Source organism: Dipodomys merriami, unplaced genomic scaffold (genome assembly GCF_024711535.1).
Source record: "Dipodomys merriami isolate MVZ:Mamm:240054 unplaced genomic scaffold, mDipMer1.0.p SCAF_16, whole genome shotgun sequence".
NCBI lineage: Eukaryota > Metazoa > Chordata > Mammalia > Rodentia > Heteromyidae > Dipodomys > Dipodomys merriami.
Genome location: NW_027202937.1, coordinates 13,018,591 through 13,079,538, shown reverse-complemented (window position 1 = coordinate 13,079,538; position 60,948 = coordinate 13,018,591). Strand labels below are relative to the sequence as shown.

Here is a 60,948-nt window from a genome sequence, read left to right as displayed (position 1 = left end):
TGCATTTTACCTAGGGAAAGCCAGCTAGGTTAAGACACTTTTTTGAAACTAGATGATTCAGGGACAAATGAAGAGAAAGCAAATAAAATGAGAAAGACAAATGCAAATACAAAGACACAGGAAAATATCAAAACCAACGAAAAAGAGTAAAGAATAGACCATATGTACTGGAATATGATTTATGTATGTATTAGGTATGCAATAAGTATGGTAAGCATTTAATTTTAACAGTAAATACACAAGTATCAATTATTTGGCAGGTGGATTTTCTCTAGCAATGAGGTATTTTGTTTAGGATTACTAAGGAAGTTATACAAAACTGAAGATATTGAAAGAAGAGAGAATCAATGATGGATATCAAAGATTAAAATGTTTCAACAACTCTTTTATTTCTTTCCCCAAATACAGCAAATGAAAATCTTGTACTTGAGCAAAAAAGAACCAACATAGTTATATTGCTCATCTTCCTGTCTTTGATCCTCAACTTTGGAGCCATCTTCCAAAGAGACAAATGTCTTAGAAGCTATGATCACACTTTGCAATGACAGCCACAGTGATTTTATCCTCCTGGGCTTCTCTAACAAGCCATATTTGGAGAAGGTCCTTTTCTGGGTCATTTTGATCTTTTATTGCTTGACCATTTCAGGAAATATGGTCATCATCCTTGTTTCCTGGAAGGATCCCAAACTCCAAATCCCCATGTATTTCTTCCTCTCCAACCTTTCCTTCCTGGATCTGTGCTTCACCAGCAGCTGTGTTCCTCAGATGTTGGTGAATTTCTGGGGCCCAGAGAAGACCATCAGCTACCTTGGCTGTGCTATTCAACTATGTGTCTTCATGTGGCTTGGAGCCACTGAATGTGTCCTTCTTGTTGTCATGGCCCTTGATCGCTATGTAGCAGTGTGTCATCCACTGCAATATACAACTATCATGCACACCAAAGTCTGTGTGCAACTGGCCATCCTGGCTTGGGGCACTGGCTTGGTTCAGTCTCTGATTCAGGCTCCTGCCACCCTCCGGCTACCATTTTGCTCTTCTCGGATGATTGATAACCTGCTGTGTGAGGTCCCAACCTTGATTCAACTCTCTAGTATAGACACTACATACAATGAAATACAGTTGTCTGTTGCTAGTTTTATCCTCTTAGTGGTGCCCTTGATTATTATCCTTGCTTCTTATGGTGCTATTGCAAAGGCAGTGCTGAGGATAAAGTCAGCTGCTGGACAGAAGAAAGCCTTTGGCACCTGCACTTCTCACCTCCTGGTGGTCTCCCTCTTCTATGGCACAGTCACGGGGGTCTACCTTCAACCCAAAAATCCATATGCACATGAACGGGGCAAGTTTCTCACCCTTTTCTACACTGTGGTGACTCCAACTCTTAACCCCCTCATCTACACCCTGAGGAACAAGGAGGTAAAAGGGGCACTAATGAGATTAGGGAGGAAGACCCGGGATTCCCCACATTCCAGTGAAGATTCGTGTATGTCTATCTGTTGTTGAGCTTAAAAATAAAGAACTGTAATATCACAAAACCTGGGAAATATGCATCTCGCCATTAGCAAAGATTTAGGCGTGATTTCAGGTTTGTCTTTCAATCATGGATTGGAATCTAATATCTTCATGATGCTCTTTAAGCACCATGTGTTATAGAAATTAATACATTGTGGTGTCATTATCCTTGAGTTATTAGAAAAAACATAATTGCAAAATAAAATATCAAGTCTTAAGTATCAAGTCTGCCTTTTATTTAGTTTTTTCCCATTTGTTTATTTTTACAAGTTGTAGTAGTTCAAAAGTCTAGCCCCTACAAATTTTCTAGTTTGGAGTCAGAGGTATTGAATAAACTCACATGGCCTTCACTACTTAAGCCTTATGATTCACAGATGAGTATGGATTGTTAACAATACCCAGTGTAAAAGTCTCATCCAAGCTGGCCACATTCACTCTTCCTTTGTGCCACAACACTAATACAACCTGTGCCCATGTGTCTTAGTATTATGCTTGATATACTTGCTTTTCAGTTATAGGATTAGAGTTCTGTTTTTCTCCCTTCTAAGTTATTAATTTAATGAAATGTTTGTCTTTTAACAGGTTTTACTCATTCTCTCAACTTACAGATGTTCCCTCATTTCTTATTGTCAATCTGTTATATATTAGATACTAGTGGTAGAATGGCAGATCAAGGTTACAAAATCACCAACCTCAGGGAGAGAATTATCTAATGGTAGAGACAGATATTAATCATAATGCTTTGTATTTATTATCATAGGGGAAAGAATGGTTCTTCAATTCTTGCACAAGGTTCATTACTGTATCAGTTGATTTTGGGGAGAGGCGCATTACTAGGGTTTGTACTTAGAACCTCACCTTTGCTAAGCAAACATGGGACCTATGTTTCTTTGGGAAACAATGTGATTGGCAAGGGAAAAGGGAGGGAAGAGGGGAAGGGAGAACAATGGAAGGGGTGAATCTGATCAAGATGAACTGTATTTGTAAATGAACATGTAAAATAGTAGCCCCCTTGTACAACCGTTCCTGGATTAAAATTTTAAATTATAATGAAATTGCTGTTGTTCTTAATGTATTACATGATTTCCTTTTTCTTTTGTGTTTTCCCCCCAATGGTTTATCCCCTGTTGTCACTGTATTTGATTTTGGTACCCTTGAGTATTGTATATATGTTTATCTGAATTAGGGGAGGGAAGGGAAACAACAAAATTGTGAGGCAAAGGACAAAGGGGGAGCTTATATCACAGCAATACTCACAAGACAATATGTTGGAAATGATCTGTATAACTGGTGGGGGGGTAATTGGGGGAGGGCAAGAGGGAGAAAGATGAGGGTGAGGTTAACAAGTTAGACAAGAAATGTACTCACTCCTTACTTATCTAACTGTAACCCCTCTGTACATCACCTTGGCAATAAATTTTTTAATTTTTAAAAAAGATTCCAATTCATAATCCTAGTAAATTCAATTTTTTTCTTGCTTGTAGAATATGCTGCCAGGTTGTGGTAAATATGGATAATTAAATAGTTTATAATTCCTAGGGGAAGATGGCCCTATCAACTTAAAAATTCCATAGTGTTTCTTTTATGTTGTTTTTTCCTTTCTAGGTAAAATACTTTTGTATTTCAGGTTATTTAAAGTTATAGTGAAACAAAGTTTATCCCGAACACTGTTACTCTTTAGTGACTATAAATATTGAGATACATTTTGCTCCATAACCTTTATATGTCATTATAAATAGGTACAACTGTACAGAGACTAGCCATGCTAGATATCACTGTGTGACTCTTTCCTTTTCAGAGTCTTCCCCTAACATAAAAAAAAAAGCCTGGGTGGTCATGCATCTTTTTTAACTCAGTAACTCTCACATTTAAGTCTTGGACTTCATACCAAGTGTATACAGTCATAAACTGAGGTAGAGTGACCCAAAAATATGCTGAAAATAAATAGTTTGAGCATCTCTCTCCTAAATTGATAGTTGTCTCACTTATTTATGCTATTCTTTTTCTTTAAACATCCAAAACATCTAACAAAAACCAACCAAGATGGCTGCCTGTGGCTCATGCATCGAATCCTTGCTATTAGAAGGCCGAGATCTGATAATCGCTGTTCAAAGCCAGCCCAAGCAGAAGTCTGTGAGACTCTTATCTCTGAGTAGCTACTCAGAAAAAGCCAGACGTGACACTGTGGTTCAAGTGGTGGAGTGCCAGCCTTAAGCACGAAAAGGCTCAGCGACAGCACTCAAGCCCTGAGTTCAAGCCCCAGGACCGGTAAAAAAGAAAAAGAAAGAGAAAAAGACAATCATTTCCTGACCCTTAGCTCATACCATTAATGGATTAGATGTGCCAGACAACCAAGTGCTTCTCCTTACATTTATACTTTCTTATATCAAAAGCCACAAGACACAAGTGAGAATAACAATCATACTGAAATATGCGGAGGATAGCCAGTATTCCTCAACAGCTGAGGAGGTGTTACAATGTAACTAATACATAATTCATTTCCTGAATAATCTTTTTGTGTGTAGGGGGGGGGGTTGTGGTACCTGAACTCTGGGCCTGAGCGCTGTTCCTCAGCTTTTCAGCTGTAGACTAGTGCTCTACCACTTGAGCCTCAGCCCCACTTCTGGCTTTTTTTTTTTTTTCTGCTTAGGTGGTGCTGATGAATCAAACCAAGGGCCTCATGCATGCAAGGCAAGTACTCTACCACTGAGCCACCTTCCCAGCCCTCTGAATATCTTTTTAGGGTCTTATTTCAAGATCTGCATTCAGGGACAAGGATCTTAAGTTAGGTACTTTTGAAAGCAGACATTTGGACAAGAAAGGTACAAATTGCCAATTGCATGAATACTATAAGAGGAAAAAGAAAAAAGAGAGAGAAGAAAGAAAATTGTAATATCCTTTTGTAGGAAAGATCCCTTAGTATGCAATGGCCTTCTTTGTCTCTTCTTGCTAATTTTAATTTGAAGTCTATTTTATCTGATTGAAACTCTAGGGCCCCTTGGCATAAGCCAAAAATTTTTAAATAAAATCCCAGAAACATAACAAATCAAAGAAAGTTTGGATAAATGGGATTGCACAGCTTCTGCATGGCAAAGGACATAGCTAACAAGATCAATAGAAAGCCCACGGACTGAGAGAAGATTTTCACTAGCCATACAATGGACAAGGGTCTCATATCTAAAATATACTTAGAACTCAAAAAAATAAATTCCCTAATGACAAATCCTTAAAGAAACAACTGCCCAATGAATAAGTGGGCTAGACTTAAAGAGAAACTTTTCTGAAGAGGAAATATGAATAGCCAATAGACACCTGAAGAAATGCTCAAGCTCTCTAGCCATAAAAGAAATGCAAATCAAAACAACATTGAGATACTACCACATCCCCATTAGAATGGCTATAATAAAGAACTCTAATAACAGCAGATGCTGGAAGAATTCTATGCCTCCATTTGTTAGGAAATGGAAAGACGTGGAAAAAAATTATATTAAGTGAAGTAAGCCAGACCCAAAGAAACACAGGTCCCATGGTTTCCCTTTTCTGCAGTAACTAGTATATGTCTAGGACAAGCAAAAGAGGTGAAAAGTTATGCACATATGACCATATAATCAGATGCTAAGCAAAATGAACCCCGAGATAGGGACACAAGAGATTTTATCTTTCTTGTTGTTCTTTTTAAATGTACTTATAGTGTACTATGTGATTTTTTTGTTTCTTTGTATGTTCTTCCCCCATGGTACAACCCCTGTTGTCACTGTATTTGATTCCAGTGTCCTGCATCTTGTATATACATTTTCCTAATTTGGGAAGGGGAAGGGAAATGACAAAATGCTGAAATCAGGATACAGGATGACAAATTGTAACAATGAGATGTACAAGACACTAATTTTTTATTGTGAAAATACTATACAGAGGGGTTACAATTACATGGGCAAGAAAATGAGTACATTTCTAATCAAGAATTGTAGCCTCCTCCTTTGTTTCCCCTTCTCATCCCTTCTCATCTCCTCCTGTCCCCCCCAGTTCTCCCCACCCCACCAAAGTTGTAAAGTACATTTTTCAACATAATGACTTGTACATCTCATTGTTACAATGGGTCCACCTGTATCCCTATTTAAACGATTTGTTTTTTCCCTTCCCCCCCACAAATTATACCAACATCAAAAACCGTTAAAAAAGGGGTTATTCTGTGGGGGAGGGACATACAAAGCAACAAAGAAATAATCTTATAAATATGTTAGAAACAATTGTATGAAAGAAAAAACGTTTGAATGCATATCTTAAGGTTCATTTCCCTAACATCAATTTATCTGACCTTTTCTGCTTGATGCAGACATATACTAGTTATTACAAATAAGGGAAACCATGGGACCTATGTTTTTTTTACGTCTGGCTTACTTCACTAAATATAATTTTTTCCAAGTCTTTCCATTTCCTAACAAATGGGGTAGTGTCATTTCTTTCTGATGGAGGCATAGAATTCCATTGTGTATATATACCACATTTTCTTGATCCATTCATCTACTGAAGGGCATCTGGGTTGGTTCCATATCTTAGCTATGGTAAATAATGCTGCAATAAACATAGTCGTGCTGGTAGCTTTAGTGTGGTCTTGTTTGTGATCGTGGGGGTAAATGCCCAAAAGTGGGATTGCTGGGTCATACGGGAGCTCTATGTGGAGTCTTTTGAAGAACCTCCATACTACTTTCCAAAGTGGTTGAACAAGTTTACACTCCCACCAACAATGCAGTAAGGTTCCCTTCTGTACACATCCCCTCCCGCATTTGTTGTTATTAGAGTTCTTGATTATAGCCATTCTAACTGGGGTATCTCAATGTTGTTTTGAATTGCATTTCTTTTATGGCTAGAGAGGTTGAGCATTTCTTCATGTGTCTATTGGCCATCCTTCTTTCCTCTTCAGAGACGTTTCTCTTTAGCCCACTTATTTATTGAGCAGTTGTTTCTTTGAAGATTTGTTGTTGGTGGATTTAATTTTTTGAGTTCCAGGTATATTTTAGATATGATACCCTTGTCACTTGTATGGCTAGTTAAGATCTTCTCCCAATCCATGGGCTTTCTATTAATCTTCCTAGCTATGTCCTTTGCCATGCAGAAGCTCTGCAATTTTGTGCAATCCCATTTGTCCAACCTTTCTTTGATTTGTTGTGTTTCCGGTTCTCTACTAAGAAAATTTCGGCCTGTGCCAAGGATACCTAGAGTTTCTCCTATTCCATCCTGTTTTCAGAGTGTCTGCTTTGACTCCTAGGTCTTTGATCCATTTGGAGTTGATTCTGGTGCAGGGTGACATATAAGGGTCTAGCTTTAGTTTGCTACAATTGATTAAGCAGTTTTGCCAGCACCATTTACTGAAGAGGCTCTCTTTCTTCCATTCTATTTCTTTTAGCTTCCTTATCGAAGATTAGATGGCTATAGGTCTGTAGGTCCATTTCTGGGTTTTCAATTCTATTCCATTGGTCCTGGGGTCTGTTCTTGTGCCAGTACCAAGCTGTTTTGATTACTATGGCTTTGTAGTAGAGTTTAAAATTTGGTATTGATATTCCTCCAGCACTGTTCTTTCTGTTAAGGATCATTTTTGTTATTTGGGGTCTTGTATTGTTCCATAGAAAATTTTTGATTGCCTCTTCTATTTCCTTGAAAAATGAGGTTGGAATATTGATAGGTATCGCCTTTAATTTGTAGATATCCTTGGGAAGTATCGCCATTTTCATGATTTTGATCCTTCCAATCCAGTAGCAAGGGAGTTTTTGCCACTTTCTAAGTTCTGTTTTGATATCCTTTTTCACGTTTTTAAAGTTTTCATCATAGAGGTCCTTCACTTCTTTGGTTAAGTTAATTCCTAGGTATTTTATTTTTTGTGGGGCTACTATGAATGGAGTTGCTTTCCTAATTTCAGCCACGCTTTTCTCATTGTTGGCATACAGAAAAGCCATTGATTTTTGAGGGTTAATTTTATATCCCTGCTACTTTGCCAAAGTTTTGAATCAGCTTGAGTAATTTGAGAGTGGAGTCTGTAGGATTCTTTTTTTTTTTTTTAGTTTCTTGATATACAATTTATTTATTTATTTATTTATTTATTTATTTATTTATTTATTTATTTATTTATTTATTTATTTATTTATTTATTTATTTATTTGGTTCTGGTTCTGGTACTTGAACTCAGGGTCTGGGCGCTGTTCCTGGGTTTTGGGCTCAAGACTAGTGCTCTGCCACATTAAGTCATAGCCTTATTTCGTCCGTGGGATTCTTTAAATACAAGATTATGTCATCTGCAATGAGGGAGAGTTTTACTTCTTCTTTCCCTATTTGGATCCCCTTTATGTTTGCATCTTGTCTTATTGCTGTAGCTAGGCATTCTAATACTAGATTAAAGAGAAATGGAGAGAGTGGACATCATTGTCTTGTTCATGAGTTAAGAGGAAATGGCTTTAGTTTTTCATCATTAAGTATAATGCTGGCTGTAGGTTTGTCATATACAACCTTTATTGTATTGAGGAATGTTCCATGGATTCCTAATTTTTCCAGAACCTTCATTATAAAAGGGTGTGGATCTTGTCAAATGCTTTTTCTGCATCTATTGAGATAACCATGTGGTTCTTATCCTTGCTCTTGTTGATGTGATGAATTATATTAATTGATTTGCGTATATTGAACTAGCTTTGCATCCCTGAAATGAATCCTGTTTGATCGTGGTGTATGATTTTTTTGGATAAATTTTTGAAGTGAATTGGCCAAAATTTTGTTGAGAAATTTTGCATCAATGTTCATCAAAGAAATGGGTCTATAGTTCACAAGACACTATTTTGAAAACGAACTTTACAACTTTGTGTATGGGGTATTGAGGATGTGGGGAGGGAAAGGATATTAGAGGAAAAAACAAAGTAGGAGATAACAATGCTTGATAGGAAATGGATTCATTACCTTACTCCTGTAACTGTAACCCCTCTATATAGTATCTTTACAATAAAAAATATGTTTAAAAACAGAAAAAAAGCAACCAAGGGATGAAATAGACTGTGTACAATGAGCTCAAATCTATTAGAAACATAAAAGGACATTTTAATAGGATGGAAGAATGGCTGAAAATTTTATCGCCTCAGTACCATCTTCAATTGTCTTATTCCCCTAGAGTCATTAAATCCTTGCACTTCTGGGTGGCGCTTGTCTGTGTTCCAAATGGGCTCCCTTGATACTAGACAGAGACTTAGGACAGGGACCAAGATATATACAGCCCTTGAGGTAGATCACTGTCAGCATGTGTGTGATGAATCTAAGTTCGCACAGAATTGTTCATCAAATCTCTACTTGAGCCAGCATTCGTTTGAGGAGATGGACTGTATTGCTAACAAAGGCATCTGCTTCCAAAGGTGAAAATGCAAATGTGCTAGCCTGCATTTGTAAGTGCAGAAAGCAGAGGACATTGACTTTCTACATGATCACATTGGGTACTGTTTTCAAAAGCAGATGAGGTGAGCTGAAAATTAGGGGATACTTGAAATTTTCAGGAAAAGAGGTTAATCTCAACAGAAACAGAGATGAAGCAATGTCTTGTATTTAACCTAGGGAAAGCCAGCTAGGTTAAGACACTGTCCTCTAATGAAAAACTTTTTTGAAACTAGATGATTCAGGGACAAATGAAGAGAAGGCAAATAAAATGAGAAAGACAAATGCAAATACAAAGACACAGGAAAATATCAAAACCAAAAAAAAAGAGTAAAGAATAGACCATATGTACTGGAATATGTTTTATGTAAGTATTAGGTATGCAATAAGTATGGTAAGCATTTAATTTTAACAGTAAATACACAAGTATCAATTATTTGGCAAGTGGATTTTCTCTAGCAATGAGGTATTTTGTGTAGAATTAGACTAAGGAAGTTATACAAAACTGAAGATCTTGTATTTCTTTCCTCAAATACAGTAAATGAAAATCTTGTACTTGAGCAAAAAAGAACCAAGAGTCATATTGCTTGTCTTCCTGTCTTTGATCCTCAACTTTGGAGCCATCTTCCAAAGAGACGATTTCTTAGAAGCTATGGTCACACTTTGCAATGACAGCCACAGTAATTTCATCCTTCTGGGCTTCTCTGACAAGCCATATTTGGAGAAGGTCCTTTTCTGGGTCATTTTGATCTTTTATTGCTTGACCATTTCAGGAAATATGGTCATCATCCTTGTTTCCTGGAAAGATCCCAAACTCCATATTCCTATGTATTTCTTCCTCTCCAATCTTTCCGTCCTGGATCTGTGCTTCACCAGCAGCTGTGTTCCTCAGATGTTGGTGAATTTCTGGGGCCCAGAGAAGACCATCAGCTACCTTGGCTGTGCTATTCAACTCTATGTCTTCCTGTGGCTTGGGACAACCGAATGTGTCCTTCTTGTTGTCATGGCCCTTGATCGCTATGTAGCAGTGTGTCATCCACTGCAATATACAACTATCATGCACACCAAAGTCTGTGTGCAGCTATCCATCCTGGCCTGGGGCACTGGCTTGATTCAGTCTCTTATTCAGTCTCCGGCCACACTGCAGCTGCCCTTCTGCTTACATCGGATGATAGATGATATCGTGTGTGAGATACCAGCCCTGATCCAGCTCTCCAGTGCAGACACTACCCACATTGAAATCCAGATGTTCATATCCAGCATTATTCTCCTGATGGCACCCTTGATCCTTATCCTTTCCTCATATTGTGCTATTGCGAAGGCAGTGCTGAGGATAAAGTCAACAGCTGGAAAGAAGAAAGCCTTGGGCACCTGTACTTCTCACCTTCTGGTGGTCTCCCTCTTCTACGGCACAGTCACGGGGGTCTACCTTCAACCCAAAAATCCATATGCACATGAACGAGGCAAGTTTCTCACCCTTTTCTACACTGTGGTGACTCCAACTCTTAACCCCCTCATCTACACTCTGAGGAACAAGGAGGTAAAGGGGGCATTAATGAGATTAGGAAGGAAAACTTGGAAATCCAAGAATAACTAAGCAGGTTGTCTATGTTTCTTGATTGCTGAACTGGATAATAGAAAGTAACTCTTCATTAAAACCTAGAGAAAGAAAGAACTTTATTTTCTTATAGATATGATTTACATTTTATTCTTTAAATACTTATTGGGTCTTTGATTTTTTATCATGGTGTTATTTTAAGCACAGGTCTAGAAATGAATATTTTTAATAATGATTTCTTGAAAAACTATAATACAATTAGATTGTGTAAACTAAAGGAACTCAGTATTTTTGAAAATACACCAAGAATACAAAATGATCATAAACAAATAGCAGGGACAGAAATTAACAAACAATATGTTTTAATCATAGTGTAGAGAAAATTTGTTCTTCAAACCTTTTCTGGGGCTAATTATTATTCTTTATTTTTGCCGTATAGAGGTTTGAACTCAGGATCTAGGCACTGTGTGTGAGCCTGTTTGTGCTCAAAGCTATTACTCTACCACTTGAGTAGCATTATTTCCAGACTTTTCTGAGTAGTTTATTGGAGATGAGAGTCTCATGGACATCCTGCTATGGTTTAAACTGCGATTCTCAGTTCTTAGCCTCCTGAGAGCTAGAATTATAGGCATGAACCACCAGTACCTGCCTGGCTGATTATTATTCTACCTGATTTCCTTATTGCCTTTGAATACCATACAACAAAAGAGATTTATTTGTTGCTGCTTTTAGTTATTGCTTATGTCCTTTCCACCTGAACTAAAGTCCTGCTGAGTGTCTGACTTCCTGTAATAGTTTTCCAATCCAGTCTGCTCAGCTCCCAGCTGTCTCTTGTGCACTAGCAATAGTATTGTGTAGGGATAGAACTAGACCCAAGTAATGACCCTGCCTTTTTTTTTTTTTTTTTTGCTAGTCTTGGGGCTTGAACTCAGAGCCTAGACACTGTACCTCAGCTTCTTTTGCTAAGACTAGCACTCTACCATTTGAGCCACAGTGCCACTTGTGGTGTTTTTTCTGTTTATGTGGTACTGAGGAATTGAACCCAGGGCTTCATGCATGCTAGGAAAGTACTCTACCACTAAACCACATTCCCAGCCCTGTCTCTGCCTTTTTTTTCCAGATGGACTTTTCCAACTACTTCTAATCTGAATATTTCAAAACTTGGATTTTTGTTTGTTAATCAATTTTAACTTACTGTAAAAGTAACATAATCATCATGAGAATTTATCACAATTTCTTATACTCTGACAGTACCAATAATTATAAAATTATTTGGTTTTCCCTCTGCTCAAGTGCAGGGAATATACAGAGTCATTGAGAAGAAAACTAAGACAAACTTTTTTGTAGTATTTCACTTTAAAATTGCAGAATGGTGGTGATGCCAATGTCTACTAAGGGATAGGTAATAACTATTATGGAAATAGAGATTTAGTGTGATAGGCTCAACATTCTACTTTGTAAGTAGCACCGCTACTGTGTTCATGTATGCATTTGTATGTTTGCATTTTGTGTATAATTACACTAAAAATGAAAGGAGAAGTAGCATATTTAAATAGCCATTTATAAAGTTGCCATCATAAAAATTATAACATTATTATATTCTATTTCACTTAGACAATAGATGAATTCAACAAGTAATATTTGAAGAAAATAACAGTAACAAAAGCATGTAGTATCTAGATTTTCATTGGGGTTAATTTTGCCATTCAGACCATTTGCTCATTTGCTAAGACGTTGTCTGCTACAACAACTAAATCATTATTCCATACAAACACTGAGATGTCACAACTATATCATTATTCCACACGAACACTGAGATGTCATTTCCCTTTATCTCAGCTCTTGCATTTCATTTTCTGAATCACACTTCAAAGCCAGTTTCAATTCTCAAAAAATCTTAAAAGCTCCCTCTTTATGATTTCTCATCCAGATCAAATGCCTGCTTTTTTTATTTTCCCATCAGTGTGCCACTTGGATAATGTCATCCAAACCAACACATGCTTATGTCTCTAGCATTTGAGGGTAGCAGTACTATCTTGAACACTTTGTGGTCAGTGCCCAACTGTCTTAACTTATTGACATTGTTACTGCATTAGACTATAGGAACATGCATACTCCTAAAAGAATGCACAGGAATAGGAAATACAAGTTTGCTTTTCTAAGAAATCTATATTTGGGTAAGGAAAGATGGAATAAATTTAAGATTATTGCCAGTTCTACAAATAATTTTACCTTAATTGTCTCAGATGTCACATTTAGTATGATCAAACTGCACATACTTTGAGCTAGAGTGGAAACATGATAATAGTACATGAAACATTAATTTCAGTGGTAAAGTTCAAAATTAAAAATGCAGAGAATGAATAGCTTACAAGAAATTTAGATGTTATTCAAATTTACCTACCCCAAGTTCTATCTTGAGTTAGGATTAGAAATCATGTGTGTGTGTGTGTGTGTGTGTGTGTGTGTGTGTGTGTGTGTGTGTGTGTGTGTGTGTGTGTGTGTGTGTGTGTGTGCCTGGACTTGAACTCAGGCCTGGACACTGTCTCTGAGCTTCTTGTACTCAAGAATAATGTTCTACCATAGTTATTTTTCCTATGCATGGGTATGTATACATTTTTGGGGGGGATTTAGAGGGGAAATTTTAGACAACTTCCATTCCACAATCTTGGTTGGTGTTCACATATTTTTAAGTGCTGCCAATAGATTATTTCCACAGGTAAGAGGGTAACCATTTGTTTGCTAGAATCTTCTCTTGAGGCAACTCTATTTCTACAACAGCTTTCTTTTTTTTTTTTTTTTTGAGGTTTTGTATTCGAGGCTTCCTTTACTCCTTCATGTGGTACATACATCAAAACCATCCTCAGGAATTTTAGTGCTTGAGTCCTCAGTTTCATAGTTAGTGAACATTTTCTCCAAAAGGTTTCCTAAGAATTTATCCAGTTATTTCTTTTTTTTTTTTTTGGGGGGTCCGGTTGTGGGGCCTGAACTCTGGGCCTGGGCGCTGTCCCTCAGCTCTTCAGCTCAAGGCTAGCGCTCTACCACTTGAGCCACAGTGCCACTTCCGGCTTTTTTTTCTTTTTGCTTATGTGGTGCTGAGGAATCGAACCCAGGGCCTCAGGCATGCAAGGCAAGCGCTCTACCACTGAGCCACCTTCCCAGCCCCCTCCAGTTATTTCTAAGCTTAATGTTTCATCGAGAGCTGTTCCAGTTCTTTATGAGGCCTGAGTTAGAAACAGCAGTGGTGGAAGACACTTTCTAGAAGCAGCCCTGGTGAAGAAGAAGTAAGCCAATAAATATATCTCATTTGTTTCTGCTTTATATTCAGAATGAATAACAACACATAGTTCTCTGCAAATCAATATTTTAGTATCTATGAGATAAACACCGAGGAGTGGTACAAAGGGTCACAGGCTCAATCGATGACTGTTTATGAAACTTCAAAAATAAAAATAAAAAAGGGTTTTCCCAAACAGTTGTACTGTTTTGTCTTTGTGGAAGCAACGTAAGTGAGATTTGATTGTTCTACCTTCTCCCTAGCCTTTGATATTGTCATGCTTCTGAATTTCAGTCATTCTGTTTGATATTTAGTAGCATCTCATTCTGATTTTATTTTACATTTTTGTGTTAACACTTTTCATTATACTTACTGGTCATTGACTGTATATATTTTCTGTCAGTGAATTGTTTCTTTGGATCCCTTCCCTTTCACAAAATTAAATACTTTTTTGATTTGAAGGATTTATTTTAATATATTTTGGATAAATCTCTGGACATATATGGATATGTGCAAATACTTTCATTATACATCTTGTTTTTCCATTTTTCCATTTTGATGTGAAGTTTCAAGTGTTAATAATATAGCATAATACTATTATATAGACTATTCACCGATCTGTTATAAAGTATGCACTATGAAAACTTAAAATCAAGGCAAATCTATTTATTACTTTAAATACTTGTTTTGTGTTTGACTTTTCCTACTTTTAAAAAGACATACTACATTATCAATGGCCACTTTATTCATCCTATATCTTTATAACTTTCTAAAGATTTTACCCTGCTTGAATGAGGCTGTGATTACTCCCCCTTTCCCTTTCTGTTATCTTTAGCCAATTTTTCTTCATTCAACTTATTGAATAATAATTATTTAAACACTTATTCTTTGCTGCAAAATGTCCCTTGATTTTCTGCTTTGCCTCCTCCCATTCTCATATTAATAATACAAAAATAGTATTAGCATCACATGACACATCCCACAAGGGAAATGGAGACAGCAAATTCAATAAGGGTTTGCATGCTGCTGCCCAATTGTGCAGCATGATGACTGTATGAAGTGCCTGTGGAAAGGGGGCTTCCTTCAACTGAGTCATGGATCTATCCAGTAGATGAATGTTTAGTTAGCTAAAGCCACTTGACAGGGCTTGCATTCAAACCACACCAACTATTTCATCTTGAGTGTTCTATTTGGTATTTGCAAGGGAAAATATAATGCTCCCTTCACACATTTTCACAGGGATTCTAAAGTGGTATATTGTGTATGTATGTATGTATACATGCATGCATGTATGTATGTATATATTTATGTATGTATGTATATTTGTACATGTATGCCTGCATGTATCTCTGTGCTTAGTACAGCAGAGGGGGTTGGAGGTGAAAGTGAAGGTTTGCTGTGGGCACTGTGGCCCCTTGGCACTTTCTGGTGATGAATCCAATTAAAAACAGACAGTGAAGAAAAATCTTGCAGAAAATAATAGAATCAAATATGTCTTGTGCCAGTGGCATATTGAGGTTTTGCCACAGAACAAATCATGGCAAAGTAGTTAGGAAGCCCGTATTGCCTTTAGATTATTTCATCCTCCACTCTCTAGATGTCTGATTTTAGCCTGACCTCTCCAATAGCCACTTTGTCTTTCATCCTGTCACTCATGTTACCAAGCCTCTCTAAACCAGATGCCAGCATGAGATTCAAAACCATTGTATTCTTGTACTTTTAATAAGTCCAACTCTGATTTCCTCTAAGGTATAATTAATCAATCCTTATTTATTGCATAAGTGGTTTATTTACATGATGGTTTCATACTGCAGATGTGAAATGCAAAGTGGAAGTGCACATTGGGACTGTTGATGTAACAGTATGATTCCATTTATTGCTATTCATCTTTGGATATAGGTAGTTCATTTCTGCCTTCTGGGAGATAATGAATTATGCTTATTCTGGATAACTGGGGAGAAATTCTCAAGGACTTTCAAGGAAGCAATTTATATATTGTGTTTAAAGTCAAGGAAATACTAAGAGAGATTATCATTTAAGAAAGCTGTGACCTATGGGATCTAATTATGTATTGGAATGGAGTTACTAATGTTTATGATTTCTTATCCTATGGGATTTTGTCACTTTACATTTTAACTTCTCCCAATACTATCTGATGATATTAAAAAGTTTCAAATGGATTTCATAACAGTTCATTCAGTAAGATTACCTTTAAAGGTATTCCTTATTTTAGATAACAATTAAGTTAGTGTTGAGAGTGCAAGTGAATCAGTTAATGCTAAATTGTATGTCTGCTTCTAGTTTCATGTGTCAGGGGTCATCACTGTAGCACTAATGAGTTACTTAATAACTAAGGATGGATTATTGTTCAGATCCAGTACTTAACAACCCTTCTATCCAGCGTAAAGTCAACTCATTAACTGGCCAAAATAAAGGCATTTTCCCTAAAATAAGAAATGAGACAATGGTTTTTTTTTTACCTCTACTCTTTTTGTTTTTTATTTTATTATTAAGTAGTTGTATAAAGAGATTACAAGTCTTTAAGACAGGTAATGAATGCAATGAAGCTAGATCAAAGTCACCCCTTCCATCTTTTTCCACCATCCCTACCTTCAAGTTACTCATTAACCACCAAATTTAATGAATGCTAACTTTAAATTATATAGATAGATAGACGTTGTTATTATTATTATTACTATCTTCATTGCTTTAGATCTAGATTCATATGTAAGTAAATACATGAGGTATTTTCCCTTATGAAGATCTCCAGTTCCATCAATTTTCTTTTTTTTAATTATATGCTTGTTTTCTTTTAAGTAGTTGTACAAAGCGATTAGCATCCAACGTGTCAGTTTGTAAGTAGAATGCATTTTGATAGCTATCATCCCTTTTATCATTCTCCCCCATTCCTCACAATCCAAGCCCTCCTTTCTCTCTATATACTTATTCAATAAAATAAATGGTGGAGTTCTTAGCCTATGAAATAAAGCAAGAGAAAGAAATAAAAGGGATACAAATAGAAAAGGAAGGAGTCAAATCACCCATATTTCCACCCTTTACTTAAAAAGTAATAGAGTACATAAAAATTCTTAAGGCACAGACAAAATCAACATGCAAAGATCAACGCTTTTCTATATATCCGTGATGACCCTATAAAGAAAAGAATAAAAGGAAATAACCCCAATCACAATAGCCTCAAAATTATAAAGAAATTAGTTTAACTAAGGTGGTGAGAGGTTTCTATAGTGAAAACTATGCGACTAAATAATGACATTGAACAAGATACTACACAATGGAAAACCTAAGTTCTGAATTGGCAGAATTAATGGGAAAGCGGCTATCTTTCCAAATGTGATATATAAATTGCAACACAATCCTCGTTAGAGTTTCAATGCCATTCTTTACAGAAACAGAACTGTCAAACCTAATAGTCAAAGCAATCCTGAAATAAAAAAGAATGATGGAGGTTTCATTATACCTGACTTCAAATCATATTACCAATCCGTAGAGACAAAAACTGTATGATATTGGTGCAAAAGCTGATGTGTTAAGCAATGAAATGAAAGACAGGACCTAGAAATAAGTTCACATAGCACAGTATCTAATATCCCATTAAGGTTCCAAAACATGCTATAGATAACAGATAGCCTCTTAAAAAATAATACTTGTGTTGGGTGGTATGGAGGTGTACAAATATAGCACCTGAAATAGGGTAGATTCAAGGGAGAAGTCACAGAGTGTAATTCCTTAGGAAGACAAAGTCAAAATTCAGCAAAATAAAACACCAGAAAGTGGGAGGAAAGGGGTAGGGTGTGCTCAAGGAGAAAGGAGTGGACAACGTGGAGGAGAAAATGGGGAGAATGCAGTGAAGAATCCAATGTATATCCTACAAAATCAAGAAGCCTGAAGGAAGGGGTGAGTGAGGGAGAAATGGGTGAGAATGTTGAAAGAGGTGACACTGATCAAGATGCATTGTATTCATAAACTTCTTTCTTAAATGGAAACTTCTTTGTACAACTACTTAAAGATAATTTTTAAAAATGATACTTGGAAAACTTTATGCTTTCATGTAAAAGATTAAAATTAGATGCTTGCCTCTGTATATAAAAATGAATTTAATTTTTTTTTGTCAGTCATGTAGCTTGAACTCTGGGCTTGGGCACTATCCCTACACTCTTGAGCTCAAGGCGAGTGCTCTACCTCTTGAGCCACAGCAGCACTTCTGGTTTTCTAGTGGTTTATTGGAGATAAGAGTCTCAAGGATTTTCCTGCCCGGGCTGGCTTCGAACGGTAATCCTCAGATCTCAGCCTCCTGAGTAGCTAGGATTACAGGCGTGAGCCACTGGCGCCCGGCGAATTCAATTTTTTATTTGAAGAAATTAAAACATTCTTCTAGACCGCAATGCAAATGTTGAAAACACTAAGAGAAAACATAGAAAACATTTTAAATATAGATATAGGCAAGGAACTAGCAGTAAGAATTGATGAGTTAGGAATGCATCAAATTAAGAAGAAAAACTGGGGCTGGGAGTCGGTGGCTCATGCCTCTAATCCTACCTACTCAGGAGGCTGAGAGCTGAGGATCACAGTTCAAAGGCAGCCCAGTAGGAGAGTCCATCAGACTCATCTCCAATTAACCACCAGAAAGCCAGATATGGCACTGTGCCTCAAGTGGTAGAGAATTCACCTTGAGCTGAAGAGCTCAGGGACAGGGCCCAGGCCCAGAGTTCAAGCTCCAACAACCGACAAAAAGGAGGAGGAGAGGAGGAGGAGGAGGAGGAGGAGGAGGAGGAAGAGGAGGAGGAGGAGGAGGAGAAGGAGGAGGAGGAGGAGGAGGAGGAGGAGGAGGAGGAGGAGGAGGAGGAGGAGGAGGAGGAGGAGGAGAAGAAGAAGGAGGAGAAGAAGGAAGAAGAAGAAGAAGAAGAAGAAGAAGAAGAAGAAGAAGAAGAAGAAGAAGAAGAAGAAGAAGAAGAAGAAGAAGAAGAAGAAGAAGAAGAAGAAGAAGAAGAAGGGCGCTGGTCTCAAAAACTTTAGTAAAGAAAAAATCCAATTGTTAAATGAACATGATTTTTTCTTCCTTATTATTATCTTCCAGTAGTTTCACAAGGGGGAGGTTAATTTAACATGTCTATTTATGTTTACAGTGCATCTCTATCAGGGATAGAGATTACCATTCTATTACCATTCTCCTCCCACCTTCCCACATGATTTCTCAAGTTTCTTACTTCCGTTTTCATGGATGTACTCTGAGTGTTTTGACTTTAACAGGCAGTCTTTAAAAGAAGAGGTATAAATGACTAATAAATTCATGAAATGTTGTTCAACATCCTTAGTTACAGAAGAGAGAAAAATGGAAACACTATTGAGATTCCATCTCCCATCAGCCAGAATGGCTATTTTCAAGAAACAAACAAGTGATGGCAAAGATGTTGGGGAAAAGGGATCCTTATGGCCTGTAAACTAGGGTTGCCCCTATGGAAATAATAAAGACATGCCTCAAAAAGCCTAATTACCATATGATCCTGCTATAACACAGTTGAGCATTTATTGGAAGGAATGTCAACATACAAGTGGAGACACCTGTAAACCCTTATTTATCGTGGTATTTTTCATAATAGCAAAGAATGGTGCCAGCCTATTGCCCATCAAAAGATGGATGGAAGTCAGACACCCGTAGCTCCCACCTGTAATCTTAGACACTCAAAAGGCTAAGATCTGAGGATCTTGGTTCAAAGCCAGCCTGGATAGGAAAGTCTATGATACTCTTATCCCCAATTAACTAACAAAAAGAAGAGCGTAGAGGTGTGGCTCCAGCAGTAGAGCATCAGCCTAGAATGAAAAAGTTAAGGGACAGTGCCCAGGATCAGAGTTTAATCCTCAGTACCAGAACAACAAACAAAGAAAAAAAAGAAAGATGAATGGATAAAGATAATGTGGTATATGTGTGCCAGGGAGTAGTATTCACTCATAAAGAAGACTATAATTATATCCTTTGCAGCTAAATTGATGGTAATGTATCTTATTGTGTTAATCAAAGTAAGCCAGATTCAGGGAAATAGATACTGTATATTTTCTCTCTCATGCAGAATATGGGCCTAAAAATAAAAAAGAATATAAACCTTAAAAGGGAGCTACTGTGAGGGTTCATCAGTGCATCAGTGCATAGAAATGGGAAGAGATAGTGTATGTGAGGGAGGGGAGAATATGAGAAATGTGTATGTATGAGAGTTTAGAGTTAAAATAATTTCTAGTGTACTTCCAGATATTCACAAGGAAGGTACAAGAAGATTGTGAGTTCAAGGCCAATTTGAGCAAAGTTTGGGAGCCCCTATCTCAAAATCAAAATAAGAAGATAAACAGTTAGTGGGCACAGCTCAAGTTGTAGCATGCTTATCAGGCACGTACAAGGCCCTAGAGTCAGATCTATGTACCAAAAGAAATCATTAATAATCTCAGACCAAGAGATAATCACAATTGTTTTTGTTATGTGCTTTTCCATGCTTATCTATGCATATGCTATTTATAATATTAGAAAAACAATTCACCTCTTATGTTGTGCTTCAGTCCTGTATTAAGATTTTGGAAGGATTACAAAAAGGCAATGCATGTTTAAAATTCAATTTATTGACCGTACAATAAATGTTGCATGATTTTCTCTTGAAGACATAAAAGAACCACACATTCAAATTGGAATGGACCAATAGCCCCTAAAGTGATGTGTACAAATCCAGTTTGACGTGTGAAATGAGTTTAACAGGCATTACAGACAGGTGACTGACAACCAAGAACTGCAGAAATCACCCTATCTGTTAAAATATTTTACTTGGCTCTGACTCTAGAGCAGAAATCTAGTCTTTGTTCGCCACCTAGCGTCAATGCCTCAGAAGTGACTATAGGCTCACCACACAAGATACACAAAAGCAGAGTGTGGGAAAATTATTCTATGCACAGTCCGTCCTTATCCTTATTATAGTCTCTACTGATCTCAGTGAAGTGTCTGACCATGGGAAGTTAAGCTTGATTTGCTGCGTTGCGGCACACAGGATAGCTAATGGTTGGATTGCAGCAAGATTGGATTGCAGGATTTGTGTCACGACACTAATCAGCAAAGGACAGCAAAACATGCTCAACTTCTCAGTGCAGAAACATTCAGATTACTTATCCAATATTACAATAATATACAAATGGTATATTTCCTAGTATGCAAATATTTATGTGCATTTGATTTTACACACATATTTATGCCCATATACATATATTTATATGCAGTTGACTATATATGGCAAATTGTAAATAAAATATTTCTATTTTTTTTCAAAAAATAAAATAATATTTTATTCATTTTGCTTCTTGATGCGTCTTAAGCACTCTTTAATCATTTAACATTTTGCTTTTATTTAGTAACAGCTCACCTTATGAATTTAATGAGATTTTTAAATAGCTGCATTTCAGGATTGTGATTATCTGGAAATTATAATTCTTCCTAGCATTTGTGATTTAATTTAATGCTACCATTTCATCATTGTTCTTTCTATTTAATTGTTATTGTAAAGTTGATATACAGAAGGGTTACAGTTACATGGATCAGGTAATGAATGAGTACAATTTTTTTCAACTATGTCTCCCCTTCCGTCATTCTCTTCCAGTCTTTCCCATTCTTTCCATGGTGCCGTCTTGCTTTGCTGAAGGTATTTTTTCATCTTCAAGTTTAAAAAACAGAGACCTTAAATATAGGCATGCAAATAAATGGAGAAGGCAGGTAAATATAAACCTAATAGTATCTAACTTTATGAATAAAATATGCTGCTAAGTGAATGTTTATTCCCAAAACCCACAAGTTTATTTATTAATTACTACATGCAGTAGTTATTTTAAAAAGAATTTTATCTAACACAGAACAGGATTCTGAAACTTATTCTGTCTTTTTCTAACTACATAACAATAACTTGTAACACAAGTTCTTTAGTTTTTCTGGAATTCAGTGCCCTTTTATAATCCAGATGTGATTAGTGAGTTTGTGAAGTTTAAACAAATCAGCACAAAAAGAACAAATTCTATGTGTTATTGTTCATATGTAAAATATGAATATTTGACCCAAGAATATGCCTCTATACTCCTAACAGAAAACCTAAATTAAGCAGACTGAGGATTCTAAGTGTTAGCAAGAACATCAGCAGATAGCTGGCCATTTTAGTATTTTTAACTGGTTATTTAATTTATTATTTAAGCAATAGTAAAGTAAAAACTAAAAAGATAAAATTTGTAGAAACATCATCAAGACACAAATTTTGACTAATTCTGTGTATACAAACATATCATAGTGATACAGTCAAATTATCATTCATCAGTTTTGTATTAAATAATTCACCTTGCTTAGGGTTTGGGAGATAATAAAATTTGATATATGTGGTTGTAACACATTTTTTCTGACCTAATTTGTCCAACTTACAATGTCATAAATGTTGTTGTTGTTGTCTTCCATAAAACAGAACTATCTTACAAGTCCTGAAAGAACCTGAATTTCAAATCACTAATCCTTTAAATGTCATAGCAACCAAATCATAGAAGACTGAGTAGGAAAAGATATTCAGTTCCATGCTAAGACTCCCTTTTAGTACACAATTTTATAAAAGCTAAAATATTAAGGCCATCTTAGGTACCCAGTCTTTTTCTGCAGACACTGAAAGTTTTTGTGAATTCTCTCTCAATATTTTTATATATGTATGTCAATATACATACATATGTCAATATACATATAAATGTAAATGTCTCTCTCTATATATGCCAATGAGGGACAGAGGAAGAGAGTGCTGATCTTTAGAATTAGTGATTCATATTGATGTAAACAAAAAGAAAGCTCAGAGAAGATTCCCTGACACATCAGAAAGACAAAACAAATAAATTTACACCTTCTGAAAAAGGCTTTATAATTCCTAGACACATCTGAATTTTCAGGCAAATAAACAGTCATGAGCACTTGTATACATAAACTCCCAAAAGAATTAGAGTTCAATTTCTTGTCACTTTTTACCTCGCCAGGACTGGGTTCCTATGCTCTTCCTCTTGACAGAAATCACCTAATAATCTAAATGCTATAAATTAAAACTCAAAACCTACTATCAGTTGTCTATGATGGATAGTCAAAATTTCATTGAAAACCTGCCTTGACAAAGAATCAAACATAGACTATAGAAACCCAAAGAGTTCCATGAGGAGACTTCCCAGTGCAGCAGGGGTAGTGTAGACCATGTACATTTTCATGTGTTTTTTTCCTTGACCCAAGTATCAAAATGAGCAATGTATCATTATACTGATAGCAATAAACTGTTAAAGATGAACCCAAACATATGTAGCTATTTTGCAGTGCGCTGTTTATTCTGTATAAAAAGCAATTGACTAATAGATATATCTCTGCTAATAAAACAGAGCCGAAAGTTTTATATTAAAAAAAAAAGGAATAGGAAAGGACTAGAGATTCTGGAAACAGGTCTTGTTTGTACTTTGTTGGGCAACCTTACAGTCCAGCAGATAGCAAAGATGTTGATCTAGATAGGACTTATCCTCCAATGTTCCAAACCAGAAAAATGAAAGGAAGCCATTTCAGTTGCTTATAATTTCTCCAAAAGTTGTGAGTTTTGTTATTCAGCACATATCTCATGTCATTTACTTCAGGAGAATTTCTCACTCTCCTGTGGTCTTCTCTTTCCTCACCAGCCTTCTCAAAGCTCCTTTTACATCTTTGTTTCTCAGAGTGTAAATGAGAGGGTTTAGAGTGGGAGTGATCACAGTGTAGAAAAGCGTGATGAACTTCCCTTGGCGGTGAGCATAGGAGCTGTTGGGCTGGATGTACACAGCTGTGATGGTGCCGTAGAAGAGGGACACTACAATCAGGTGGGAGCCACACGTCCCAAGAGCTTTGCGCCAGGCTTCTGCGGACCTGATCTTCATCACTGCTTGAGCGATGCATCCATAGGAGACCAGAATAAGTGTCAAGGGAAGGAGGAGCAGCACCAAGGAAGCCATGAAGAGCTGGACCTCATTGGCATGAATATCCACACAGGCCAGCTTGATCATGGCGGGAACTTCGCAGATGAAGTGATAAATTCGATGGTTTCCACAACGAGGCAGGCGAAGGGTGATGGTTCCTTGAATCAGTGTGTTGCCCACTCCACTCAGCCAGGCCACTCCTGCAAGAGACTGGCAAAGCCGTGGGTGCATCACTGCGGCATAATGAAGTGGTCGGCAAACAGCAGCGTACCGATCAAACGCCATGACAGCCAGGAGAACACATTCAGTGGATCCCAGGGCCAGAGACACGTAGAGTTGAATGGCACAGCCTGTGGGAGAAATTGTCTTGGATGGACCGTGGAGGTTCCACAGCAGCTGGGGAACAATGCTGGTGGTGAAGCAGAGGTCAACGAAGGAGAGATTGGTAAGAAAATAGTACATGGGTGTGTGGAGCATGGAATCCAGGCAGGAGACGAGGATGATTGCTGTGTTACCTACCAGTGTCAGGAGGTAAGAGACCAGCACGGCCACAAACAGGATCTTCTCAAGTTGTGGCTGATCTGAGAAGCCCACCAGTATGAAATCACCTCCTGAACTCTCATTAATCGTCTTCATCACTCTACTCCTGAAAAGGAGAAAGACAAGTAATAAAAATGTAGGTGTTACTGGAAAGCAATCAGAACGAAATATACACCTGAGAGACATTGACCCTAAGGATGAAGAATCAGTGCATGTTATGTATGGGGAGAAGAGAGAAAGAGACAGAGACCAAATCGGATGGACAAAGACATGGAGAATTGTATATTCTCATGAGGAAATAAAATAAATCAGAGTTCACAGACAACTGTCAATAGATATACTGAACTATGAAATAAATGGCCCATACAAAATTATTGTTCAGTTTTTCCAAAATAGTTCATTCTTTGTTCTGAAAATCCACTTTTTAGTTCCTCAACAGCATCTATTAGAAAAGCAGATGTGCTATCAAATCAGTGAACATCTTTGTAGCTATTCTGTCAACAGCAAACAATAAAAGTAACAAAAGTAGACAAATGTTTGAAATGTCAGTTGAAATGTTGAAAATGTCAGTACTTTATCTGATATATGCATTTGTCAATATCATACTAAGGGTGAAATATCCAACCATCATGTTTTAATTGCTTGTTTGACATCATCTTCTTTTTAGTTTTCTATTCATATTTTTCACATAATATAAAAAGGGACTATCTAGAGTATTTTAACAGAATCCACTGAGGGTAGCATTATTTCTTGTAGGTTGAAACAAAACTTATGTTTGTAAAAACATTATTTTAGAGTTGGATGTTTTATTTTTATATTAATAAAACTAAATTTTTTCATTTTTCATATCTTTCATAAAGTTATGTTTGGAGTATAAACTGCATTTTCCTTTTACAATACCATATTGTGTAGTGGAGAATGGCAAGTCCAATTAATTCCTCCTTTTTATTTGATTTTAAAAAATAATTTTATTATCTTTACATAGTTGTACAAGAGTTACCAATGCAACAAAGCAGTTTATGAACACAATGTGTCTTGATTGCTTCTTAACTAAATTTTAAAGAAATTTTTAAAGAAATTTTTATTCAATTTTATTACAGTAACTTCCTTGCTAAGTCCATCTGATTTTCCTAATATTGCTCAATCCTATACAAAAGAAATATTTTTAACTGATGTCCTAGATGAGAAAACATTCTAAGTAGTTGTTTATCTTTGGCTTTTAGTCTTGCCCATTTCTTGCTCATATATGGTCATTAGAATCACTGAAAAATAGGATATTTATCAATATATTTTTATTTCAACAAAAAATATTGATATATTTTTGTAATTTTTATTTCTTAAAATTTCAAATTAATAAACTCTTTTTAAACTCAAAGCTCAAATTTGGTCCTCCTTTTTGTTTGCAGAATTATCTCCCGCCATTTCTGATTTCATTCAATCAAATGAAATTTTCAAGTACTTACTCAAATCATTTGCTAATTCTGTCTCTATGGCTCTTTCTTTTTTTTCATTGTATTTACTGTTTTTAATATGTTTTTATTGTAAAAATACTGCACAGAGGGGCCATAGCCACATGAGCAAGGCGATGTGTACATTTCCTATGGAGTATTATTCTATGGCTCTTTCTGTTAATTAACCTTATCAGATTTTACTCACCTGTTAATTTTGACTTTTGGATGAACATCTTCTAAGATGTACTATGATCCACTCCATAAAAACTTCTTTTCTGAAAAGTAGAGTTTTTTGTAACTCTGTCATTTTATTTAATTAAGCATGACAAGGTACCTAAAATGAAAAGGAAACTCTTTATTGCCAATGATATTTCTTTTAAATGTCTTTTTTCTTTTTTAATGTTTCTTCTTATCCTAAGCATGCAGGCCTATTTTTGAATCAGATTAGGTAATAAAGATATTTTTTAATGAACTGGTGCCATTATTAGTTCTTTTCAGCTATATTTTCCCTATTTCCTGTTTAAATGTTTAAAATGTTTAAAATATTTTAGTATATAGCACTGTAGCATGCATACAATAATTTTCTGATTTCAAAGGATACATGTGTTTGCCTCACTCTGTGCCCTCTCCATTATTTAGCCAAGGAATTTCATATCCTTAGAAACTCTATCAGATCAGTTTTAATGCTTTGAAATAGACTTAACAGAAATGCTTGGGACTTTTCTCAAGTTAACTACTATATACTATATCTGCAAGTTTTCCTTCCTATGCAGTTACCATGTCCAATGTGTATATTTAATTCAGTGTTATACCATTCAATCATTAGTCCCTGGAAAAATTGAGTTTATGAGTATCATAATTTACAATATCTTACATCTTTAAATGCATATATTGTAATATGAGAATATTCTTTTTTTGTTTTCTACAATTACTGCATATACATATACACAAACATAACTTATCTGCTCAGTAACTGTACACATGGAAAGCTATTACTATATCAGAAAGACTATCTTCAGCATCACAGCAAACCACATAGTTTGAAGGAATCTTTAAAAATTAACAGTCAATAGGATATATTCCACAAAGCTACTCTTACTTTTTTTCTATTTTTGTATTTTCCTTTTCATTAATACACACTGTAAAAAATTAAGAGAACTATAAAAGTACTTCATTTCAAGCACAATCCTTTTATAATATAAACAGTAAATGTCAACTCAATATATTATTTCATAATAAAAGCATTTAATAGAAAGCAAAGATAAAAACACATTAGTTATTGTCTGGATGGTTTGAGAAGGCTGACATAAACACTCAAAGAAAATGTTTATGTTTTCTCCACATAGGGACATTACAGTAGATATAGATGAAGAAGAGAAAAGACATAGTCATTTCATCTTTACCTCTGCAAACTTGGTTGCTTCTCACTAGTTCTGTAAGGTGAGAAGATACTTATTTCCACAGTTATAAAATAATGAAAAAATGTTCTGTAACAAGAAATGATGTGTGGCCTAGATTGGGACTCAAGGAACTCTATATTCCTCATAGGGCAATTAATGCCAGCACAAGAGTGACCAAGAGCAGAGGTCTCCCAGGGAGAGTGTGTGGAAAGAAACTCTTCTGAATACTTACAGCTTCAACCTGAAAAGTTGCCAGGGCCCTCAATTCAAATTCTGCAATAAAATCTTGAAGAAAGCGAAAATAAAGTTTTCACCTTCAACGAGGTAAATGTACAAAGTCATGATTCCCATGGAATTGTCACCCAATGGCCCCATGGTTAAAGAAGCACTGTGTAATCAGGACGTAATTATCAAGACCTCTTAAAAACACATTTGTATATGTCCTATACCAAGTTAGCCACTAATCACATGTGGATTCTGTTTCAAGGAGATGAAAACAGATAATTTGGCAGTAATACATTTGCCTTGTCACTATTTCTTAAACTTTGTATAAGGTTCACAGATCAAATAAAAATTTTGAGAGTTCTTAAACATACAGAGGTTTTAAAACCTGACAAAATATATTGATACTTTTTAGAAATTCACAAAATTCAAAGACTAAGTAGGCCTGCTTACATCAAATTTCTTCCAAAATAGCCTTTAATATGTTAACAGCCCATACATGTTTTAGTTATATAACGTTCTGTTCAGTAACTTAATATTTTGTTAAGAATTTGTATGAATAGGGCATTAAGGCAGGTGTTAAGAGACCTTGTCACTGAATTAGGCATTTGCGAATAGGAAGTGCATCTGCACTTTCTAGACTCATTTCATCGTATGTCATTGTACCTAAAAATATTTGGAAACAGATAAACACAAATATTATAAAACTGATGTATAGGTGTCAATTTGATCCAAAATAAAGGCATTATAATATTGAGACAGATTAGAGTGAATGATCTATCTCTTTGGGAGGGAACACTCTATTAAGTATTAATAAATTTCTGCTGATCTTGATAAGTTGTCATTGTAAGCAAACCTTTTTTTTTGGGGGGGGGGTTCAGTTGTGGGGCCTGAACTCTGGGCCTGGGCGCTGTCCCTCAGCTCTTCAGCTCAAGGCTAGGGCTCTACCACTGGAGCCACAGCACCACTTCCGGCTTTTTATTTTCTGCTTATGTGGTGCTGAGGAATCAAACCCAGGGCCTCATGTATTCAAGGCAAGCGCTCTACCACTGAGCCACCTTCCCAGCCCGTAAGCAAACCTTTAAATGCTTAATTTTCCTTTGAATATGCTAAGGTATTGGAGATTGAGCCAGTGTGACAGACCCTTGCTAATGCACCATTTGCCTGGATGAAGAACAATCAGCAAAACTGCCAACCATTTTGGTTACAGCCTTAGCTGCTTTGAATATTCATAGATGTCTTGAGGATATTACAGAGTCACCATTGCCTTAAGCAGAACTCTGACTCCAGATGACGCTTAGCCACAATTGTTTCAACAACTATGTTAGACATTTTGCCATCACACAGCTCAATATACTTGAGGTATTTTCACTTATGGCATACTCCTTTTCTGACTATATAATATGGCTGTTAAGTTGTTGAACGCAAGCAGAAGACATGCGCCTGTGCGTCACACAATGAGCAGAACCTGTCAGAACCAAAGATGTCAGTGCTCTGAAAAAGAGCAGAATAATTACTGTCGTTGTAGAACAAGGAAAAGGTCAATTTAAATGATAGAAAAGTTTATCATGATCTACTTTTTCCATTCACCTTCCTCTATAATGAGGAGACACCAGTCTATATAAAGAGACACCAGTCTAACTCCCACGCATAGGAGTGTTTCCTTCATTACACAGATAAAGCAGACCTTCCTTGCAAATTATCAGACTTGTTTTAATTTTTGTGGAAGCTATTTGAAAGAATGATATAATAAGTTCATCTGCCAAAATCTATAATAATTCACAGACAAAACAAGAGCCCTTGATCAGATAACTCATTGATGAATTCTACCAATTATTTAAAGAACAATTCTTCTCAAGCTCTTCCAAAAGAAAGAAGAGCATAAAAGACTTCATCTCTCTGTATCAGGCAGTTTTACTCTGAGAGTCAAGCCAAAGGAAAACATCAGGAGAGGAAAAATTTAAAACACGATACCCTATAACATACATTTAAAAGCACACACAAAATTCCAGGGAATGCACTCCAGTAGGATATTAAAATATCTAAAAACCATAAGCCATATTTATCTTGGGAAAGCAAGAGTGGTTCAAAACATCAGAAAAGTAATATATCACATTAGCAAAAGGGGAGAAAACAAAACTACCTAATTATTTCAGTTGATTAAGAGTTATTTCTTAAAATCTAAAATATTTTCACAATGAAAAGCTTAGTGAAAGGCAATAAACTAAAGATCCTGAGGACTTCCACTTAGTGAATAGATCCAGATAACAGACTTTTTCACCTGGAAGGCATTCTGGGCAAGCTGAGAAATGTAAGCACCTCAGGGCTCAGCAAGTGAAGGATTGGGCAACCCACGGTCCCACCTTCTTAGGCTCCTTTGCTTGAGGATCACATCAGAAACTACCATTTCATCATAGGCATGCAATCAAGTTCCAACTCAGGAGAACTATCCACGGGAAATAGAATCCAGACTATGAAACACATACTTTATGTGGAATTTCAGAGTTAAAGAGGCTGTAAGTAGGAAGATCTCCTAGTCACATGACTCCTTGATCTTCCCTGTTATTTCTCTTTCATATCATTAAAATGTATATATGCCATTACTAGTCTTTCTTTATTAACTCAGAGACCTTTTTGTTGTGGTAGTTTGTTTCACTGTGTTTTGAACTCAGAGGCTTGAGCTTGTTAAGTGCTCTACTACTTAAGCCATACATGCAATCCTTTTTTGTTGTTGTTTTACTTACTTCAACCCATGTTCCTCCTACCTACGCCTCCTTCTTCATAATTGTTTATTACAGTTGTGCGTAGCTATGCCTGGCTTGTTTATTGACTGACACGAGATCTCATTAGCTATTTGTAGGAGCTGCTCATAAACCATAATCCTCCCAATCTCTGCCTCTTAAGTAACTGCGATTGCAAATATGCACCACCATATTGATCCAGCAGTAGGCATACTTTATCCTGTTCTTTGTCTATCTTAATACATATTTTTAACTTTCAATTTTATTGTACTTAATACCGTTGGCAATAACTAGGCACTTTGTTATTCTTTTTTTAGTTTTTTTTTAATTGTATTTTATTTTATTTGAGAACATACTGTACAGAGGGGCTACAATTACATGGGCAGGATAATGCATACATTTCTTACCAAGCATTGCAGCCTCCTCCTTTGTTTACCCTTCACTTCCCTTCCCCGCCTCCCCCCTCCCCCCACCCAATTTTACCCCCCTCCCCCCACCCAATTGTACCCCCCTCCCCGCCCCCCCACACCGACATTGTAAAGCTGGTTTTGACATGACATTTTGTACTTCTCATTGTTGCAACAGGTCCACCTGAATCCTTAAACGACTTGTTTGTCCCCATCTCCTCCACATGTTATACTGACATCAAATATAGTGAAAGCGGGGGTTACACTGTGGGGGAGGGACATACAAAGCAACAAAGAAATAATCTTATAAATGCATTAGAAACACATGCATGAAAGAAACGAAAACATTAAAATACATATTTAAGGGTTCATTTTCCTAACATCACATTATCTGACCTTTTCCGCTTGACTCATACCTATACTAGATATTGCAAATAAGGGAAACCATGGGACCTATGCTTCTTTGGGCCTGGCTTACTTCACTTAATATAATTTTTTCCAAACCTTTCCATTTCCTAACAAATGGGGCAATGTCATTCTTTCTGATGGAGGCATAGAATTCCATTGTGTATATATACCACATTTTCTTGATCCATTCATCTACTGAGGGGCATCTGGGTTGGTTCCATATCTTAGCTATGGTAAATAATGCTGCAATAAACATAGTTGTGCTGGTAGCTTTAGTGTGGTCTTGTTTGTAAACATTTGGGTAAATGCCCAAAAGTGGGATTGCTGGATCATAGGGGAGATCTATGTGAAGTCTTTTGAGGAACCTCCATACTGCTTTCCAAAGTGGTTGAACAAGTTTACATTCCCACCAACAATGAAGTAAGGTTCCTTTCTGTCCACATCCCCTCCAGCATCTGTTGTTGTTAGAGTTCTTGATTTTTGCTGTTCTAACTGGAGTGAGGTGATATCTCAATGTTGTTTTGATTTGCATTTCTTTTATGGCTAGGGATGTTGAACATTTCTTCATGTGTCTATTGGCCATCCTTCTTTCTTCTTCTGAGAAGCTTCTCTTTAAGTCTTTCGCCCACTTATTTATTGGGCAGTTGTTTCTTTGAGGATTTGTTGTTGGGTGGTTTAATTTTTTGAGTTCCAAGTATATTTTAGATATGAGACCCTTGTCCGTTGTATGGCTAGTAAAGATCTTCTCCCAATCAGTGGGCTTTCTATTGATCTTGCTAGCTATGTCATTTGCCCTGCAGAAGCTCTGCAATCTTATGCAATCCCATTTGTCCAACCTTTCTTTGATTTGTTGTGCTTCCGGGTCTCTATTCAGAAAATTTCGACCTGAGCCAAGGAGACCTAGGGTTTCTCCTATTCCATCCTGTAATGTTTTCAGAGTGTCTGCTTTCAGTTCAAGGTCTTTGATCCATTTGGAGTTGATTCTGGTGCAGGGTGATATATAAGGATCTAGCTTTAGTTTTCTACATGTAGTTAACCAATTTTGCCAGCACCATTTACTGAAGAGGCTGTCTTTCTTCCATTCTATTGTTTTAGCTTCCTTATCGAAGATTAGATGGCTATAGGTCTGTAGGTTCATTTCTGGGTTTTCAATTCTATTCCATTGGTCCTGAGGTCTGTTCTTATGCCAATACCAAGCTGTTTTGATTACTATGGCTTTATAGTAGAGTTTGAAATTTGGTATTGATATTCCTCCAGCAGTGTTCTTTCCGTTGAGGAGCGTTTTTGCTATTCGGGGTCTTTTATTGTTCCATATGAATTTTTGGATTGCCTCCTCTATTTCCTTGAAGAATGAGGGTGGAATTTTGATAGGTATTGCGTTGAATTTGTAGATAGCCTTGGGAAGTATTGCCATTTTCACGATGTTAATCTTGCCAATCCAGGAGCATGGGAGGTTTTGCCATTTTTTAAGTTCTGTGTTGATTTCCTTTTTCAAGATTTTAAAGTTTTCATCATAGAGGTCCTTCACTTCTTTGGTTAAGTTAATTCCTAGGTATTTTATTCTTTGTGGGGCTATTACAAATGGAGTTGCTTTCCTAATTTCAGCCACACTTTTCTCATTGTTGGCATATAGAAAAGCCATTGATTTTTGGGGGTTAATTTTATAACCTGCTACTTTGCCAAAGTTTTGAATCAGCTTGAGTAATTTGGGAGTGGAGTCTATGGGATTCTTTAAATACAAGATCATGTCATCTGCAAAGAGGGAGAGTTTTATTTCTTCTTTCCCTATTTGGATCCCCTTTATGTCTGCATCTTGTCTTATTGCTGTAGCTAGGCATTCTAATACTAGATTGAAGAGAAGTGGAGAGAGTGGGCATCCTTGTCTTGTTCCTGAGTTAAGAGGAAATGGCTTTAGTTTTTCACCATTGAGTATAATGCTGGCTGTAGGTTTGTCATATACAGCCTTTATTGTATTGAGGAATGTTCCATGGATTCCTACTTTTTCCAGAACCTTCATCATAAAGGGGTGTTGGATCTTGTCAAATGCTTTTTCTGCATCTATTGAGATAACCATGTGGTTCTTATTCTTGCTCCTGTTGATGTGATGAATAATATTAATTGATTTGCGTATATTGAACCAGCTTTGCATCCCTGAAATGAATCCTGTTTGATCATGGTGTATGATTTTTTGGATGAATTGTTGAAGTCGATTGGCCAAAATTTTGTTGAGAAGTTTTGCATCAATGTTCATCAAAGAAATGGGTCTATAGTTCTCTTTCTTTGATGAGTCCCTGCCTGGTTTTGGGATGAGGGTTATGATGGCTTCATAGAATGTTTTCGGTAGTGAGCTTTCTCTTTCAATTTCATTGAAGAGTTGGAGGAGTATTGGTGTGAGCTCTGCTTTGAAGGCCTTGTAAAATTCCGCTGTAAAACCATCTGGTCCTGGACTTTTCTTAGCTGGGAGGTCTCTTATTGCTGTTTCTATTTCAATGCTTGATATGGGCCTGTTAAGCTGGTTTAACTCATCTTGGTTTAGTTTTGGCATGTCAATATTTGCTAGGAAAAAGTCCATTTCTGTCAAGTTCTCAAACTTATTAGCATAAAGTTTTGAGAAGTATTCCCTTATAATGTTCTGAATCTTGGTTGTTTCCGTGGTGATGTTTCCATTCTCATCTCTGAGTTTATTAATTTGGGTGTGTTCTCTCCTTTTTCTGATAAGGTTTGCTAAGGGTCTGTCAATTTTGTTAAGTTTTACGAAGAACCAACTCTTTGTTTTGTTGATTCTTTCTATAGTTTTTTTGGATTCTAATTCATTTAATTCTGATTTAATTTTGATTATTTCTTTCCGTCTACTGGATTGGGGTTTATCTTGCTGCTCTTTTTCAAGGAGGTTTAGATGTGTCATTAAATTGTTAGTTTCCGATCTCTCCAATTTGTTGATGTAGGAGCTCAGAGCTATAAACTTGCCTCTGAGTACTGCCTTTGCTGTGTCCCAGAGGAGCTGGTAATTTGTGTGTTCATTTTTGTTGAATAGCATGAACATTTGAATTTCCTTTCTAATCTCTTCCATGACCCACTCCTGATTCAGCAGTGTGTTGTTCAGCCTCCATGTGATACCGGACTTTCTTTGGTGGCTTTTGGTGTTGAGTTCTAATTTTATTCCCTTGTGGTCAGAGAGAATGCAAGGTATAACTTCAATGTTTCTGAATTTAGACAAGTTTGCTTTGTGGCCTAAAATGTGGTCTATTTTAGAAAACGTTCCATGTGCTGCTGAGAAGAACGTGTATTCTGATGCTGCTGGGTGAAATGTTCGGTAAATGTCTGTTAAGTCTAGTTGATCTATGCAGCTGTTTAGATCTGTGGTTTCTCTGTTGAGTTTTTGCCGAGTTGATCTATCTAGTGGGGAGAGTGGTGTGTTAAAATCCCCAACAATTAATGTCTTTGGATCTATATGGGATTTGAGGGAAAGTAGTGTTTCTTTGATAAATTTGGGTGCTCCATTGTTTGGCGAATAGATATTTAGAATTGTAATATCCTCCTGAAGGAGAGATCCTTTAATTAGTATGTAGCGACCTTCTTTATCTCTTCTCATGAATTTTAATTTGAAGTCTATTTTATCTGATATTAGGATTGCAACTCCCGCCTGTTTATGAGGGCCGTTTGCTTGGTAGATTTTGTTCCAGCCTTTAACCTTGAAAATGTGTTTGTTTTTACGGGCAAGATGTGACTCCTGCAGGCAGCAGATAGAAGGGTCTTTTTTTTTAATCCAACTAGACAGTCTATGTCGCTTAATTGGAGAGTTCAGTCCGTTAACGTTAAGAGATAGGACTGAGAGGTATTTGGGAGTTCCTGCCATGTTATCCACCTTCTTGGGGGCTGTGAAAACTGGGTTCTTCCTAAGGTTCTTGGATTCTCAGTTTGGGTGCAGTTTCTTGACCTTTGTTGCAGTCTTGTTGGTTTTCTATGTGTAGGACATCTTTAAGAATCTTTTGCAGGGCTGGTTTGGTGGAGATGTATTGTTTCAATTTTTCTTTGCTATGGAAGGTTTTTATTTGGCCTTCAGTTATGAAGGAGAGTTTAGCTGGGTACAGTATTCTTGGTTGATAGTTGTTTGATTTTAGGGCATGGCATACGTCATTCCAGGCTCTTCTTGCTTTGATTGTCTCTGCTGAGAAATCTGAGGTGATTCTAATTGGTTTCCCTTTATAGGTGATGAACCTTTTCTCCTTGACAGCTTTAAGGATCTTTTCCTTGGTCTGGGTTGATCCTGTGTGGATTATAATGTGACGGTGGGATGTCCTATTCTGGTCTGGTCTATTTGGGGTTCTAAAAGCTTCTTGTATCTGAATAGGCCTATCTTTTTGTATGTTTGGGAAGTTCTCTGCTAGGATCCTGTTAAACAAATTTCCTAGACCATTAACTTCTGTTTCTAGGTGCTCCTCTACACCCATTATCCTTAGATTGGGCCTTCTGATGGTGTCTTCCAGGTGTTGGATATACCTATCATATTTCTTGGACTTGTCTTGGATGGTTGTATGTTCTTTCTCTATAATATCTAGGCTGTCTTCAATCCCTGAGATTCGATCTTCTGCATGGTCTAACCTGCTGTCAAGACTCTCTACTTTGTTTTTTATCTCTTTTCCTTCTAATTGGTCAGCTTTGATGGCTTCAAGTTCTTTGTTGAAGCTCTGTTTTAGGTCTTGTATGAATTTCTTTACTTCCTTAATTTGGTGTTCAGTGTTTGTTCTCAAATCACTTAGTTGATTGGTTATGGTTTCTTTGGACTCCCATTCCTTCTGTTGGGTTCCATTCAGCATTCCCTTTGTGGTCTCCCTGACTTCCTTCAGCTCTTTGTTAATGGATTCCATGAATGCCTTTAGTGATCTTTGTGTATTCTCTACCTGGTCTCTTAATTCGTGAATTACTTTTTGATTAGTTTCCTCCCTTCTGTGGGATTCCTGCAGTTCTCTTTGAGTGTTCTCTGCCTGCTCACGCCATTCCTCCCTTTCTCTTTGAGTATTCTCAAGTTGTTCACGCAAATCCTGTATCAGTTTTTGAGAAGCTTCCTCACGCTTATGATATTCCTGTATAAACTTCTGGGATGCCTCCTCTCTCTCCCTATCACGCTCATACAGAGTCCTTTGTACATTGTCAAACTTCTCATTTATCATGTTTGCTATTAGTGTTTGTAGAGCTATTTGGGAACTCTCCTCTGGATTATTCTTTATCTGTTCTAATCCCTGATTATCAAGGTTGGGAATTGAGATACCCGAATTTGCCATTTTTCTTGTGTTTTTCCGGCTTACTCGGCCCATTTGAGATAAAGATTGCACCAGTTTTGTGCTAGAACACTATCTTAAGGCAACCATCAACCAAAGTTTGCATTTGTACAGTCAATAGTCTACAGATACAATCTAGTTCAACAGATACATCTATTCAACATCAAAAGACTATATGTTAAAGGACTTCGAACCGCAGAAAAGAATTTGGAAAACCAGAAATTATTAGGATTAGGGAGAGATGTGGGTAAAAAATAGGAATAGATTGGTGTGGGGAGGCACAGGGAGAGTTAACTATGTCCTAATCACAGTGCAGGAAATGGGTTGGGTAGGATGCAAGTAGAGAGAGAGAGAAAAAGAAGAGACGGAAAGGCGAATAAAGAGAGACCAGAAAAAGAATAGAAATGTAAAAATTAATGTTATTATAGAGGTTAAAAGACTGTCTATTTAGAGAGGAATGTGAATATGTTCAGAGAAGGGGAGGGACATAGAGGAGATGTGAAAAGCTTTAAGGATGGGAAAGGGAGAAGAAAAGATCAGAAGTTCAGTAGAGCTAGATAAAAAACAAAAAGATAATTAAGAAAGAAAGAAAAAGAGAAAGAAGACAAGAAAAGAAAGGAAAACTCTCATTTACGTATTCCTAAAATAAAAATTATAAGATGAGAAAAAAAAAGTTACTGGAAAACAATTATTTTTTCAGAAGAGGCAAAAATTAAAGATTAATAAAAGTTTTAGAAGGGAAAAAAATTTATATATATATATATATATATATATATATATATATAAGGTAACAAAAAACAAAAAACAAGCAAAAAAAAAGAAAAGAAGAAGAAGAAAAAAAAAAAAAAAAAGAAAAAAAAGTCTTTTGATTTTTTTTGGGGGGGGGGAGGAGTGGGAAGAATCCTATATCTCCCTTTTGTCTGCAACCAGTCTCTTGTTGGAGTCTCTGGTCAGCTTGAGGTCCTGTGGCTTGATTGGTTTCTTAAGTCGGTTGGTTGGAAGAGGCAGAAAAATGCTCTGCTTTACCCAAGATTTTGAGATCCCCCTCCCAGGTTAGTTTTCTGGGAGGGTGGTCTGCTTTGAGAGTCACAAAAGAGGGGGATGTGGTGATGAGGCTAGGTTCTGGGTAGAGTTGAGGCCTTTCAACAAACAGTAGCTTTTCCCTGGGGCTATTTTGTGATAAAGCTCACAGCGCCCAGCCTGGAGCCATTCTCAGGGTTTTTGTTTTTCTATTGATTGTGGTGGCTGCTAGAGGGAGGGGCAGCCTCTGGCTCTGGTTACCCAGTGAGGCAAGGCACTCCGATGGCTGTCGCCTGAGCTGGGTGACTTTTCCCTGGATGGAGCTGAGTCTGGCAGGTCACTTCGCCGTTAAGTTCTTGTGACCTGCTAAATGACTCATTTTATTCCAAGGCCTGAGCTGGAGCTAGCAGCTCCTCCGAGCTTTGTCGGTATCCAAGATGGAGATCACCGGTGCTGGGGGGGGAGGGGTGGCCTTCCCTCCTCTGCTCCCTGAGGAGTGAGGACGTCGGGCTTGTACTCATGCCGAGTCTTGGATCCTGGGTCGTCTCTGGTCTGCAAACAGCAGGATGAAGATGTTCGCTCCTTGTCGGTTCTTGTTGGTGTTGAGTAGAATCCGCTCGTCCGCTGCGTCTGGCTCCTTCGTCCCCGACTCTCTGTGTCTCAGGTATGACTCCGCGGCGGTGGTCACCGCCGCGACCCCGCCGCCGGAGCGGCAGCTGATGCGTTTCCTTGGCTTCCCCTCTCTTGTCTAACTCTCTGTCCTGTGATGGCACACTTGGTGTGATTCTCTGGCTTAGGACTGTTCACTGGAACTCTAAAACTACTTTCTATGCGAGAGCTTGTTCAGATTCCAGCTTCTCCTCCGCCATCTTCCCGGAACCTCCGGCACTTTGTTATTCTTGTGTGATACTGGACGATTAGGCACAGTAAGCCTACTTTATTTGTGGACTTATTAAATATGGTTTTGACAAACATTGGTTAAAAAGATACTTAATTTAAAAAATCTGAAGTACATAAAGAGCTCCACCAATGTGAAGAAGTTCTTAGTCTCACAGTATTATCAGTGGCAATTAAGTTATCATGTGACCAACTATTTTCCCATCCTTAACTCTGTAAATATGCTTCCCACCAAGCAAATAGTGCCCCAAACCATGGTTAATGCTAATCCTTACAATCTTACAAGGGACTTAGAAAGTGCTTAAGTTAACTTACAAAGTGAGAATTTTAATTTTGTTGGGAGTTGGTATGCATTTGGTGACTGTGGGTGATATTATTGGAAAAATGAATCAAGGATCCACAGTACACTACCAAATTATATGTCCTGAACAGTTAGTTTTCCCTCAATTGTTTTTCCTCCAAACCATATATTCCAGATACCCAAGGATCTACTATAATCTATTAATTTAAATCACTCATAACAGTCAGAATACATATTAACTTCACCAGTATATTATGATAAAAGTTACTTACATAGTTTTCAAAACTAAGTGAAAGTTAAAATTTTATGCTACTAGTTTGCAATGGTTAAAGAATCAATAGAGAACAATCAAGAAAACAAACAACAAATGCTAGTTTATATTCCCACTGTCGGTGGGAATCACTTTGGAAAGCAGTGTGGAGGTTCCTCAAAAAACAAACATAGAGCTCCCCTATGACCCAAAAATTCTTCTCCTGGGCATTTATCCAACAGAACACAAACAAGGCCACAGTAAAGCCTTCAGCACAACCATGCTCTTTGCAGCACTACTCACCATAATCAAGATATGGAATTAGCCCAGATGCCTTTCAATGGGGATGATTAGATCCAGAAAAGGTGTTATATATACAAAATGGGGTTTTTATTAATCTATTAGAAAGAATGATATTGTACCATTCATAAGGAAATTGAAAGATTTAGAAAAAATTATATTAAGTGAAGTAAGCCAGGTTGCCGGGTTTTCTTCACTTTTGATTGATAGGATATACTGATAAATCTATAAGTAAACATGTTGGGCAGCATGCAAGCAATTACTAATGAATTAATTGAACTATAATAGACTCTATGGGAAGATCAAATAGTATTTTCTTTCACAAAAACTAGGTCAAAGCCCAACAAAATAAGTAAGTACCAGGAAATGGAGATATATAAGAGAAGGGTTGGGACCAAGGGTGAGGGGTAGACAAATGAAGTGAGGAAAGGGGAAGAACGAAGTTAAGAATTCACTACATATACCACAAAATTAAGAAAAGTAAGGGAAAAGGTGGGCATAAGGGGGTGAGAATGTTGTAAGGGGTAGCATTGATCAAGATACATTGTATTCATAAACTGCTTTATTAAATGGCACCTCCTTTGTACAATTAATAAAAGATCATTTTTTAAAAATTAAAGAATTGATGGCAACAGTATAATTTCACTACAGTGCATATCACAGTACAGTGATACACAGTTCATATCACAGAGAGTATAGAGTCTACGAGAGTAATTTCCATTAATATGTCATTTGTCACATTCAACTGTTGATTTCTCTCCCTTTCACATGTACTTCTTAAGCTTCTCAGATATTAGCCTTTGCCTTCAAACAGATACATGTCCAGAACAACTCTCAAGAGGTAGAATCAAAAAACATTTCATAAGACTCTCTAGTGAGAAGAAATTATAAGTCCCTTGGGAAAAGTGAGAGGATAGGATTTGGAAGACAGAAGAGAATTGCAGTGTAATATATTTATATACCATTTTTTCTTAGTAAAGAGGAAAGTTCATCTGTGTTATCATGTGCTCCGTGTAGCTTTGTAACCTCTCTGTCTTTGTCTCTGTCTCTGTATCTCTGTCTCTCTGTCTGTGTGTGTGTGTTGTATGTGTAGCTCAAAGAGCTGTGACTCTGTCTTATGAGGTACAAAGCCTTCTTGAAATCACACATGAGCCCTGACTACAACAAAGACAAAGACTTCTTGTTCAGTCCTAGAGATGATGAGAGAGAGCCTTGCATATTTGAAATGTAGGATTCTATGAAGAGAGGACACAGAAAATTAGGAAGCGGTTCATCCAAAGCACTAACCATCTTCTTCCCATCAAATGTTAAGATTAAGGATAAGTGTCACAGCTGATATTAATTAATGTATGAAAATGATGGCTGATGATACTCAAAGTATTTTCTAGTTTTTGTCAGTATGTAAATTACAAATTGTCTCCCTCTCCAAAGATAGCTATTTCCTCAGATCTCAGTTTCCATTTGAGGAGAAAAAAACCTGAAAATTACTCTACATGAATTATTTCGTAAGAAATTAATGTATAGCTTACTGTTGGATAATATAGATGCCCACATTATCTAGTATATGGTAATCTAGCCAAATGATAAAACAAATTCTGCTGGGCTGTTTTAAAGTATATCTCAGCTAAATATTACATCTTGATGAAGTGACAATTGGGAAACTGTAGAAAGTAACAGATAATCATTGAAATTATGTCTACTATTAAAACTTTTAGAAATAATGATGACATAATAATATTTAATTTTGAGACAAACACTGCACTAGGGTTTATTTTATGTCTATGACTCATAATCATTTCTGAATCAGATCATTGCAAACTTTACCTTATTTCAAAATATTCTTCATGTTCTGGCATTTTCCCATATTTTAGAATGTTCTTTGCTTATTTATCTTATTTTATTTTTGCATGTATTCCTCCAATGGAGCTGGACATTTGCTACCAGTTGCTTACCTACTGAGCTGTCTTTGCATGTTCAACTTATAGAGTATCTTTTCCTCCTGTCTAGAAAACATTCCTGATTCTTCTTTTTTGACCCTGACACAAGTCAAGTTATATCCTCCATTAACTACTTAGTGAACATTTAAATCACAAAATTATGTAAAATATATAAATTGCTGTACTATAACTCTCATTTGATAAGAGAGACGTTCTGTTCATTGGAGAATCCCAATACATACAATGGTAAGTGCAAATTTCTCTAGGATCAAGGTTGTTGAAGTGCTGAGAGAAAGCAAATGAGGAGCAAAGGAAATGGAAAGACACGATCAGGTATGAGAAACTATTTCATTGGAACTATTTGACAACTAGTGTCAGGAAGGCATGAAGGAAGAATGGAGGTAAAATGATTTTCCTATTTTGTGCATAGAAAAAACGTACAATTTTGAAACATCAGTGAATATACAAAACATAGAACATGATCTGATGTTAAAATATAAGGATAAGTAGTGATGTCTGAACTTTGTGAAGTTTGAAATTGTAAGAAATCTCCCTCTTTGATTTAACTAAGGAACTAAAAGGAGCAAATGGTCCTCGTGAGAAAACACTTCACCTGACTTTGCTCCTCTCTATTCCAGGAGATGAGCCTCAATTGCTCCCTGTGGCAGGAAAACAGCTTGTCTGTCAAACGTTTCGTATTTGCCAAATTCTCCGAGGTCGCAGAACAATGTTTCCTTCTCTTCACCCTCATCCTCCTCATGTTCCTAGCATCCCTGACTGGCAATGCGCTCATAGCGCTTGCCATCTGCACCAACCCAGTGCTGCACACCCCCATGTACTTCTTCCTGGCCAACCTGTCTCTCCTGGAGATCGGCTACACGTGCTCTGTCATTCCCAAGATGCTGCAGAGCCTCGTGAGTGAGGCTCGGGGAATCTCTCGGGAGGGCTGTGCCACTCAGATGTTCTTCTTTACCTTCTTCGGTATCACTGAGTGCTGCCTTTTGGCGGCCATGGCTTTCGACCGCTACATGGCCATCTGCTCCCCACTCCACTATGCCACACGGATGAGTCGTGGGGTGTGCGCCCACTTGGCGATGGTTTCTTGGGGGATGGGATGCATAGTGGGCTTGGGCCAGACTAATTATATTTTCTCCTTGGATTTCTGTGGTCCCTGTGAGATTGACCATTTCTTCTGTGACCTCCCCCCTATCCTGGCGCTGGCCTGTGGAGACACATCCCACAACGAGGTGGCCATGTTTGTGGCCGCAGTCCTTTGCATTTCCAGCCCATTTGTGTTGATCCTTGCTTCCTATGCGAGGATTCTGGCTGCAGTGCTGGTCATGCCCTCACCTGAGGGCCGCCACAGAGCTCTCTCCACCTGTTCCTCCCACCTACTGGTGGTAACACTTTTGTTTGGCTCAGCATCAGTCACCTACTTGAGGCCCAAGGCTAGTCACTCACCAGGAACCGATAAACTCCTCGCCCTCGGAGAGTTCCGGGAAGATGGCGGAGGAGAAGCTGGAATCTGAACAAGCTCTCGCATAGAAAGCAGCTTTAGAGTTCCAGTGAACAGTCCTAAGCCAGAGAATCACACCAAGTGTGCCATCACAGGACAGAGAGTTAGACAAGAGAGGGGAAGCCAAGGCAAGTGGTCGCCAGCAGCCGCCACGGCGGCTGCGGCGGCGACAGGGTCGCAAGCGGCAGAGACCACAGCCGGGGGCCATACCTGAGCGCTCACACAGAGAGTCCGGGACGAAGGAGCCAGACGCAGCGGCCGAGCGGATTCTACTCAACACCAGCAAGAACCAACAAAGAGCGGACATCTTCACCCTGCAGCTTGCAGACCAGAGACGACCCAGGATCCAAGACTCGGCACCAGAGACGACCCAGGACCCAAGACTCAGCGTGAGTACAAGCCCGACATCCTCACTCCTCAGGGAGCAGAGGAAGGAAGGCCACCCCTCCCCCCCCAGCACCGGTGATCTCCATCTTGGATACCGACAAAGCTCGGAGGAGCTGCTAGCTTCAGCTCAGGCCTTGGAATAAAATGAGTCATTTAGCAGGTCACAAGAACTTAACGCCGAAGTGACCTGCCAGACTCAGCTCCATCCAGGGAAAAGTCACCCAGCACAGGCGCCAGCCTAGCCTCACTGGGTAACCAGAGCCAGAGGCTGCCCCTCCCTCTAGCAGCCACCACAATCAATTGAAAAACAGAAACCCTGAGAATGGCTCCAGGCTGGGCGCTGTGAGTTATCACAAAATAGCCCCAGGGAAAAGCTACTGTTTGCTGAAAGGCCTCAACTCCACCCAGAACCTAGCCTCATCACCACATCCCCCTCTTTTGTGACTCTCAAAGCAGACCACCCTCCCAGAAAACTAACCTGGGAGGGGGATCTCAAAATCTTGGGTAAAGCAGAGCATTTTTCTGCCTCTTCCAACCAACTGACTTAAGAAACCAATCAAGCCACAGGACCTCAAGCTGACCAGAGACTCCAAGAGACTGGTTGCAGACAAAAGGGAGATACAGGATTCTTCCCACTCCACCCCCCCCAAAAACAAAAAAACAAAAAAAAAAAATCAAAAGACTTTTTTTTTTTTTTCTTTTTCTTCTTTTTTTTTTTTTTTTCTTTTTTTTTTTTTTTTTCTCTTTTTTTTCTTCTTCTTCTTTTCTTTTTTTTGCTTGTTTTTTGTTTTTTGTTACCTTATATATATATATATATATATATATGTATATAAATTTTTTTCCCTTCTAAAACTTTTATCAATCTTTAATTTTTGCCTCTTCTGAAAAAATAATTGTTTTCCAGTAACTTTTTTTTCTCATCTTATAATTTTTATTTCAGAATTACGTGAATGAGAGTTTTCCTTTCTTTTCTTGTCTTCTTTCTCTTTTTCTTTCTTTCTTAATTATCTTTTTGTTTTTTATCTAGCTCTACTGAACTTCTGATCTTTTCTTCTCCCTTAAAGCTTTTCACATCTCCTCAATGTCCCTCCCCTTCTCTGAACATATTCACATTCCTCTCTAAATAGACGGTCTTTTAACCTCTATAATAACATTAATTTTTACGTTTCTATTCTTTTTCTGGTCTCTCTTTATACCCCTTTCCGTCTCTTCTTTTTCTCTCTCTCTCTACTTGCATCCTACCCAACCCATTTCCTGCACTGTGAGTAGGACATAGTTAACTCTCCTTGTGCCTCCCCACACCAATCTATTCCTATTTTTTACCCACATCTCTCACTAATCCTAATAATTTCTGGTTTTCCAAATTCTTTTCTGCGGTTCGAAGTCCTTTAACATATAGTCGTTTGATGTTGAATAGATGTATCTGTTGAACTAGATTGTATCTGTAGACTATTGACTGTACAAATGCAAACTTTGGTTGATGGTTGCCTTAAGATAGTGTTCTAGCACAAAACTGGTGCAATCTTTATCTCAAATGGGCCGAGTAAGCCGGAAAAACACAAGAAAAATGGCAAATTCGGGTATCTCAATTCCCAACCTTGATAATCAGGGATTAGAACAGATACAGAATAATCCAGAGGAGAGTTCCCAAATAGCTCTACAAACACTAATAGCAAACATGATAAATGAGAAGTTTGACAATGTACAAAGGACTCTGTATGAGCGTGATAGGGAGAGAGAGGAGGCATCCCAGAAGTTTATACAGGAATATCATAAGCGTGAGGAAGCTTCTCAAAAACAGATACAGGATTTGCGTGAACAACTTGAGAATACTCAAAGAGAAAGGGAGGAATGGCGTGAGCAGGCAGAGAACACTCAAAGAGAACTGCAGGAATCCCACAGAAGGGAGGAAACTAATCAAAGAGTAATTCACGAATTAAGAGACCAGGTAGAGAATACACAAAGATCACTAAAGACATTCATGGAATCCATTAACAAAGAGCTGAAGGAAGTCAGGGAGACCACAAAGGGAATGCTGAATGGAACCCAACAGAAGGAATGGGAGTCCAAAGAAACCATAACCAATCAACTAAGTGATTTGAGAACAAACACTGAACACCAAATTAAGGAAGTAAAGAAATTCATACAAGACCTAAAACAGAGCTTCAACAAAGAACTTGAAGCCATCAAAGCTGACCAATTAGAAGGAAAAGAGATAAAAAACAAAGTAGAGAGTCTTGACAGCAGGTTAGACCATGCAGAAGATCGAATCTCAGGGATTGAAGACAGCCTAGATATTATAGAGAAAGAACATACAACCATCCAAGACAAGTCCAAGAAATATGATAGGTCTATCCAACACCTGGAGGACACCATCAGAAGGCCCAATTTAAGGATAATGGGTGTAGAGGAGCACCTAGAAACAGAAGTTAATGGTCTAGGAAATTTGTTTAACAGGATCCTAGCAGAGAACTTCCCAAACATACAAAAAGATAGGCCTATTCAGATACAAGAAGCTTTTAGAACCCCAAATAGACCAGACCAGAATAGGACATCCCACCGTCACATTATAATCCACACAGGATCAACCCAGACCAAGGAAAAGATCCTTAAAGCTGTCAAGGAGAAAAGATTAATCACCTATAAAGGGAAACCAATTAGAATTACCTCAGATTTCTCAGCAGAGACAATCAAAGCAAGAAGAGCCTGGAATGACGTATGCCATGCCCTAAAAACAAACAACTATCAACCAAGAATACTGTACCCAGCTAAACTCTCCTTCATAACTGAAGGCCAAATAAAAACCTTCCATAGCAAAGAAAAATTGAAACAATACATCTCCACCAAACCAGCCCTGCAAAAGATTCTTAAAGATGTCCTACACATAGAAAACCAACAAGAACGCAACAAAGGCCAAGAAACTGCACACAAACGGAGAATCCAAGAACCTTAGGAAGAACCCAGTTTTCACAGCCCCCAAGAAGGTGGATAACATGGCAGGAACTCACAAATACCTCTCAGTCCTATCTCTTAACGTTAACGGACTGAACTCTCCAATTAAGCGACATAGACTGTCTAGTTGGATTAAAAAACAAGACCCTTCTATCTGCTGCCTGCAGGAGTCACATCTTGCCCGTAAAAACAAACATATTTTCAAGGTTAAAGGCTGGAACAAAATCTACCAAGCAAACGGCCCTCATAAACAGGCGGGAGTTGCAATCCTAATATCAGATAAAATAGACTTCAAATTAAAATTCGTGAGAAGAGATAAAGAAGGTCGCTACATACTAATTAAAGGATCTCTCCTTCAGGAGGATATTACAATTCTAAATATCTATTCGCCAAACAATGGAGCACCCAAATATATCAAAGAAACACTACTTTCCCTCAAATCCCAGATAGATCCAAAGACATTAATCGTTGGGGATTTTAACACACCACTCTCCCCACTAGATAGATCAACTCGGCAAAAACTCAACAGAGAAACCGCAGATCTAAACAGCTGCATAGATCAACTAGACTTAACAGACATTTACCGAACATTTCACCCAGCAGCATCAGAATACACGTTCTTCTCAGCAGCACATGGAACGTTTTCTAAAATAGACCACATTTTAGGCCACAAAGCAAACTTGTCTAAATTCAGAAACATTGAAGTTATACCTTGCATTCTCTCTGACCACAAGGGAATAAAATTAGAACTCAACACCAAAAGCCACCAAAGAAAGTCCGGTATCACATGGAGGCTGAACAACACACTACTGAATCATGAGTGGGTCATGGAAGAGATTAGAAAGGAAATTCAAATGTTCATGCTATTCAACAAAAATGAACACACAAATTACCAGCTCCTCTGGGACACAGCAAAGGCAGTACTCAGAGGAAAGTTTATAGCTCTGAGCTCCTACATCAACAAATTGGAGAGATCGGAAACTAACAATTTAATGACACATCTAAACCTCCTTGAAAAAGAGCAGCAAGATAAACCCCAATCCAGTAGACGGAAAGAAATAATCAAAATTAAATCAGAATTAAATGAATTAGAATCCAAAAAAACTATAGAAAGAATCAACAAAACAAAGAGTTGGTTCTTCGAAAAACTTAACAAAATCGACAGACCCTTAGCAAACCTTATCAGAAAAAGGAGAGAGCACACCCAAATTAATAAACTCAGAGATGAGAATGGAAACATCACCACGGAAATAACCAAGATTCAGAACATTATAAGGGAATACTTCTCAAAACTTTATGCTAATAAGTTTGAGAACTTGACAGAAATGGACCTTTTCCTAGCAAATATTGACATGCCAAAACTAAACCAAGATGAGTTAAACCAGCTTAACAGGCCCATATCAAGCATTGAAATAGAAACAGCAATAAGAGACCTCCCAGCTAAGAAAAGTCCAGGACCAGATGGTTTTACAGCGGAATTTTACAAGGCCTTCAAAGCAGAGCTCACACCAATACTCCTCCAACTCTTCAATGAAATTGAAAGAGAAAGCTCACTACCAAACACATTCTATGAAGCCATCATAACCCTCATCCCAAAACCAGGCAGGGACTCATCAAAGAAAGAAAACTATAGACCCATTTCTTTGATGAACATTGATGCAAAACTTCTCAACAAAATTTTGGCCAATCGACTTCAACAATTCATCCAAAAAATCATACACCATGATCAAACAGGATTCATTTCAGGGATGCAAAGCTGGTTCAATATACGCAAATCAATTAATATTATTCATCACATCAACAGGAGCAAGAATAAGAACCACATGGTTATCTCAATAGATGCAGAAAAAGCATTTGACAAGATCCAACACCCCTTTATGATAAAGGTTCTGGAAAAATTAGGAATCCATGGAACATTCCTCAATACAATAAAGGCTGTATATGACAAACCTACAGCCAGCATTATACTCAATGGTGAAAAACTAAAGCCATTTCCTCTTAACTCAGGAACAAGACAAGGATGCCCACTCTCTCCACTTCTCTTCAATCTAGTATTAGAATGCCTAGCTACAGCAATAAGGCAAGATGCAGACATAAAGGGGATCCAAATAGGGAAAGAAGAAATAAAACTTTCCCTCTTTGCAGATGACATGATCTTGTATTTAAAGAATCCCATAGACTCCACTCCCAAATTACTCAAGCTGATTCAAAACTTTGGCAAAGTAGCAGGTTATAAAATTAACCCCCAAAAATCAATGGCTTTTCTATATGCCAACAATGAGAAAAGTGTGGCTGAAATTAGGAAAGCAACTCCATTTGTAATAGCCCCACAAAAAATAAAATACCTAGGAATTAACTTAACCAAAGAAGTGAAGGACCTCTATGATGAAAACTTTAAAATCTTGAAAAAGGAAATCAACACAGAACTTAAAAAATGGCAAAACCTCCCATGCTCCTGGATTGGCAAGATTAACATCGTGAAAATGGCAATACTTCCCAAGGCTATCTACAAATTCAACGCGATACCTATCAAAATTCCACCCTCATTCTTCAAGGAAATAGAGGAGGCAATCCAAAAATTCATATGGAACAATAAAAGACCCCGAATAGCAAAAACGCTCCTCAACGGAAAGAACACTGCTGGAGGAATATCAATACCAAATTTCAAACTCTACTATAAAGCCATAGTAATCAAAACAGCTTGGTATTGGCATAAGAACAGACCTCAGGACCAATGGAATAGAATTGAAAACCCAGAAATGAACCTACAGACCTATAGCCATCTAATCTTCGATAAGGAAGCTAAAACAATAGAATGGAAGAAAGACAGCCTCTTTAGTAAATGGTGCTGGCAAAATTGGTTAACTACATGTAGAAAACTAAAGCTAGATCCTTATATATCACCCTGCACCAGAATCAACTCCAAATGGATCAAAGACCTTGAACTCAAAGCAGACACTCTGAAAACATTACAGGATGGAATAGGAGAAACCCTAGGTCTCCTTGGCTCAGGTCGAAATTTTCTGAATAGAGACCCGGAAGCACAACAAATCAAAGAAAGGTTGGACAAATGGGATTGCATAAGATTGCAGAGCTTCTGCAGGGCAAATGACATAGCTGGCAAGATCAATAGAAAGCCCACCGATTGGGAGAAGATCTTTACTAGCCATACAACGGACAAAGGTCTCATATCAAAAATATACTTGGAACTCAAAAAATTAAACCACCCAACAACAAATCCTCAAAGAAACAACTGCCCAATAAATAAGTGGGCGAAAGACTTAAAGAGAAGCTTCTCTGAAGAAGAAAGAAGGATGGCCAATAGACACATGAAGAAATGTTCAACATCCCTAGCCATAAAAGAAATGCAAATCAAAACAACATTGAGATATCACCTCACTCCAGTTAGAACAGCAAAAATCAAGAACTCTAATAACAACAGATGCTGGAGGGGATGTGGACAGAAAGGAACCTTACTTCATTGTTGGTGGGAATGTAAACTTGTTCAACCACTTTGGAAAGCAGTATGGAGGTTCCTCAAAAGACTTCACATAGATCTCCCCTATGATCCAGCAATCCCACTTTTGGGCATTTACCCAAATGTTTACAAACAAGACCACACTAAAGCTACCAGCACAACTATGTTTATTGCAGCATTATTTACCATAGCTAAGATATGGAACCAACCCAGATGCCCCTCAGTAGATGAATGGATCAAGAAAATGTGGTATATATACACAATGGAATTCTATGCCTCCATCAGAAAGAATGACATTTCCCCATTTGTTAGGAAATGGAAAGGTTTGGAAAAAATTATATTAAGTGAAGTAAGCCAGGCCCAAAGAAGCATAGGTCCCATGGTTTCCCTTATTTGCAATATCTAGTATAGGTATGAGTCAAGCGGAAAAGGCCAGATAATGTGATGTTAGGAAAATGAACCCTTAAATATGTATTTTAATGTTTTCGTTTCTTTCATGCATGTATTTCTAATGCATTTATAAGATTATTCCTTTATTGCTTTGTATGTCCCTCCCCCACAGTGTAACCCCCGCTTTCACTATATTTGATATCAGTATATCATGTGGAGGAGATGGGGACAAACAAATCGTTTAAGGATTCAGGTGGACCTGTTGCAACAATGAGAAGTACAAAATGTCATGTCAAAACCAGCTTTACAATTTCGGTGTGGGGGGGGGGAGGGGGGTATAATTGGGTGGGGGGAGGGGGGTAAAATTGGGTGGGGGGAGGGGGGAGGCAGGGAAGGGAAGTGAAGGGTAAACAAAGGAGGAGGCTGCAATGCTTGGTAAGAAATGTATGCATTATTCTGCCCATGTAATTGTAGCCCCTCTGTACAGTATGTTCTCAAATAAAATAAAATACAATTTAAAAAAAAAAAAAAAAAAAAAAAAAAAACTCCTCGCCCTCTTCTACACAGCGGTGACGTCCATGCTGAATCCCATCATCTATAGTTTGCGGAATAAGGAAGTGAAGGCAGCCCTGCGGAGAACTCTGGGCAAGAAACTGGCTTTAAAGGCCCAAATCCTTTCATTTCAAAACTGCAAACTATTAAAATGAAAGTAGCAGCAATTTTTCTCAAGCCCCCATGAAATGTTTTTAAAGAAAGAAACAACATCGGAATGTAAAGGTGGAAGAAGAAAACTTAGGTATCATTCTACATATAGAAATCATTTTTAAGATTTTCTGGAACGTGAATAATTTACCCAGGTATATATTTATCAGCAAATATAGAGACTATCCAACAACTTACTATTAAAGGAAATGGGAATCTTTACAACCTAAACCTCAAGACCTAGATTGCTTTTAGATTCAATCTAGTTTTCAGGGAGTAATATGTTAACATTCGATTTACGCGGCATTAATAATTACTTGTATAAAAGTACCATTATAATGAACACTGGAACGTGCAGGTTCTACTATTACTCAAGTCTATCTGTCATTGTTAGGATCACTGAGAGTTCTGCTATCACATCATGGTACAGATGATCACTAATAGATCAGGATGTCCCCACAAGTGAATGATATATCAGTATTCAGTCCATGCTACCCGTTTCTAGAACCCAGAATGGCAGGATTCTTTTTAGTTCAATAGTAATGAATTATCAGACTATGAGACTCAGGTAGTACTGGACTTAAAAGTTAGCAATGTATATCAGTTAGAAAGTTGAAAAAGGGGACTCTGAGGGCTAATTTCTATATCAAATCATAAAATCACATATCTGATTAATTTCCTCAAGTTATCTTTCAACAAGTGGTACTATAAAATAGGAGTTCATTTGTAAATCACATAATGGACCTATTCTGCCATGTTGTTTGCATAAATAAAATTTCAATGGGAAACACCAAAAACTCAACTACATATTCTATACGGTTATTTTCATACTTTGAATAAAGCAGAATTTACCCATTTCAGAAAAATTACAAAGATTCTTCGGACCACCATGCCAAAAGTGTCAAATACTTACTCTTTGTTATAGAAAACACATGCTCACCCATTACATGTTAAGAGTAGCATGAAACACGTTGGTCATATTTCAGTATCTAAAGGTTTAAAGAAAGAAGACCTGACAAAATGTGATCATGAAGTTTGTATTTTGTTTTGAGTGAAACAAAAGTATAAAGCAATATTAAGTCAGAAAAACCTAATGTTGTTAGATTATATGGAGAATATTGTTAATTTGTCTTTAAATTGAGTATGACTTCATTGACACTATTCTAAGAGTTCTTTGTTTTTAATTTTAACAAAATTTGATGTCAGGAAATAGATGAAACATTTGGCAAGATTTGGATAATAATTCATATTGACCTCCATTTTTCTGTTACTACTTCTCTCTGATTATATGACATTACAAATGTATTAAGAAAGCCTTAACCATTTTATATATATATATATATATATATATATATATATATATATATACTGATTTCTAGCTTGATTTCATTTTGATATCTCAAACTATAGTTTTGATCTTATATATAATTATTATCTTTAAGTAGTTGTATAAAGAAGTTGCCATTCAACAAAGCAGTTTATGAATAAAATGCAACTTGATCTTAAATGCACCCCTCAAAGTGCATTCATATTGGCTTTATTATTCAGTACATGAACAAATTTTTTAAGTGTTCTGTGTATGCTTGAAAAAATTTTATATATCTTTGGTGGTGTCCATGTTGCCCTTAGGTTAGGTAATTTTTGTTAATTATGCTATTTCTTTTGGCATTTGTTTATTCATTGTGTTTACAGGAATTTTCCAGTAATTATGACTATGGGTTTATCAATCCCCTTTTAGTATTTGTCATATTTTGATTCACCTTTTAAAGTTAAGTTTTATGAAACTCTAATTCAGAATTATTGTGAATTCTTAGTTGACTAAAATTTTTACCATAATGAAGTGGCTCTCCCTGCTCCTAATAACAGTTTTCATTTAATACTTGATTGGTATGATTTTTTAAAAAATTTATTGTCGAGATAATATGCAGAGGGGTTTCAGTTACATAAGTAAGGTAATGAGTACATTTCTTAAATTAATTGTACGATTTTAAGATGACTGTGTCAGTTATGTTTTGTATACTAATCATGTTCAGTCTTTTTTAATCCTTTAGATATAGACAGCATTTGTCTTGTTAGGTTTTAATCTATCCTGAAAATACTTGTTTTTTTTTCAAACAGTAAACCACTTAAGTTTGTGTTATTATTATTATATTGGGGCTTACAATCTAGTGTTTATCATTTGTTCTTCCATTTATGAATTCATATTTGATAAAAATGTTTTATTATTACATTTTTTTCATCTGTTTACTCATTTGTTGCACTTTTTACTTTGTGGCTATTAAAAATTACAAGTTGAGTATTTCATGTCTTTTAGGCTAATTTAAGTCACTGTTTTGCCATTTTCTTATAGGAACTTTTGATTTTAGAGAAACTGATTTCTTTCTAGTCTACCTCAAAGGAAAAGAGAAAAGTATAAAAATATCTACATTAGGTTTCTCTCTCTCTCTCTCTCTCTCTCTCTCTCTCTCTCTCTCTCTCTCTCTCTCTCTCTCTCTCTCTCTCTCTCTCTCTCTCTCTCTGTTTCTTTCTTTTGTCAGTCATAGGCTTGAATTGAGGGCCTAGGTATTGTCCCTGTGCTCTTTGCTCAAGGCTAGAGCTCCTACTACTCTGAGCCACTTCTGGTTTTCTAATGGTTCATTGGAGATAAAGGTCTCACAGACTTTTCTGTCCAGGCTGGCTTTGAACTGCGATCCTTTGACCTTAGCCTCCTGAGTAGCTAAGTTTATAGGTGTGAGTCATCAGTGCCCAGCTTTACAATAGGTTTCTTTTTGTAATAAAAATTATAATGCAATATGCATTTGGGTAAAGTAAGCAAGAGAAAGAAAAAAAGAGAAGCTAATGGTTTCATACAGGGTAGGAAAGAGATGAAACAAACAGCAAATAAGAAAATTTAAAGAGCCATGCTCCAATCACCTTGCTACTCAGGAGGCTGAGAGACCTGAAAGTTAAAATGAAGGTTAAAAGTCAGCCTTCCAGAAAAGTACATGAGACTCCATCCAATTGGAGACATGGCTTAAGTGGTAATTACCTGCTGTGAGGAAGAGAGGAAGAGCCCCATGTTTGAACTCTGCTATTGGAATTTAAAACACACACACACACACATACACCCACACACACACGCACACACGCATACACGCACATACACACAGACCTTGTAAGAAAAGAATTTGAGTTCCATAACTAACACATAATAATACAAAATACCTAATTTTCTCCCCTGAAAAAATACAAGCTTTATAAAAATAAAGAAATTATATGGTTCATTTGAGGTAACACATAAATATAAACTGTCTTGGAAGAAACCCAAATGTAGAGTCCTAGAAACTTTCTTCCAATGTTATCCATATGCTCCAAAAGCTAAACAGAACATGGAGAAACAACTAAAGGAAATACAAAAACAATATATGAATACAATAAAAATATTAACCAAGAGGAAGTGGCGCTGTAGCTCAAGTGGTAGAGCCCTCGTCTTGAGCTGAAGAGCTGAGGGACAGTGCCCAGGCCCAGAGTTCAAGCCCCATGACCGACCAAAAAAAAAAAAGAAAAATATTAACCAAGAGAAAAACTAAAGTCAAACCATGGTTGTGTGGCCTACCATACCTGGAATGTTTGTTAAGTCATTAGCTTTCAACCAGGTTAATCTTTTTTTTTATTTTTATTTTTTATTTTTTTTTATTGTGAACATACTGTACAGAGGGGTTACAATTACATGGGCAAGATAATGAGTACATTTCTTATCAAGCATTGCAGTCTCCTCCTTTGTTTACTCTTCACATCCCTTCCTAGCCTCCCCCTGCCCTCCACCCAATCCTCCCCCCCCCCCACCAAAGTTGTAAAGTTCGTTTTGGACATGACGACTTGTACTTCTCATTGTTGCAACGGGTCCACCTGTATCCTTAAACGACTTGTTTTTCCCCTTCTCCTCCACGAATTATACCGACATCAAATATAGTGAAAGCAGGGGTTATACTGTGGGGGAGGAACATACAAAGCAACAAAGAAAAAATCTTATAAATGCGTTAGAAACAAATGCATGAAAGAAAAAACATTTAAATACATATCTAAGGGTTCATTTTCCTAACATCACATTATCTGACCTTTTCTGCTTGACTCATACATATACTAGAATCCCAATCTATGCCTCCTAGGTAGCTAAGATGACAGACAGGCACCACCATATTTAGCCAGCAATCAGTATCTTATCCTGCTCTGTGGCTATCCTAATATTATTAATTCCCAATTATATTATAGTTATTATTGATAGCAAATAAACAGAAACTTTATCAAAGTTATGTGGGTTTAGGGGATTATACAGTATATGACTGCTTTATTTGTGGATTTAATACATATGGTTTTGACCAAGCTTGGTTTAAAAAATGCATTAAAAATCCAAATAAATTCAAAAGAAGCTTAAATTCTCACATGTGCATTGCACAGCCTCATGCTTTCATCAGTTGTATTTAAATCATTGGTCATCTATTGGGTATTTCCCTAACCAGAAGAGAGAAAATGTTTCTTCCAAAAAGCAAATGGTACCCCAAACAAGGCAAATGCCAATCTTTCCAATCCTAACAGAGGGCTCATTTTGTGCTATGTTCAGTTGACAAAATGAACATCTTAGATATGTTGGAAGGTGACACAGCTTTACTGGTTGTAGGGGGTGTTGATGGAAAAATGAATCAAACACCGACAATACAGTACTGAATACTATGTGTCCTGTACATTCCCAGTTTTCCCCAAGAAATCTACTATAATTTATTCATGTAAATCTTGTATAATAATCAGAATGTTAATTTTATAAATACCATATAAAGTAAAAATTGCTTATGTAGTTTTCAAAACTATTTTTGATAATTACCTAAAAGGGACATATTCATTAACATTACTAGTTGACATAGGTTGAAGAATTTACTGGAAGAGAGTGAGGGAAGAGAGAGACATGGTTCAAAAAGAAGTACTCATTGCCTGACTCATGATACACCTCCCTGTGTATCATCTCTACAATCACAATAAAATATATTAAAAATAATAATTTGTTGTATTAGTATAATTTGCCATAGTTCATATTACACTGTATACACATTCTATGATAATGATTTCCATTAATATGCCAGTAGATTCAATGTTAGTTTTCCTCCCTTTTACATTTACTTTTTGGCTTCTCAAAGTTTGGCATTTTCCTCCAAATAGAGATAGAGCAGTCCAGAACGACTCTCAAGAGGGAGAATCAAACTGCTTTCTGACACTCTCCAGTGAGAAGGAATTACAAGTCCCTAAGGGAGAGTGAAACAAAAGGAAAGACAGAGGAGAATTGTAGTGAGATGTACTTATATTCCATTGTTTCTCAGTAAAGAGGAAAGCTCAAATACACCATCATGTGACCAGTATAGGTCTCTCTCTTTCCCTCTCTCTTTCTCTTTCCTTCTTTGTCTCTTGTGTGTGCGCACGTGTGTGTGTATGTGTGTGTGTGTGTGTGTGTGTGTGTGTATCAAGTTGAAGATATTGCCAGGAGAGGCTCTTGTGAAGATCTCATCTTCCTGAGATGACACATGATCCTGAACTACAAGAAAGACTTCTCGGTCAAGTCTTAGAGATAAAGCAAGGGAGAGTCTTACAGCCTTTGATCCGTGGGATGTCAGAAAGTCTTGGAGTAGCTCATCTGAAAAAGTAACTTTCTCTTTCTCCCCTTCAAATCTCAAGATTAAAGGTATGTGTCATGGCAGATATCTTAGCGTGGCTTTGGGAGACAGCATATTTATGTGTAAAAATGGACGGCTGATGGTCTTCAAAGCGTTTTCCAATTCTTGCAGTTATTTTAATTAGTTATTGTCTCCTCCAAAAGTAGAACAATAGTTTCAGATGTTCAGTTCCCATTCCAGATAAAAGCTGAGAATTGCCTTACACAAATTATTTCATAGGGAACTAATGTATAGCTTATGATTGGAAAATGGAGATACCCATTATAAACCAAATTCTGCTGGACTATTTTAAAGCAGCACTCAACTAAATATTACATCATCATGAAATAATTCCTGGTAAACTGTGAAAGTAATGGTCAATGATAGCTATGAATTTTTCCATACAAATGTCCATAAAATATGACTACTGTACCAGAATTTTTGAGATCATTATTACATATTTGGTTTCCTGATAATAAACACAGCAAATATTTCAGATTATAATATCTAAGAGTATGCTGCATTATTTTCTTCAGTTGTTTGAAAATAAAAATTTCATTAAAAAATCAGGAAATAAATGTCTTGTGGAATTTTCCCCTGGCTTTTTACTCTGTTTTCCACTGATGTCCTCCACTTACAGTTCGATGATAGTTTAAATCATTAAATTATTAATAAATCAGTCAGTAAAGTATAAATCTCATTTGGGGAGAAAGGGAATTTTTTCCCCTTGGAGAATTCCAATACCAGTAACAAATAAGTGTGAAATGCTCTGGGCTCAATGCTTGTTGAAGAAATGCCAAAGAAAGCAAGAAAGGGGCCAAGGAAGTGAAGAGAAATAAACAAGTATGAGAGAATCTTTAGTTGGGGGATTTGGCAACTGATTAAAGGAAGGCATGAAGGGAGAATTTAGATTAAATGATCACTTTTCCATTTCTTGTATAGAAATGGCAATACATGCACATACATTTATGCACATACATTTCAGAAAAATCACTGAACATCTAAAAAATACAATAGGATTTCATTTGAAGATGTGTGAAGTAAGTGCGGATTTCAGAACGGTTTGTTTTAGAAATATAGGTCCGAAATTTTGCACTGATAGTGCAAAAAAAGAAACAGAAAACAGAAAGGGTGAAATTCAACAGAGCAACAGGCTTTATTTGGGAGAAAATCCTGAGAAAGGCTTCCAAGTCTCCTTCAGCCTGGCTGAAGGGGAAATGGAGTAGCTCCCCTGTAACCACTATGGTCTTGTGGAAATATTAGGCAGAAAGAGGGAAATCAGGTGGGGCAGATGGAAGCAGGGTGAGATGGAGGTGGAGAGGATGAGCAATGTGATTTTGACTAATATTTATTTTCCTCTAATTTAAGAATCCTTAATATGACTTTGCTCTTCTCTTTTCCAGGAGATGAGCCTCAATTGCTCCCTGTGGCAGGAAAACAGCTTGTCTGTCAAACGTTTTGTATTTGCCAAATTCTCCGAGGTCGCAGAACAATGTTTCCTTCTCTTCACCCTCATTCTCCTCATGTTCCTAGCATCCCTGACCGGCAATGCACTCATAGCGCTTGCCATCTGCACCAACTCAGCGCTGCACACCCCCATGTACTTCTTCCTGGCCAACCTGTCTCTCCTGGAGATCGGCTACACGTGCTCTGTCATTCCCAAGATGCTGCAGAGCCTCGTGAGTGAGGCTCGGGGAATCTCTCGGGAGGGCTGTGCCACTCAGATGTTCTTCTTTACCTTCTTTGCTATCAGTGAGTGCTGCCTTTTGGCGGCCATGGCTTTCGACCGCTATATGGCCATCTGCTCCCCACTCCATTATGCCACACGGATGAGTCATGGGGTGTGCGCCTATTTGGCAGTAGTTTCTTGGGGGGTGGGATTTATGGTAGGCTTGGGCCAGACCAATTATATTTTCTCCTTGGATTTCTGTGGTCCCTGTGAGATTGACCATTTCTTCTGTGACCTCCCCCCTATCCTGGCGCTGGCCTGTGGAGACACATCCCACAATGAAGCTGCTGTCTTTGTGGTCGCTGTCCTTTGCATTTCCAGCCCATTTGTGTTGATCCTTGCTTCCTATGCTAGAATTCTAGTGGCAGTGCTGGTCATGCCCTCACCAGAGGGCCGACACAAAGCTCTCTCCACCTGTTCCTCCCACCTACTCGTAGTAACCCTATTCTATGGCTCAGGGACAGTCACCTACTTGAGGCCCAAGGCTAGTCACTCACCAGGAACTGACAAACTCCTCGCTCTCTTCTACACGGTGGTGACGTCCATGCTCAATCCCATAATTTATAGTTTGCGGAACAAGGAAGTGAAGGCAGCCCTGCGGAGAACTCTGGGAAAGAGGGAGGTTTTGACCCATGGATAGTAACAGAGAGCCTGGAAAATGTGTACTTCAGAAAAGTGTTCAGCCAAGCAAAGAAACCAAGAAAATGCTGTGTAGTCTTTCATCTGTCCTGCGATGTGGTTCTTAATAACTCACTGGGGTTTTAGAAGTTTCTCGACTCAGTGTTATGTTGATTGCAAATTCTTGAAGGAAGCTATATACTAAATATCTGAGTCTAACAATACAGAAAAGTGTTTACATGCTGTTGAGATTAACTTCAAACTTACCAGATTTATAATTTACCAATATGTCAGAAATTTGTCAAATTCTTATTCATATTCTTAGACATATTCTGTATCTGAGGGCTCTGACTTCCATACTTATCTGCTCTATTTGTCTCTTACTTGTCTAATAACTCTATGAAGCACATTGTTTCATTCTGTAAATGTGTTTTAAAATTTCTGAATTGAATTTATGGGTACATATTTCAGAGTGATAAGTTTTTATGCGTGAATTTGGGTACTTAAAAATGTATTGATAATCCCTAACCAAACTTTAATTTTAGAACTATTTACTCTAGAACCTTCAAACAAAAGTGTCATAAATTCTCAAGTTATCATAAAAATATTTTCAAAGAAAAAAATTAATATGAAAATGCAAAGATAGGTGAAGAAATTTTATTAATAATTAAAACAAATTATTTATAAGATTTTAATACAATTTACATATGTGCAGCATATTTGGCGAATACTCAACAACTTGCCTCAAGAGAAATTAGCATATTTACTGCATAATCCAGCAGCCCTAAGAACTTAAAAATGAATAATTTTGAACTTGAACATCTAGTTCTAGGAGAGATACAGTGTCAATAGCTGACCTATGCACTATTTGAAATGTAGTATCATTATGACAGTTCTTGGAAAACTACAATTTCTACCTTTGTCTTGATCTGTCATGTATGAACTTTGGTCTCTCATAATGTGATAGTTCTACTTTGACATGGTAATACTGTCGCTCAATAATGAGCCAGCATGTCTCCATAAGTAGAATGATGAATCGGTGTTCCGTCCAGGCTGTCTGATTCCAGAACCAAGTAGGCCATGTTCCATTTCATGATATCTGTGGTCTGCTCTATACTTTTGTATCCACTTCTGAATAAAAAGAGTATTGAACAGAGCCAAATGTACCTAGAAAATACCTCTTCTAGGTGGTTATAATCTTGTCATTGAAATTTCTCTCTACTTCTGGAGATTGATTTTAGCTGATTTAGTTTTCATTTGAAAGCTTCTCCTTTGACTTGAATCATCATATGCAAAAAATAACTTTTCAGTCATATTTAACAATATTATTAACGAATACCTAAGTAATATTTAAAATGACAATCTTTTAAGTGTGATATAAAAATCTAAAACCATATCTTCTTTTTGCATAAAATGCTGGCACAAGAGTATTCTGTCTTCAAGGGGCTGGGAAGGTGGCTCAGTGGTAGAGCACTTGCCTTGCATGCATGAGGCCCTGGGTTCGATTCCTCAGCACCACATAAGCAAAAAGAAAAAAGCCAGAAGTGACGCTGTGGCTCAAGTGGTAGAGTGCTAGCCTTGAGCTGGAGAGCTGAGGGACAGAGCCCAGGCCCAGAGTTCAGGCCCCAAAACCAGACCCCTCCCCCCAAAAAGAGTATTCTGTATTCAAGTAAAGTTCTCAGATACATTTTTAGAATCCATTAAAGTTTATTGGACTCAACCGTATATGGCCCAGCACCAATGGCTCACACCTATAATTCTAAGTACTCTGCAGGCTGATACCTGGGCAAGAAAGTCATTAAGACTCTTATCTCCAATTATCCACCTTAATGAAGCCAGAAGTGGACCTGTGGCTCAAAGGGTCAAGCACCAGCCTTGAGTGAAAACACTAAAGGAGAAAGCCCCAATACCAGCACAAAAGAAGTTAATGAAAGTAAAATAAGATCATTCAGGTGGGCATCATTCAATATAACTGGCATTCTTCTTAGATGAAGAAATTAAGACACAGACAAGTTCAGAGGGAAAAAAAAGGAAGGACATATGGAAGGTGACCAACTATTTTAAAGTTCAGGTATGTAAAAGAACAATCTCAGAGTTTAAGCCTTTAGAATAGAGAAAAATGAGTTTTTGTTATTTGAGCAAAACATTGAAAAAAAATTTGACTGCTTACCCTAAGAACTCTACACAGAAACTGTACTGTAATTAACATTCTCATTGAGTTAAAGTTAGTTATTCTAAAGCTATTTTATGTGTTTACTGAAACTGAATACTAATGAGTATTCCACTGTCACCTTGAGCAAGTTACATACCAACTGCATCTGTCTGCTGACAAAATGCAGTTTTAGCTTCAGAAGATATAGTCCCAGTCATAATATGTTGAAAAGAGCCTATACTGGACAAGGTGCCATCACAAACCTGTCAATTCCAATGCCTATTCTCTTCCAAGGCAAAGGTGAACATTATCCCTAATAGACCAGCAGAAGGCCTAAGGTTAGTGAATATATCAAAAAGAAGGCCTATGATTGGTGTAAACACAGTCCTTCATTTGCATGAAGCCTCCCATATTTGGTCAAAAACCCCTTGTCACCATCCTTTCCCCACCTTTTCTTACTG

General features: G+C 37.4%; 5 protein-coding genes across 5 annotated transcripts; 4 read left to right on the top strand and 1 right to left on the bottom strand.

Moving 5' to 3' along the window:
• The first annotated feature begins 525 nt into the window (after nt 1-525).
• Nucleotides 526-1,500, top strand: LOC138827973 (olfactory receptor 2H2-like). The gene has a single exon (XM_070023547.1). It carries the CDS (start codon nt 526-528, stop codon nt 1,498-1,500), a length of 975 nt encoding a protein of 324 aa, XP_069879648.1.
• An 8,062-nt stretch (nt 1,501-9,562) lies between these two features.
• Nucleotides 9,563-10,507, top strand: LOC138827972 (olfactory receptor 2H2-like). Its single transcript, XM_070023546.1, has one exon. The coding sequence runs from the start codon at nt 9,563-9,565 to the stop codon at nt 10,505-10,507; it is 945 nt and encodes a 314-aa protein (XP_069879647.1).
• Nucleotides 10,508-23,426: 12,919 nt separating this feature from the next.
• Nucleotides 23,427-24,368, bottom strand: LOC138827795 (olfactory receptor 2G3-like). The gene has a single exon (XM_070023410.1). The coding sequence runs from the start codon at nt 24,366-24,368 to the stop codon at nt 23,427-23,429; it is 942 nt and encodes a 313-aa protein (XP_069879511.1).
• Nucleotides 24,369-41,526: 17,158 nt separating this feature from the next.
• On the top strand, nt 41,527-50,315 carry LOC138827971 (olfactory receptor 10C1-like). The gene is made up of 2 exons (XM_070023544.1): nt 41,527-42,357; nt 50,151-50,315. The coding sequence occupies exons 1-2, from the start codon at nt 41,527-41,529 to the stop codon at nt 50,313-50,315; spliced, it is 996 nt and encodes a 331-aa protein (XP_069879645.1).
• A 7,079-nt stretch (nt 50,316-57,394) lies between these two features.
• Nucleotides 57,395-58,357, top strand: LOC138827970 (olfactory receptor 10C1-like). Its single transcript, XM_070023543.1, has one exon. The coding sequence runs from the start codon at nt 57,395-57,397 to the stop codon at nt 58,355-58,357; it is 963 nt and encodes a 320-aa protein (XP_069879644.1).
• Nucleotides 58,358-60,948: the final 2,591 nt, after the last annotated feature.

What these genes read in the sequence shown, in the direction of transcription:
- LOC138827973 (XM_070023547.1), top strand. Translation starts at nt 526, where the DNA reads ATGATCACACTTTGCAATGACAGCCACAGTGATTTTATCCTCCTGGGC.
- LOC138827795 (XM_070023410.1), bottom strand. Translation starts at nt 24,368, where the DNA reads ATGAAGACGATTAATGAGAGTTCAGGAGGTGATTTCATACTGGTGGGC.
- LOC138827970 (XM_070023543.1), top strand. Translation starts at nt 57,395, where the DNA reads ATGAGCCTCAATTGCTCCCTGTGGCAGGAAAACAGCTTGTCTGTCAAA.
- LOC138827972 (XM_070023546.1), top strand. Translation starts at nt 9,563, where the DNA reads ATGGTCACACTTTGCAATGACAGCCACAGTAATTTCATCCTTCTGGGC.
- LOC138827971 (XM_070023544.1), top strand. Translation starts at nt 41,527, where the DNA reads ATGAGCCTCAATTGCTCCCTGTGGCAGGAAAACAGCTTGTCTGTCAAA. An exon ending in GTCACTCACCAGGAACCGAT is followed by an intron (nt 42,358 to 50,150) that starts AAACTCCTCGCC and finishes AAAAAAAAAAAA; the next exon opens with AAACTCCTCGCCCTCTTCTA.